The 71,815-nt window shown below is 41.2% G+C and overlaps 4 protein-coding genes across 4 annotated transcripts; all 4 read right to left on the bottom strand.

Moving 5' to 3' along the window:
• Positions 1–11,401: 11,401 nt before the first annotated feature.
• On the bottom strand, positions 11,402–14,174 carry LOC308410943 (uncharacterized protein). Its single transcript, XM_080904613.1, has 4 exons — positions 13,537–14,174; positions 13,139–13,294; positions 12,729–12,821; positions 11,402–12,296 (listed from the first exon to the last, which is right to left on the bottom strand). Exons 1-4 carry the CDS (start codon positions 14,074–14,076, stop codon positions 11,973–11,975), a joined length of 1,113 nt encoding a protein of 370 aa, XP_080760739.1. The 5' UTR covers positions 14,077–14,174; the 3' UTR covers positions 11,402–11,972.
• A 114-nt stretch (positions 14,175–14,288) lies between these two features.
• LOC308411829 (uncharacterized protein) lies at positions 14,289–19,609 on the bottom strand (the record flags this gene model as incomplete). The annotated part of the gene is made up of 4 exons (XM_080905867.1): positions 14,289–14,559; positions 15,083–15,553; positions 15,673–16,822; positions 19,601–19,609. 3 exons carry the CDS (start codon positions 19,607–19,609, stop codon positions 15,513–15,515), a joined length of 1,200 nt encoding a protein of 399 aa, XP_080761993.1. The 3' UTR covers positions 14,289–14,559; positions 15,083–15,512.
• A 14,219-nt stretch (positions 19,610–33,828) lies between these two features.
• On the bottom strand, positions 33,829–50,119 carry LOC308411828 (GTPase IMAP family member 8-like). Its single transcript, XM_080905866.1, has 5 exons — positions 50,072–50,119; positions 46,011–46,739; positions 44,327–45,045; positions 40,601–40,682; positions 33,829–34,748 (listed from the first exon to the last, which is right to left on the bottom strand). Exons 1-5 carry the CDS (start codon positions 50,079–50,081, stop codon positions 33,979–33,981), a joined length of 2,310 nt encoding a protein of 769 aa, XP_080761992.1. The 5' UTR covers positions 50,082–50,119; the 3' UTR covers positions 33,829–33,978.
• Positions 50,120–59,911: 9,792 nt separating this feature from the next.
• On the bottom strand, positions 59,912–61,153 carry LOC308410945 (GTPase IMAP family member 7-like). Its single transcript, XM_080904616.1, has one exon. The coding sequence runs from the start codon at positions 61,134–61,136 to the stop codon at positions 60,315–60,317; it is 822 nt and encodes a 273-aa protein (XP_080760742.1). The 5' UTR covers positions 61,137–61,153; the 3' UTR covers positions 59,912–60,314.
• Between the last annotated feature and the right edge of the window lie 10,662 nt (positions 61,154–71,815).

Raw genomic sequence — 71,815 nt, 5'->3', positions numbered from 1 at the left:
GCGCGCAGCTGCTTAAAGCTGTAGCGTCCAGATTACCTACGTAGTCAGCTACTTCCGTGCAACTGATATAAGATGCGGTAAGCTGAACAAAGCTTCAACCGTCTGTTTGTTGAAAAATAGTAATGGACCGCATTTTCTTGTTAGTAACTGTAACGGCGCAGTAACGATAGGATTGGTAATTACTTAGATTACTCGTTACTGAAAAAAGTAATGCCATTAGTAACGCCGTTACTTGTAACACCGTTATTCCCATCACTGGTAGTGACATATACTGAACACAATACATTATATAATGTAAACAACTACCTGAGAAACAACAGATACATTAAATACAGCTATTACTTTTGTATCATTTTTTGCATTTATGGAGGGAGTGATGTATGCTGGGTAATGGAATAGCTAGCGACTGGGCAACTTTATTCACCCGCTTCGGCTGTTATCAATCCATACAATGGGCGTTATTAGCAGAAATCAGTCCCATAGATATGGGCCATCTCCACCTGCTAGATTGTTCAGAAGGTTGTTATCATCCATCGAGATGGAGGATCACATATCACATACAACTCTCGCGGTACCGGGCCGCGAGAGTTGAGGCTCAGGTGTGAAATGTATGGTTTTCAGGGTTTTTATCGGTTTTCAGCGTTATTTTGTTATTGTTTTTATCGTTAACTCAGTTTTCCTGGGTCTTTTCACGTGTGTTATGAATAAATATTATCACGTGGGAAGACTCCAGAATCCACTCTGGCTGGAATCGGGTGAATACAGCAGTGTTTACAGGTAAGGCCATTTAAACGGACAGCATTTATAGAATGACTATTAAAAGTCAGCGAGTGTCAATAATGTTAATGTGGTTATGTTAGTAATACAACGGGTGCTACTATAACAGCTTTAAGATGCATTTGTAGATATTATTACGTGTTTTACCGTCTTTATAGTGCTAGCTTAAAGTTACGGTGTAAACGTTAGCTTATATTGTAGTAAAGCTGTTACTGTTTAAATGATGTTAGCACAGAAATATTAGCTTCTGTCATGACTGATGAAGTTACTAGTTAATAAAGTTTCCAGTAAAGTGATTAATCGCAGCCACAGGTTGACGGTAAATATCCCGTTTTTTTTAGTGCATCTGTAATAAATATGTGTAATAAGTTTCAGTGCTTCGTTTAAACTGTATGATACTTATACTGACCCAGGGTCAGTGTAAAATACAATCCTAGCTGTGTGAACAAAGTCTGGCTCCTTTAATCCTGCATGACAAACCTCAGGATGCAGGTTTATTGTGCCTCTTTCCTGCTGGCACACCTGTCACACCTGAGAGTCAGCTAGAAACTTACAGTACTGTGTACATCAACTGCCAGACTCTGTAATACTGTAAATGATCAATGACTCAGGTTGACATAAAACTTTAAACAGTAATAGTTTTACACCAGGACTGGGCTAGAAATCCAAAAATCCAAATTCTTCTTCCACAGAAGTTTCATTTGTCAGTGTGGGACTGCTAGTCACCTGAAGAACTCATTTCCCATATGGAAAAGAAACAGAAAAAAACTTATAAAAGACTTGCATCAGATGTGGCCTACTTCATATAGTGAATCATATAAGGCTTGCATGATTTACTCATGAAAGTGGCCGCTTGCATATATTGTTTTAGTAAGTATCCAAAACATACAAGTTTCATTTATATAATTTTTCAAGGGATCTTATATCTGTTTTCAATCTTGTATGCTTTTCATACAAGTTCCAAACAAGACAAATAGAAACTTTACAAGATTTATATATATCTTTTCCATATGAGTTCATTCATTCTCCAAACGATGTGCATTTACAGAAATGTTTCACAGGAACTGGTTTCTCCCACACGGTGAACTATTGTGTTTCCATAGATTACCTCTGTATGAATGTACTTTCTTAAATGAAGGCAACTGTTTGTCCTTTTTTGTTCCTCAGGTACTGTACGTGATATTAAGGGCAGGCGGTCAACACTGGGGGAAGACAAGAAGCAGACGTACTTCCAAGAGGGAGCTGCAGACACAGCCTGGTCACTGAGGTCAGAGCTCAGAATCTGAAACAGCTCAGGTTTATATTCTAGGGGTTATAAAAAAATCTAAATATATTCATAAAGAAACCTTTAAATAATATTTTTAAATAATAGTCATAATTGTTATTATTAATTAGAAATATCAGACATTTAAATGGATTTTCTGACACACGTATTGTGTTAGCCCTGCTGGAAGGTTTCCCTAATAGTTCCTGGTGAATCAAAGCAGAACCATAAAGGTTGCTGGACTGCATGATGGCCTTACCCCTGAGAAGTCATCCTGTGAAAGGAGGAACCAGTTAGAAGCTGTTTTCAAAGTACCTGAGCAGATTTCATCTCAAGTAAGCGATTACCTGTTTGTTCATTTGTTCTGCCACTTAAAAGACATTTAAGGATGTCTTTTGAGTGTCCAGTTGAATTTATTCTGGTGACTCTCATGGTCATTTGTAATGATGGACATATTTTTCATGTTCATCCAGCTATTTAGTAAATTCTATCTATTTAGTAATATCTGTCAGCTATTACATATAATATAAATATAAAAATGTCTAAATATCTCCTGCAGTTTATATTTTAATGATGTAAGACCAGACGTTTGTTATCGCATTCCTCACATATCAATAAGATGCTGTACAGTACAATCCTACTGACACAGCAGAGGGATAACAACGGCTATTCAACATCGTTGCACGACACATTTGAGCGGCATGATGCAAAGTGACTAAATCATCTTTTTTTTTGGTATATTCTCTTTAAACCAGCAGACAAAGGCGATGGCAGAAGATGTCGGAGAAGAACTTCAGGCCGTGTAGTGAAAAGGTATTTTTTGTTGTTATCAAAAGACATTTGAAGTGACGACTTCTACAACTCAGTTTGTGGTTGTGCTGAAGTAAAGCTTACAGTCTAAGAAGTCACAGTGTTGATATTCAACACAAAGAGAAAAGCTCACTTGTTTGAATTTATTTGCAATCATAGTTTTTATGAATTCTGACTGTGCTTTATGAAATTTATGTATCCCAGATAATTGTTATTCATCTAGTCATGGGAGACCGACCCCTTCCTCCCAAGTTAACTGCAGCCCAAAAGAACTAGTCGGGGTATCTACACACCCACAACCAGTGGGGTAAAAATAGCCACCAAAAACCTGTCCGCCTGTACAGCTACAAATGTGCTATAAGAGCTAGAAGCTCTGCTTATGGATAAACCCTTGGAGAAACTTTCTAAGTCTAACAGGGGACAGTTAAATGACTACAAACCTAAAGCGACTAGCTCCCACACTGGAGTTCCCTGAAACTGTGGGTAATTGTATTTAGCTTGTATCAACAGTTGTAACAGGCTAAGCTACCCGTGACACTGCATTGGATTATTGTTTCTATTTAATGATTTCAGCTGACTGGTTTCAGCTCAGATGTCTCAGGTCTCAGTGAACACTGTGCCGATCATGGTCACACAAGGCACGTGGTTTTAAAAGCAACATGTCTGTAAATGTGTAGATGTGTAATATTAGTGCATGCTACGATTTTTTCTTGAACATCAGTTCTGTTTTCTACTTTGACCACTTAGACCAAAAAAGTGTTGTTTTCAAATTCTTTCTTTATAAATATATAAAGTGCCTGCTCATTTTTTTAATTAAAATGTGATTTATGGTCTTTTAATGTTTACACTACACTGTGCACATCTACATTAGAGACATTTCTATTACCTATTTATGAGACTGGGCTGCTTCACTACGATTTGGAAGTGGATGCAAAATCACACGGAGCGTGCTATCATTTGTTGTTTAATATGATGGACTGAACACAGGAGGTATCTGACTAAGCAAAGATTAATCTGATCCCATTTCTACCTGTCTCTACTGTTTCAACTGTAATTGTCAGGATATATATTTATTCCAGCTCTCATAGTGCAAAGGAATGACTCAGACTTGTCAAATGTTATTTGATTAGATATATAATATGAAGTTCATAATTTTCTTACAAATAAAACTACAATGACAAACATGAAAAGCTGTGCTTGAATGTTTGTAAACAACTTAATTTTTTTAATGTGTTCATGTTTAGACAGTGTGCATTTGTATGCTGAAACTGTAATGGTAAACCTGAGGTGATGGTCAACAGAAAGTAAATAAATATAAATATAAACAATATTGAATTAATGTCTTTAGCCTGTGAAGCATGTGGACGCTGTGCAAGCAATCACCTTATCACTACATGCGCCACTAGCTCACATGACTGACTCTTTCTACATGGTTACATCATATATTATTAGCTATGTAAACAGCTTCCAAAGATAACACCATAGCTCTCTGCAGCTGTAACACTTTCACACTTTGAAAATCATGTCACGTTTTTGATAGTTATGAAGAAACAATATGTTTTTAAGGTCATGCCAGGTGGTTGCCATGGTGGTTGCTGTGGACTAGGGTGGACCGCGCATCCGATTCCTGTTATTAGCTGTCCACCGTAGGAAGGCTGCGTTCCATCTAGAACAGCAGTCCCCAACCCCCGGGCCTCGGACCGGTACCGGTCCATGAGTCATTTGGTACCGGGCCGCGAGAGTTGAGGCTCAGGTGTGAAATGTATGGTTTTCAGGGTTTTTATCGGTTTTCAGCGTTATTTTGTTATTGTTTTTATCGTTAACTCAGTTTTCCTGGGTCTTTTCACGTGTGTTATGAATAAATATTATTTTTTTCGGTACCGGTACTAGTTTTATTTTTTGTATTTATCCGCGACACCTTAAAGACCGTTCTGTGAAAATATTGTCGGGCATAAACTGGTATGTGGCGCAAAAAAGATTGGGGACCGCTGATCTAGAAGTAGCGCCAGTCTGCCGTAACTTGAACTCAAACCCTGCTTTGTTCTTTAATTAAAGGCCTTTTATAGCCGTTTATGACACACACGCACACACACACACACACACACACACACACACACACACACACACACACACACACACACACACACATAAAACACTTTGCCTCACCATGACAAGGCAACTTTACCAAAACCTTTAATCAGAATCAGAATCAGAAAGGGTTTTATTGCCAAATGTTGAGCAGGTTTACAACATTAGGAAATTGCTGAGGTACTTAGTGCAAACATACTGTCAGACAATGCTTAAATAAACATAAAAATAAGAATTAAAAGTGCTAAGTAGATAGATATATACATGAGTGCAGGTGGTGATCAGTGCCAACATGTAATGATGCAGTGAACACAGCGTAGGGTCATGTGTTAGTGGTGGGAACAGTCATATGGTTATTGTTCATGTGTCCAACAGCAGAGGGGAAGAAACTGTTCTTATGGCGAGAGGTTCTGGTGCGAATGGACCGGAGCCTCCTGCCTGAGGGGAGCAGGTCAAACAGACTGTGTCCAGGATGAGGAGGATCAGCTGTGATCCGAGCTGCACGCCCCGGTGTCCTGGAGGTGTACAGGTCCTGCAGAGATGGGAGTCTGCAGCCAATCACCTTCTCAGCAGAGCGCACAACACGCTGCAGTCTCTGTTTGTCCCTTATAGTGGCTCCAGCGTACCACACGGTGATGGAGGAGGTGAGGATGGACTCGATGACTGCAGTGTAGAACTGCATCATCGTCCGTGTTGGCAGGTAGAATTTCTTCAGCTTCCTCAGGAAGTACATCCTCTACTGGGCTCTCTTTATGACGGAGGTGATGGTGGGCTCCCACTTCAGGTCCTGGGTGATGGTGGTACCCAGGAAGCGGAATGAGTCCACAGAGGTGATGAGGGTGTCAGTCAGGATGATGGGGGGGGGGGGGGGGGGGGGGGCTGTGTGCTTCCTGAAGTCCACAACAATCTCCACTGTCTTCTGGGCATTCAGCACCAGGTTGTTGTGGCTGCACCAGGACACCAGACATTCAACCTCCCTCCTGTAGGCAGACTCATCCCCATCCGAGATGAGTCCAATAATGGTGGTGTCATCTGCAAACTTGATTAGCTTGACAGACTGGTGGGTGGAAGTGCAGCAGTTAATGTACAGGAAGAAGAGCAGAGGAGAAAGAACATAGCCCTGAGGGGAGCCGGTGCTGATGGTCCGGGAGTCCGAGACATTCTTTCCCAGCCTCACGTGCTGCTTCTTGTCTGTCAGGAAGTCAGTGATCCACCAGCAGATGGGATCAGGCACATTCATCTGGGAAAGCTTGCCTCGGAGATGGTCTGGAAGGATGGTGTTCAAGGCAGAGCTGAAGTCCACAAACAGGATCCTGGCGTAGGTTCCTGGGGAGTCCAGATGCTGCAGGATGAAGTGTAGAGTGTTGGGATATGTTGATGTTGATAGCATCGTCTACAGACCTGTTGGTTCTGTATGCAAACTGCAGGGGGTCCAGGAGGGGGGCCGTGAGGGTCTTGAGGTAGGAGAGAACCAGGCGCTCAAATGACTTCATGAGCACAGATGTCAGAGCCACAGGTCTGTAGTCATTTAGTCCAGTGATCCTTGGTTTCTTGGGGACAGGGATTATGGGGTACTTGAAGCAGGCAGGCACATGACATGCCTGCAGTGAGGAGTTGAAAATGCCAGAAAACACTGGAGCCAGCTCGTTTGCACAGAGTTTGAGGGTGGCAGGAGACCCAACGTCTGGGCCAGGAGCTTTTTGAGCATTCAGGGTCTTAAACTGCTTCCTCACATCTGCTTCATGAATATGAAGGGTTGTAGTGGGAGAAGGTGGTGTGAAATCCTCCTTGGTGTGGGGTGTGGAGGGGGGTGTTGTAGGTAAAGTGTTTGATGGTGGTGATGGCTCTATGGAGGGGGGAGAGGTGGGGGAATGAGTGTCCACAGTGTCTCTATTGTTGGGGCTGTTGGAGGTGTGAAGGCTGCTTGATGGCTTGTTAAAACGGCAGTAAAAGACGTTAAGAGTGTTGGCTAAGAGCAAGTCATCAGTGGGGGGTTTTAGGCTTGTAGTTGGTGATATTCCTAAAACGTTTCCACACAGAGGCCGAGTCATTCTCTGAGATCTGCTGCTGCATCTTCTCAGAGTGCTGATGTTTAACAATGTCCACTTCTTTAGTGAACCTGTACTTGGCCTCTCTGTAGCAGTCCCTGTCTCCGCTTCTGAACGCCTTTCTCTTTTCCAGCCACAGCTTTTTGAGTTTAGGAGTAAACCAGGGTTTGTCATTGTTATAACTCACCCTGGTGCGTGATGGCACAATGCTGTCCTCACAGAAGTGGATATAGGAGGTGACAGTGTCCGTAAACTCGTCCAAGCTGTTAGAAGCAGCCTTCATTGTGTCCCAGTCTGTAGACTCCAAACACGTGCGAAGCTCCTCCACAGCCTCGTTGCTCCACAGTTTTTTAGTCCTCAGGACAGGTTTGGAGAGTTTCAGCCTCTGTCTGTACGCAGGGATCAGGTGGATCGTGACGTGGTCAGAAAGTCCGAGTGAAGCACAATAGGCCCCGCTGATCATGCTGTAACAGTGGTCCAATGTCCTCTCCTCTTTGGTCGGGCATTTAATATACTGCTTGTATTTGGGAAGCCCTTGGCTCAGATTGGCTTTGTTAAAATCCCCAAGAGCAATAATGAGAGAGTCCGAGAATGTCCGCTCCATGTGCAGTATCTGCTCCGCGAGGGCGCACTGATCTGCCTGCACATCCGCATCTGGCAGGATGTAAACAGCGGCCAAGATGAATGAAGCAAACTCCCGCGGAGAATAAATCAAATCAAATTCAAATTCAAATTCAAATTTTATTTGTCACGTACACAGTCATACACAGTACGATATGTAGTGAAATGCTTGGACAACTGCTCGTGACCTAAAGAAAACAAAAAAGGAAAAGGCTATGAATAAGATAGGAAATAAATATGAAAAATTAAAAAGGGTAAATTTAACTAGGAAGGAATAAAATATAAATTAAGGTTAAAAATGAAATAACTGTACAACACAAATTAGAATGAAGGGTAAATTTAACTGGGAAAGAATAAGATAAAATATATAAATTAAAGTTGAAAATAAAATAACTGTACAACAAAATACACAATATAGAACTATATAAGAATGTATGAAGAAATATAAATAAATATATACACAATAACAGCAGCTGTACAAGTATTAACTGGAAATGAAGAATATAATGTCCAGTGTTGTGCAATCCACATTATGTCTTTTGCAGTGCAAATATGCTTAAAGTGATTTAAGTGATGAAGTGAAGACAATGTCCAGAATGTCCAGTGTGTGTAAGAACTATATGTGTGGGTCAGTACTGTGTGGTGGTGTGATTGTGATTGAGAGACCGTATCGCCTGCGGGAAGAAGCTCCTCCTCAGTCTCTCTGTGTTGGTCTTCAGGGAGCGGAATCGCTTTCCTGACCTCAACAGAGAGAACAGTCTGTTGTTGGGATGGCTGAGGTCCTTCACGATCTTCCTGGCCTTGGTCCAGCACCGCCTGCTGTAGATTGAGTGCAGGTCAGGGAGCTCGGAGCGGATGGTGCGCTCGGCTGACCGCACAACCCTCTGTAGAGCTCGTCTGTCCTGCATGGTCCTGTTCCCGAACCAGGTTAAGATGTTTCCCGTCAGGATGCTCTCTATGGTGCACGAGTAAAAGTTCCTGAGCACCTTGGAGGGCAGTTGGAAGTCTCTCAAGTGTCTGAGGTGGTAGAGACGCTGACGGGCCTTTTTCACCACGGTGTTGATGTGACAGGACCATGACAGGTCCTGCGTGATGTGAACTCCGAGGTATTTGAAGCTGTCCACTCTCTCCACTGGGCACTCGTTGATGACGGGGGTCTGGTAGTTCCTCTCCTGCTTAGTGCTGAAGGATTTATATGTGTACAAAGAGTACAGCAGGGGGCTCAGAACACACCCCTGGGGGGCTCCAGTGCTGAGAGTGGTGGAGGCTGAGACATGTCCGCCCATCCTTACTGCCTGTGGTCTGCCAGTTAGGAAGTTGGAGATCCACTGACACATAGATGAGCTGAGTCCCAGATGCTCCAGCTTGGTGGTGAGTGTGGAGGGAATTATGGTGTTAAATGCAGAGCTGTAGTCTATGAAGAGCATTTTAACATAATTCCCCCTTCTAGTGTCCAAGTGAGTGAGTGATGTGTGGAGGAGATGAGAGATGGCATCGTCTGTGGAACGATTTGGACGGTAAGCGAACTGTAGTGGGTCCAGTGTGTCTGGTAGTGAAGAAATGATGAAGTCTCTGACCAGGCGTTCAAAGCACTTCATCACTACTGAGGTGAGGGCTACAGGGCGATAGTCATTGAGAGAAGCAGGGTGGGGTTTCTTCGGGACAGGAACAATGATGGACTCTTTGAAGCATGTGGGGATCACCGACTGAGATAAAGAGATGTTGAATATCTCAGTGAACACAGGAGCTAGCTGGTATGCGCAGTCTCTGAGGATACGACCTGGGATGCCGTCTGGTCCTGCTGCTTTCCTGGTGTTCACTCTCTTGAAGGCTCTCCTTACTTCATGCTTGGAGATGACGAGCACGTTTCCGGTGCTGGCAGTATCTTCCTGTCTGCAGCCGTTAGCGCCGCTAGCAGCACTAGCATTGTTGGAGTCCTTAGCTGCAGCCTCGAAGCGAGCATAGAAAGTGTTCAGCTCGTCTGCCAGAGTCACGGCCGCGTTCGTCATACCGGTTGATGGTGCTTTATAGTCCGTTATTGTCCTTAGTCCCCGCCACAGGCTCCTAGAGTCACTCTGTTGGAGTTGTGACTCTAGTTTCCTCCCGTAGCGCTGCTTCGCCTCTTTCACCGCCCTCCGCACGTTATATGACGCGGCTTTGTACGGGTCCATGTCCCCCGTCGTGAGTCCCGTGTTGTAGGCAGCGGTGCGGGATCTCAGAGCGTCGCGGATGGTTTTATCCACCCACGGCTTCTGGTTGGGAAACGTTGTGATAGTCTTTGTCTCCACGGTATCATCCGCTAGTTTCCCGATGAATCCCACAACCGCTTCCGTAAACACGTTGACATCATCGTCGGAGCTGTTTCTGAACATGCCCCAGTCTGCGTCATCGAGTGCGTCCTGTAACGCGGCCACCGATTGATCCGTCCAGCGCGTGACCTTCCTCTGAACCGGAACTTCCTGTTTCAGCCTTTGTTTGTATTTTGGCATGAGGAAGATGGCGGCGTGATCAGATTTGCCAAACGGAGGGCGGGATTGTGCCTTGTAGCCGTCCTTGACCGTAGTGTAGCAGTGGTCCAGTGACCTTTCACCTCTGGTGGGGCAGGTGATGTGTTGATAAAAGTTCGGCGCTGCGCGTTTGAGGTTGGCGCTATTAAAGTCCCCCGTCACAATAAGCGCAGCGTCCCGGTGTTGTGTCTGGTGCTGTGTGAGTGCCTCATGCAGCTCGCATGAGGCGGTGACCGTGTCCGCTTGTGGTGGAATATAAACGGCACTTACAATGACCGATGTAAATTCCCGAGGTAGATAAAAAGGACGACACATGATGGACAGTAGTTCCAGATTTGGTGTGCAGGAGCGTGTGCGAGGAACAACGTTCGCACTGTTGCACCAGTTGTTGTTCACCATTAAACACACGCCGCCTCCCCTTGACTTCCCCGAGTCCCGTGTCCTGTCCATGCGGTGAACCGAGAAGAACTCGGCCGGCTGGATGGCGTGGTCCGGCACCGCTGGGTTCAGCCATGTCTCGGTGAAGCAGAGGAGATTGCAGTCCCGAATGTCTCTCTGGAACTTTACCCTGGCCCTGAGGTCGTCAAGCTTGTTCTCCAGTGACTGGACGTTGGCGAGCAGGATGCTAGGCAGAGGTGTGCGGTGTGCACGAGCTCTCAGCCTGTTCCTGACGCCGGCTCGCTTCCCTCTAGGCCGCCGCCGCTTCCCTTTGTTCTCCCTCAAGATCTCACTCGGCCGGAGTTAAAAACTTCGAATTGTGAGTACATTGTATACCAATAGAAACAAGAGTGTCACTGTCATACCTAATGTACCCAATGGTGATGATTTTGCCGATTTAGAAACGCTGAAAACTACACTGAAAAAAGAAAATAGTTGAACCAACTTAATTGAATTATTTCAATTGGTAACACCAAATTTAATTAAGTTCTTTGAAATTAAGTTAATACATTAAATTAACACAACTGATTTAAGTTACATGTACTTAATAAATTAATTGCTGTCAAATAAACATTTTGCATTAATCCAACTTAAAATTAAGACATTTCAACTTAAAGTTTTCAGTTTTTCCAACCCAATAATTTGCATAACCCAAAAGTAAAATATTGCTCTTTGCTAACCTAATAATGTGGTTTAGTGTAAATTACTTTTTGTAGTGACTCTAAAATGAAATTTTAGTTTGTATAATAAAGCTTAAATCAAAATTTTAAGTTGCCTGAAAATATTTTTCAAAAATTCAAAATCCAATGTTTTTTTTTTTTTAAATGCTTTATTGTATAAATGTAATAAAGTATTACCTTTATGGCAACCAACACAGCTTTTGGTCAAATACATTACACATTTGTCCTTTTTGAAACACATATGCACAAAATGCAAGTAATGCTTAGTAGGACCACAAAGTTGTCAACAAAGTGTAAAGTGCAACACAGTATTACACAAATATCAATCTTAACACATACAGTGTCAACTATGAAAAAGTGCCCCAAGAGTATACAGAAACTTCTCTTCAGCTATAGCCAATGAATAAATATCTGAACAGTGTAGCTGACCAATGGGGATGAAAAAATATAAACACTCCTCTAGAGTTTTAGAATGTCACAACAGTTTGTTGTATAACTGAGCACATCAAACCTGAAATGCAACCTTTCCCTTGAAACGAAGGCAAATATGTCTGAAAAAAAATTAAAAAATAAATAAAAATACCATAAAAGCACATTAAATTGGGGTTTGAGGTCTCTTGGAGCATAAAAAAGGCCCAACATCCAAAAGAGACTACATATTTTACATGCTATATGTCCAAACACAGTTGTTCCTTCGCATTATGGCACAGGGCCATTTGTTGGTCATTGTTCTGTGCCATTACTGGGAGCTTTGAAGTTTGATATACAGATTTTGGACTTTGGGGGACATCTTGTGCTGATCAAGCTGCATGAAGATTTTTTGGAGCACTTCAAAAGTGAAGCGAAAGGGTTTTGGATAAGCTAGGTTGAGTGCATAGATCAAACCTAGAAGCAGGGCACAAGCTGAGGCAACTGAAGTTAGTTCATGCAACACTTCCACACCCTCAATGACAATGCCAATGTCTTCAGGTGGCTCCTGCAGTCCCTCCCCCTCCTTCCGAATCACATACACTGCCATGGTGACCTCCTCCAGGTCCCTCTGAACATCATCTGCTCCACAGTCCTACAGAGGGGTACAAGACACAAACACAAATCATCATTAGCCTCACTTCTTACTGTGATTAAGTGTTTGGGTGATGTACCAATATGTGTTATGTGCTGGGCTATTTCTTGGCTGGGTGTCATCACACACCAGAAACAGCAGAGAGAGGTGTATCAATCTGACTCTAATCAAATTGTAAGCAAGAAAGATAAGATTTCCCAACATGTCAAACTATTCCTTTGAACTTAAATAATCAAGTAAGCCCGTCTTACTTAAAACAAAGTCAATCCGATATGTAATGTGTTGTTGCTGGGAATTACATAATGTCCAATATGGTCATGATAATAAATACATGTCAGCAATCCAACTAGGGTTCACGTGTTACGTTTGTTCTAACAGTTAACTTTTTTGTGTCCCTTTGACAAGATGTGCTGACAAACTGTTGAAACTTACAAGGTATTCCTTGATCAGGCCATCTGCATCTTCTCCCAGGAAGATGGTGAGGGCTTTCAGCACACATTCCCTCCGATGATTAATGTCCACAGTCTAGAACAACAAATGTTGAGTAATTTTAAACTCTAAATTTCATAAGACAGACATCCTTACTCTTATTGCTTAACTTACATGTACTTTATTTAAAAACAGTAATTCACAAGCCCAGAGATTCATTACAGAAAGAAAAGGGGATGAGTTCAGTGGAGTCGCTAAAAACATTCATGCATATGAAAGCCATGATTAGCATTGGCCTGCCCATATTGTCTTTATGAAAGATTCAGTTAAATATATATATATTTTTTTGGATTCAGATATATTTTGACAGCCCTCTTAGTTACGAAGCATCTTGTTTGATGGTACAGATTTACCTGGTCCAATGTGTCCAAGATGTTCGCAATCTTTTGGCGTGTTGCTCCTCCTTTGGCACGTATGACTTTGATCAGCTGACTTGAGTGCATGTCTAACTGGGCCATGAACTTCCACTCAAGAGGAACAGCCATGAGCCTCTGGAACTCTGTATTTATCTAAAAACAAAACACAAATGACAGTAGATATTGTATTATGGAACAAAATGCTGAAACTGATTGTATGCCAAAATGTCTATATCCCAAAAAGTATAACATATATGGGAATTCAAAATGTAAATTCTTTCATTAAGTTCAGTGTTATAAAATCTCAACCAAATCAAGTTATGACCGATTCATGAAAGTTAACTGCAATAAATCCCGAAGCATACAGACTTCGATCACTTCAGTTCCATTCTTACCTCTTTCTGTGTGAAGAGTGCAGGCCATCTGTCCTTCAGTTCCTGAATGCTTGGTTCTTGGTTTACCACCTCATGTCGTCTGTAGGCAAACGTGTTAGCCATTTTGTCTGCGATGACCCTTTCATTGTCCCTTATCCCGATCTCTGTCAGAAGTTCTAGTCTCACTTTTTCCATGCTGTCCAGAGTCTCACCAGTAGGAAAGGATGGATAAAAGTTAGCTTCAGAACGTTTTGGCTTCTTCACTTTTTTAGCAGGGAAAGCATCTGTAGTAGCTTTAGATTTCAGTGAGTTTACACACAGCTCTGGACACCCCTGTAATTTGAGCTGGGTCCTGTAGTTTGCCATTTTGTACTTCAGTCGTTGTTTCCAACCGTAGCAGCCATTGAATGATCCAGGTTCTTTCAAACATGGGTGCTTTTTGATAAGGGCCTCTGCAGCTGCGCAGAAATGTGCATCCTCTGGATAGGCCTTGTAACGGTAAATTTCTTCTGCAACTCTTTTCAGGATATCAGACAGCATTCGGGCGCTTAAAGTCAACATTTTTTGGCTCACACGGTACTCAGTATTCCCCCTCTCTAGCTGTAGCTCTGTGTCATATGAAAATTGGGGAATTGCAAAGTCTTCTGGCCACTGTTGTGTTCGAGATGACATAGATTCAGGGGATGAGAGGATAATTGTGTCATTTGATGCCACTGAAATACCGTCATCAGACTCAAATGAAAGAGACAGAGATGAAGTGGACTGATCGGCACTGATCAAAGGTGGATTTGTTTGCTGGTGGATCACTTTGATTGTCCCCAAATTCCGAAGTTCGGTGGTAGAATTCAGATTAAAGAAGTCGTTGCCAAAGTCTTGGTCCATGTATTGCAGTCTGAAGTTACCTTTTAACCCAAAGGTAGTCTTTATCGTGCTGAGAAGGTCTTCAAGTGACTCTGGGATGCCATTTGGAAGAGTCAGCTTTTCAATGTTGTTCTCTCCTAAAATCACCTTCAGTCTTGCAGGTGTTGAACCAGCCATGGTGGTCTGAGAACAAAGCACAAGCACAGTTAGTGAGGATCAACATGTAAACCACTGACATTTCCAATTAGGAGAATTTAATGTCAAACTAGAGGAAAAGAGAGAAGGCAAAGAGAGGAGGAAAGGGGAGGAGAAAATGAAGAGGAGAGGTGGAGATCAGCTGAGGCAGCGAGGAGAGAAGGCAAACCGAAGAGAAGGGAGGAGAAGAGAGATGGCGAGAATATGGGAGACATTGAAGAGAAGAGAGAAGGAGAGGAGGTGAGGAGAATATAGGAGACAATAAGGAGAGGAAAGAAGAAAAAGAGAAGAGAAGCAGAAGGGGGGAGAGCATAGGATTAGCATTCACTGACTGGAATCCAGCGACCTGCATTAAAAAAAATGACATAACTGATGAATTGCCAATGACATCATCACACCACTTTGGCTTGCAGTATAAAATAAATATGTTCTGAGAACACATTAGTATTGTATGGGTCTGGGTTTTGTTTTCCCACTTAAGAAAATACTTTATCATATTTTGAGGCCTCACCATTTAAACATGGACATATCTTTTCAAGGTGACAAGACGCATCCCTCTAATATTGTAGTCTGCCAGTGGGTAGGTATCATGCAGTTCTTGTGGCTCAACAAGTTCCACTTCTTTGCTTGGTGATGTTTTGAGATCATAAGCTCTGTAGTGTTCCATATACCATCCGCTAAGCTTTTTCAGAATGAAGATTAGTTTGTCCTGCAGTATCACCATTTGGATGATTTCACCAAACTCTGGCAGTCCTCCCAGTGAGCCGTGGATCAAGATCATCCCACACTTGTAGATTATTCCATTATATGCTACACTTTTAGCCAAGCACACATTGTCCATATCTGGAGACTTCTGTCTCAGTGCATTTGAGATGTCCTTGTTAAGAACATCAATGTGAACAGTGGAAACATCTGTTACTTCCAGTGGGGGTTTGGCAAAGCTAATTGCATGCAAATGATATGCAATCTGATACTGATGTCTCTGTGAAAGGGAAAGAAGTACATTTTTGAAGCATCTGATGTTCCTTGCAACTCTTTTAAAAAAACTATGCTTTGCTTCGAATCGCATAGTCCATAGTGCAACCAGTGGCCCAAACTTACGGATCAAGTATGGATAATGTTCCAAGTAGTGGTGCTTTGGTTTAAGATTAACATCTGGGAAAACCTCTTGAAACTTGATTCTGTGCTCGGAGATCTTAAAACCAAGATATGCAATGGAGTCCTCAGTATGAACAGGACTGACAACAAGATCAACAATGTCCTTCAAGTCTGTTAAGATGTGCCAAGCAGGCTCCTCACAGGGTACACTCTGCCCAACGAACAAAGGCAAAAATCTGATAAGACTCCAGTTCTCGTGTGCATTCCCTCCTACACTTTTTTTGGATGCAAAACTGAGAGCCACAGGATTAGGTCGATTTGTTTTGTCAGCCCACTTAAAGTTGAAAGATGATATTGCTTCATTCAATGTACATAATGTGAAATACTTTTTTTTGATTAACAAATTGAGGCAAAGCGCAAGTTCAAAAGGAACAATTCCCTCAAAAAGATCATGTACAACATCAGGTGGAAACCCAGTGGTAACATCAAAATGTGAGAGGTGCTTTGACAAAATACACTTTGATTTCACACCATAATAACTGGGCCATTTGTTTTCCTCGATAATTCGTAAATGATCTGCATGAATGTCTTTTGTTCTTAAAGTAAAGACTTCACTTCTGACTTCAATAGTCTGGAACTCTGATGTTTCTGCAGTGCAAAATCTACATACGTATGTCCCTGAGAAATTTTCAAAGAATCCAGCAATACTGTGTGCACCAAGGTTGTCGGCAACAACACACTGAACAGTGCCTTTTACTGTTCTGCCCAACTTTGACAGAAATATCCCACTCTGTTCCAAAATTACAAGATCATTAATTACAGGTTTTAACACTTTCTCATACCCATAGCACTTCAGATCATTACTTTTGATTAAAGCAGCCAAATAGATTGAGGTTAAAGCAGAATTACAGCCTGGTGGCAAATTACCCAAAACCCAGTACAATCCACAAATTTTATGCTTCCTCCGTGATGTACCAAGGGGATTACATATTTCGAATTCATCAATGTATAATATCAATGAAATGCTTTCCTGCTTGGACAACAGTCCATTTTCATGGAAGAAGTCACCATCGAAGATAGTTTTGTAGTGCACATAAGTTTTTTGAGGCTGATTATCTACAATATTCAAATTAACAGCCTGATCCAAGATTGTCTGGCAGTCAAGAATATGCTGCAAAGACTTTAAAATTGAAATATATTGGAATGACTTGTTATTTTTTCGGTCAAGTATATATTCCACTGGTTCCACTACTTTAAAGTGGCTCTTATAGTATGCTTTTCGTCTCCAAGGACTGGAAAGTGGACCTTTATCTCCAATTGCTTTTTTTACAGGGTTTGTCTCACAGAGTACACTGGCTAGCTTTTCAACAACTGACTGGTCAAATTGGCATCCGTTGTCTTGTAATACTTGGCTAATAGTCTTTTGGGTAATCGCCACAGAAACAGAACCAATCAAATAGTTTAACTCCTGCAAAAGCTCATCTACAGCTGCATTAGACACAAGAAAGATGTGTTCCAACTTAAGGAGCACTGAAGCAATTTTAAGCTCAATATCCTTCTCTAAGTTTTCAGAATACCCATTGTCAAAAGCAGAATTTAAATTTACATCACTCTCTATAATTTCCACATCTGAAATATCACTGGCAACACTGGCAAAAGATTCATCAACAGAACTTATTCCAGGCTTAAATGTGTTCACTGTACCAGAGTGTTTTCTGTATTTATGACTTTTGAAGTTCTCATAGACATTGGTTTTATATTCACAGTTTTGGAACACACATGTTACAGTCTCCTTATTTTTAAGATGCTGATAGATATGTTGAAAATATTCTCTTTCTGTGGAGAGTTGATTATGGCCACAAATATGGCAAGTGAATGTGGACGCAGCTTTGGAGACTGCTTGTTGGGCAGGGTGATTTCTTGATAGATGGCTCAGTAGGGCGTTCCAAGTCTTGAACCTACATGCACAATTTAAATAAGTGCATGGATATGAGTGGCCTCGTCCGTAATGCCTATGAATCAGTTTGTAGTGTTTGAGCAATTCAGATCTTTTTGTTAATGTTGTCCCACAGTCCTTGCATCTCCACATGAAGCATAGCACTGGAGGAACAAAGAGACACGCTTTACTGGGTGTATATAAATAATTTGAGAAAACACAGAGGGAGAGTTGGGCAATATTACAATATATCAATATGGTGATATGAGACTAGATCTCATCTCAGCTTTTTGCCACATTGCCCAACACAAAGCGAATCATTTAAACACAAAATGTATTCATCAAATGTAGCCAGCCCTCTCTAATTAGATTTTAAAGGGATAAGTTCAAAACAAAAGTTTAAAAACAAAACCCAAATGCCCATAGGTACATTTTTTTTTTTTGCAATTGTTTTATATATAAAGCCGATTCCTGTTCAGTGTAAAACTGAATTAAGTTTAAATGAGACATTACTATTTTGAACTTGCATACCTTTGTTGTTGATAAACTGAAAGTACGCAAGTTCACAGGTAAAACGAGCTGCCTGGCACGCCTCCACACAGGAATGCCCCTCTTGAAGTAGTCACAGAGCTGAGAAGAAGTTAGGTCAGAAGGTGGCGATGGGGCATCACATTGGACACCAAGCCAAAGGTTGTGGCACTGTCCAGGGTTCCAACCAGAGGTGATGTAATCTTTCTGCCATCAGCAGACACCCCTCTGGAGAGGTTGACAGGAAGGAAAGGAAGCGCTACCCAAAGTCCTAAAGATTAAAGATATGTTCGAGTTAGTCTGTCGATCTTTCATCATGTTTACAGTGTTCATCTGCATCTATGTACTTATATATGTATTCAGACACAGACCAGAAGTGTGCTAGGTCTACAAGAAATCTGATGGCTGTATTTTCTGTGTTCAATAGCGTAATACTTTCTTCTATGATTTCTAATTTTGATTTTCTGCCGCACACCATCTCCCTCTCACACGGCTGATCCGTGCGTGTACGAGCGCTGCACGCACCCTTTCTCCTCGCCTTCTTAACGTTATGTACATTGAAAGCAATGCAAGCGGCAGTAAATGCATGCTTCCTGGAGCCACCACAGCTAAACTTTACCTCCTACATCACCCGTGGCCGTGACCGCGTGAACTATTCGCGCCGACAGGCATACTGCGAACAACCACTCGTGTATAAATGCGCGCGCCCGAAGTAACGTATTCTGAAGAGAACCGCGGCCCAGCTTGCCGCTATAATGTGCTAATGCTAATGAATAACTAACAGTAAGCCAACACCGACACACTGCATGAATACACAACTTTAAGCTAGCGTTACGATATTAAAACAAGAGAGTACCGCCGGAAAACTACTAACTTAACCTACATGTCCAAGCACAAACTACCAACAGGTCTGACATTTCGCTAATGTTAGCAGGGCTGAATGATAGCGGTTTGGTCAGGTCAGTTTACTAAACACTTAACAAACTTAACAATACAGTTGGAATATTTTTATATCTAATATATTAAAATATGTGTTCTACATTTGACTTACCTTCAAGGACTATGGAAAAAGTAATATCTTCGTTACCTTATTGACCAAATTGTTCACGAGGTCCTGCCTGCAGCCAAGTGCCTCTCAAATTGTTGTTCTCAACCGCAAGTAGAAAATTCTGGAGAAGGCGGAGACGTCATGACATCAGATGCACTGCGTCAGGAGAAACCTAATTGATGCAGGTTGACTCTAATGAGAATAGCAGGTTACATGTGTACTGAGGGAACAACACGTAATAACAAGTTGATATACTCCACAAATTTAGACTGGCTCCACTAAAGCAGAAATCTTAATGAAACTGACTCTGAACTTTACATAACTTCAACTACTGCTGAAATACACTTTTTAGAGTGTAACTTAAAAAACAAAGACAAAGAAAAAGTGGTCGGAGCAGTCGTGACGGCAGCCGACCTCACCGGCGCCATCTGTATATCTGTATAAAAGGGTTTGCAGTGAATAAAAAGGTATTCCAGAGACGAAGAGCAGTGCTGAGCAATCACTGTTACATCTGTGCACCAGCCACTAATAATGTAGAAGCAGACACCTTCACCTGTGGTCTTACCAGAGAGAGAGGCCTGCCGGTCCGTGCACAGATGAAAACCCTCCAACTTGAGTGCGCAGTCCGGGATGTCCTCACAGAGCCACAACTCCGTAAAACATAAGACACAGGAGGAGGCAAAGTCTCTGTTCATGGTTCTCATCAGGGCCAGCTCGTCCATCTTTCTGGAGTGAGCGTACGTTGGAAAGGAAGATCCCAGGAAGAGCAGTTCGCAGTCCGCGTCTCCTCAGATGCACGAGTGCGCTGGCTCGCTTTCCTCTCCTTCGGCGTCTCACTTTCCTGATCAAATCTGCAGTAAATCTGCCGCAGATGCGACAAATATTGGAAGTAAATCCACAGGTGTTGTAGTCCTGTAGTTAAGAAGCTCTTCTCTGGTGTAAGAATATCCAGAGGAGTGCCCAGACACACAAGTTATGCACAAAAACAAAACAGAAGTAACGCACTGAAGTACCAGGGCATCCATATGTGGCGCCATCTTGGACTGTTTAAAGAATCTGATATAGGATAGAAAACTGAAGCAACCAGAGATTAAATGATGAAGACTCTGGGTTCTGTAGTTCACGTTTTACAGTCCTGAATGACTCTCTGCACATCCATATAATTTATTGAAGTGGAGTTTAGAATGCACTTTACATTTAGACTGTTGCTGTTTAATTTTTTACATCATGAATAAGGTTTACCTGCTAGGGGTTTGATGGATCAACTGGATAATATAGTCAAAGACAAACTTCATTCATCACATGCAAGAATCCTAGTTGGATTTTTGTTATCACTTGTAGTTTTTTAACCAAATATTGAAAACAACTCTGATAGACTGGATACCTGGCCGGGTGTACATTACCTTTCACTCAAGCATCTCAGGACAGAGCCCTGCTCCACCATGAGCCTGGGTGGATACGTGGTTATAATATAAAAGGACAGATACTGAATATGAATATTTCATGAAAATCGAATTATAATACAAATTCCTAGGTGTTTGTTATATCCAGCGAGAGTAATATTGATTACATATGTCTGAATTGCTAACCCTAACCCTAGCTCGACAGACCACAATGCCCTGGACTGTCAGTAGTTTTTTTTGTAAAAGAGAAGGAATATAAAAAAAAGATCAACATTGTGATATTATTTCTTCCAAACTGACCAGAAACATGCTTGTCATACTCTCACAGCAAAGGATCAGACTCACTGTGCATGACGGCTCGGGCCAGTAATGTTTTTTAGATGGTCAGTTGTTTAGTATGCTTGTGTACAGTCATGGTCACCATCTCTATTTCAGTATAATTAATATGCAGAAAACACAAAAAGTTGATTTTCTTCCAATATTCTAACATAATTAGAAAAATTTGACTTTGTAAGTACATATTGTTACAGTCCTAATGCCAATAAGATTCTTAATAACTCCTGCTTTGAAATACTGAACTTTAAAATTTACCTCATGGAAGATAATTTCCTTCTGAAATGTGCTGTGAATGAATGCTGATGCAACTCACTGTGGGAAAGCTGTTAATAAAATGAATCTGTGACACATGCAACACATTCACAGAGGAAGAGGACACAAAGGGAGGACACGCAGAGGCTGTGTTAAAGTCAGAAATCCAAATCTTTAGTCAAAAACAGGCGGCGGTTACAAACAGGAAGACAAGCAGTCCATCAAACAGTCTACAGGGTCAAACATACACCGAATTCAAACAGTAGTAAAAAATAACTGGACACTGAAAAACTTAAAGCAATTACAAAGAGAGAAAAACGACGATTTCTAAGGTTTATTTTCTTAAATGCAGTTAGATAAAGATGGAAACATACAGAATGTAAACTGTGTGAGTTTGGTGAACTTTGTTAGTAACATCCAACCATCCATTATCCGGGGCCGGGTTGTGGGGGCAGCAGCCTAAGCAGAGAAGCCCAGACCTCCCTCTCCCCAGCCATGTCCTCCAGCTTATCCGGGGGAACAACTAGGCATTCCCAGGGAAGCCGAGAGATATAATCTCTCCAGCGTGTCCTGGGTCTGCCCCGGGGCCTCCTCCCAGTGGGACATGCCCAGAACACCTCACCCAGGATGCGTCCAGGAGTAGGGATGGGTATCGTTTAGGTTGTATCCGATACCGGTGCCAAACCGGTACTTTTGAAACAGTGCCGGTGCTTAAACGGTGCTCGAACCGGTGCTTAAAGAATGGAGAACACAAACTTTGTCTAAAAACCTCTCATGTTAGGCTGTTTTTTTTGGGTAAAAAGATAACAATGTTAGCCTTTTCTGCAGCTATAGGGCATATATGGTATCACTCTTGGCTGGAAGCAGTGCTTAAACAATGGAAAAAACACAAACTTTGTCCAAAAACCTCTCATGTTTAGCTGTTTTCCACTTTTTCTTTGGTCATTTTAGCCTTTTTGGCCAGAGTGAAGGGAGTATCTGCCATCAAACAAGAAGACAGCCGCATGTAACTACGACAGTGTTTGCTAGTTCACCTTACATGCATTAATTAAATAACGTGGTTAGCCTTTGCTACTTCCCTTATTCTGGGAAGTAGCAAAGGATTCTGGGAAGTAGCTAGCCGGTCGTCACGGCAAAGCTACGAGAGCGTCTCTCAGCATGGGCCCGAAAAAAGTTCTGTCAGCCGAGGAAGGAGACGATATTAAGAAGTCGCTGGAGTTTATGACAGAGGAGATTTCTACTGTCAAACTGCAGCAGAAAGCCATCCTGGACCTGGTCGAGGAAGTTAAGGCTCTCCGCATCCAGAACGCCGAGAAGGATCGGCGGCTGGCGTACCTGGAGAACAGAGTGGCGGATTTGGAGCAGTACACCCGGATGAACGATGTTATCATCACGGGGCTTCGCATCAAACCCCGGTCATACGCCCGGGCGGTCGCCACTGACAATGTAGGAGGGCCAGGAGAGGAAGATGTCAACTCCACGGAGCATCAAGTGGTTACCTTTCTACGGTCCAAAGGTGTGGAAGTGGATTATAACAACATTGAGGCTTGCCACCCTCTACCCCGAAAAAATGACAGTAACAAACCAGCCATCATTGTGAGATTTGCAAACAGAAAACAGAAAACAGCACTGTTAAAACAAGGAAGGAAACTGAAAGGATCCGATGTCTTCATGAACGAACATCTGATAAAAAGAAATGCGGACATTGCCAGGAAAGCACGTTACTTGAAGAAACAGGGAAAAATTCAAAATACATGGACCACCAACTGCAAAGTATTCATTAAACTCAATGGAACACCGGAACAAGCCAAAGTGTTGGTCATCAGAAATATGGAAGAGGTGGACAAATACTGAGGTCAACTTACTCTGGAGGTATGAATACACATGTGACGTGACACACAACACAACACATGGCACAGTCCAAAAGAACTTCATCTGCATCCGGCAACAATATCAACATAACTCATTGGAATTCTCTTTATGATAATCTGGAACTGAGAACATTTCGATACACAGACCATAATGTTCTAGACTTAGAAAAGGATATAGACCCGGAAAATAATTTCTTCTACAACATCAGCTGTAACTGCTGCTACTTCACTGATGAACAGTTTAAGCACACCATCAACACGGAAAATAAATTATCAATAATCCATTTTAATAGCAGAAGTCTGTATGCCAACTTCAACAATATAAAGGAATATCTAAATGAGTTGACAAATCAACAACAATAAAATACAACAGAAAGCACAAATATTCAGATAGACCATGGCTCACTAAGGGTTTACAAAATGCATGTAAAAAGAAAAATACACTCTATAGGGAATACCTAAAACAAAGAACAAAAGAAGCTGAAAATAAATATAAAAAATACAAAAATAAGTTGACCAATATTATACGTGTATGTAGAAAGGAGTATTATAGTAAAATATTGAACAACAATAAACATAATATGAAAGGAATATGGGATGTTTTAAACGGTATCATTAAAAATAATTCTGGACAACAAAGTTATCCACAATACTTTATCGATAATGGCAATATTATGGAAAACACTGCTGATAAGGTCAACAGCTTTAATCATTATTTTGTAAATATTGGACCAAAACTGGCAGAACAAATTCCTGAGTCACTGCCATCAGTAGAATGTAGTGAAAACCTGATTGATAGGAACCCTAACTCAATGTTCCTCACATCAGTGGAGGAAAAAGAAATAATTGACATTGTACACATGTGTAAATATAAAACATCCACTGATTGTAATGATATTGACATGAAAATCGTCAAGAAGGTGATTGAAGGAATTGTAGGACCTCTAACATATATTTGCAACTTATCATTTCAGACGGGAAAAGTGCCAAACAAAATGAAAATAGCTAAAGTTGTGCCGCTGTATAAAACCGGGGATAGACGCCACTTCACAAATTACAGGCCTGTTTCTTTACTACCACAATTCTCCAAAATCCTAGAAAACCTGTTTAATAAACGATTAGACAAATTCTTAGATAAATATAAATTACTCTCTGACAGTCAATATGGATTCAGATCAAAAAGATCAACATCTCTGGCATTAATCGAATCAATTGAGGAGATTACGAATGCTATAGATCAGAAACAGTATGCAGCTGGAGTATTTCTGGATCTCAAGAAAGCATTCGACACAATCAATCATGACATATTAATTAATAAACTGGAACGGTATGGGATTAGGGGGGTTGTACTGCAATGGGTGAAAAATTATTTAAGTGACCGGAAACAATTTGTGAAGCTGGGTGTCCATTCCTCATCATGCTTGGACATTGCTTGTGGTGTTCCACAAGGCTCTGTACTGGGTCCAAAATTATTTATTATTTATATAAATGATATTTGTAAGGCATCTGATATATTAAAATTAGTATTATTTGCAGATGACACAAATATTTTTTGTTCTGGGGGGAATCTAAAGGAGCTGCTGGATACAATTACTTCAGAAATGTGCAAAATTAAAAAATGGTTTAACAGGAACAAACTATCGCTAAATCTAAGTAAAACTAAAATTATCTTATTTGGGAATTCCCTTAGAAATGCACAAGTGCAGATTCATGTAGATGGTGTGGAAATTGAAAGAGTACTTGAACATAAGTTTCTTGGTGTGATTATAGATGATAAATTAAACTGGAAGTCTCATATAAATCATATACATAACAAAATTTCAAGAAGTGTCTCAATCTTGAGTAAAGTAAAACACATTCTGGACCACAAATCACTCCACATTCTCTATTGTTCCCTGATTGCACCGTATTTGAATTACTGTGCAGAGGTTTGGGGCAATACTTACAAATGTTCGCTATCATCAATCTTTATATTACAAAAAAGGGCCATAAGGATAATCCATAAAACTGGTTACAGAGATCATACAAATCCACTATTCTTAAAATCAAAAATTCTAAAATTCACAGATCTGGTTCATTTTCTCACAGCACAAATTATATATAAAGCAATAAATAACCTGCTTCCTGACAATATTCTAAAAATGTTTTCTAAAAGGGAACGGGGATACAATTTGAGGGGGGAATTAAATTTAAAACATCCTCGTATCCGTACAACATTAAAAAGTTTTTGCATCTCTGTGTGTGGAGTGAAGCTGTGGAACAGACTAAGTAAAGATATGAAGCAATGTCCAAGCATGGCGCAGTTTAAAAAGCGGTTTAAGGATATGGTTTTTACAGGGTACAGGGAAAAGGTAGAGATTTGATAGGGTGTTCTTGTCTAATATTTTCATGTGTGTGAGCATGCACGGGTTTGTTGGTATGGGTATATATGTATGTGTATATGTATGTATATATATATATATATGTATATGTATATGTATATATATGTGTGTGTATGTATATATATATATATATATATATATATATATATATATATATATATATATTAAATATATATAAAATTGTAGGTTGTGTATCCTTCAGGTGTTAATGGGGTTATTGAAAATGTGTATATGTGTGTATATACGTAGGTATGGATAGATAGAAACATATATGTGTATATATTTAAAAAAAAAAAAAAATTACACATAACATATAATGTAATTACAAGGAGGTATTTCTGTAGTCTATTGATACTAGATAGTGGAAAAGGGGTGGGATTAAATAAGCTTATGCTTCTTCCTGCTCCTTTTTGAACATGGACGTTATTTGGAGTTGTGGTTGCTCGTTTTCCTTTTGTTTGCTTTGTTCATTTGTCTCTTTTAATTCTATTTTTTTTTTATACTTTTTCAACATGTTCAAAATAAAGATTCAATCAATCAATCAAACATAAATAACACACGAAAAACATTAAGCTACTCAGAATCAGAATCAGAATACTTTATTAATCCCGAAGGAAATTAGGGTTACAGCAGGCAGCACGCTAATGGCGCATGCACACTTACAAAGGAACCTTCTGACCAAACTTACACAAACAACATATTGGGGAGACATGTCAGAGAGGTAGGCTGATAGGAAAAAAACAACGAAAATACATAACATGAGGTGAGAGGAGGAGAAAAAAAAACTCCACTCAGACTGAGCTCCTACTGGGAAAACAGTTTGATAACAGAAAAAAACACCTCAGCACAAAAAGCACATGACTATCAACACACCATAGAAACACAAGACAAGCAACAGGGGCAGGTAAAGGGTAAGAGAGAGCCGGTGTAGACAGCGCATCCAGTCCTGCAGCATGTCTGCGCTGGTCCAGTCGACTGCCATCTTCCCCGGGAGGGGACAAGCATCGAAGGCGTTTGGAAAGGGAGGGCGGATCAGTGTGTGCATATCAGTGTATGTGTGTGTGTGTGTCCAGAGTTCAGCTGAGACACTGTCCTTCGCCCTGCTAGGCTAAGTAAACAGTCAACCCAGGTTGCCTTGCATAGAATGGGAAGAACAGTCTAAACACAGTCCATTATCAGGGTGTTGTTGTTCAGCTCCAGCCTTGAGCTGGCACCGAGAGGGTCTCCGCATGAAGTGATGGTGGTTTTTACTTTAGTGCGAACAACATGAATTTCAACATGAATTTCAAAGCTGTTCTAACAGACACTGGTCTCTCGATCTCCCGTTGGAGAGCCGTGAGCTTCTCCATGATGTTATCAAACTTACGCTCCGTGATGTTGTCATTCTTGTGCTCAAAGAGCCGATTCTGAGAACTCACGACCACAGTGAGCTTCTCCAAGATGTGATCCAATTCACGCTCAGAGGTGTTATTCCGAGTGAGCCCCTCCAGATGTAATCCAGTTTGCACTCAGAGGTCTTATTCGGAGTATTCACGGCTGCCGTAAGCTTCTCCAAGATATTATCCATGCTGCACTCAATGAGCCCATTTTGGGAAACTCACGCCTCGTCCCATCGTTTCAATCCCAGCGGGCAGCCTTGTGGGGGTTTGAACAGCCAGTTCCGCTTTCTTAATTCTTCGATAAGTCAGGGCCAAGCCAGCTCCGATCAGCAAGAACCCTGTTATCATGGTTCCGAATAGGTAGATATCTTCAGCACTCAGGCTCACCCAAGCCCAGACTTCTCGTTGAGAAAGGGGTGTCAATTGCATTTAGGGACCAGTTGATCAAATCCATAATTCTCTTTTAGGTTTTAGAGAACAGACTGTGAGAGAGTGTTCCACGGAAAAGTAATACAAAAAACATGAGACTAGACAAGGACAAAAGAGGCTAAGCAGGGAAGCTAAGGGAGGGGAGGAGAGGAGAAAAGTGTGACCGCCTTCGTCAAGAGCAAGAGCAAAGAGAACCACGTAGAGAAGAACGGCTGCTGCTGCCATCATCATCCGTCATCATTTCTGCTACACTGGCGGGGCTAGGGGCCAGGACTCTACTCTTCGGGTTCTTGGGTGATGCTGTCCGATAACAGGCACCACACCTGCAGTAGATGTGCCCGGTGTGAGGTCTCGCAGCAAGCTATCAAATACGGTGCTTTTCTCGGCTTTAAAAAAAACTGCTATGCATCGCCAGGTGTTTCATCGGATTCGAGGTATTACCTCATTTGCACAGTATCACAGTATCACCTTAAACCACTTGCAACGGTTGTATAGGGATCGAAGGGCCCGTAGCAATGGGCCAGACACCCCATACTCCTGCAGCACTTCCCACAGGACACTTCCAGGGACACGGTTGAATGCCTTCTCCAAGTCCAGAAAACACATGTAGACTGGTTGGGCAAACTCCCATGTGCCCTCTAGTATCCTTGAGAGGAAAAAGAGCTGCTCCAGTGTTCCGCAACCAGGACGAAAACCGCATTGTTCCTCCTGTATCCGAAGTTCGACTAGCGGACAAACTGTCCTCTCCAGCACCCTGGTATAGACTTTCTCAGGGAGGCTGAGGAGAGTGATCCCCCTGTAGTTGGAACACACCCTCCGGTCCCCCTTTTTAAAGATGGGGACCACCACCCCGGTCTTTGTTAGTAACAAATGAGGTAAAAATAAAAAAATAAAAAAACAGACAAAACACAGAAAGAAGCTCTCAGTATTCATTAATAACTAGAAAGCATCTAAACATTCTTGTCGTGGATTTTTACAGTCTTAGTTCAGCTCGCTGTCATCATTATAATCATCATGATCAATGGCAAGGTCCTGAGGTGGGCGGGGCTGTCTCTGGTGATGTCACCATGAAGGAACAGCATCTGGCACGTGTTGGTGAAACCTCCCAGTACACTGGTGTAGTTTCCTCTCCAGCTGTTTGACATTTGACACTTCAACGTTAAGGGGAAGAAGAAGAAACAGTGTTAGGTCAGGTGATCACATGGTTTCTAAAATTACTGACAGGCCATTATAAACGGATGACATGTGTTTATAGTTACTCTAGTTAGGTAAATCTACTTACCAAAAGCAGCAGCACACAGATGAACAAGGATTAGATGCTGAATGTTGCAGAAACATGGTCATGCAATGCTGCTGTGGTAGGTTAGACAGTCCAATAGTGATATCCTGCTCATATGAGAGTTTGAAAACACACATGCAAATATTTAATTGTATTACAGTCAAAGTGGGATGTTCATTTTTGTCCTTTAAAATGTTTGTGTATTTGAAAGCACTGTCACTTAAGGATGAGTTGGATCGTCTCTCTCTAAGAGTATCTCCTTTGAAAGCAGAGACAAGTTTACCCACTGATCCACGTCACGCCACCTGGATGTTGACTTCTCTCTCCCTCACTCAGAAACACTCCTAAAATAACCAAGCAAATAAATAATATTGAAGATTTACTTACACCATTACAAAATCAGCAAAAACATCTCCCTTTGATTCCATTTCTCCATTCCTGCAGAACATCAGGCAACAAATATCCCAGAAAATCAAAGTAAAATGTAAAGCACATAGTTGTGCCTGTACAACTATTTCTATTTTAGCTGTGTATGGTTTATCTGCACCCTCTGAAGAAAGATCAGAATTGTAATTTTCTCTGCTTTGTCTAACCTCTGCAGAGCCTCTGTCAAGAAAAACATATCTGTAAGCTGTGAGATTATTATATTGTCTTATGGCACGTTATACTCCTAATTAAAGATTGTGAAACTATTATGTAGTTTTAGTTTGCATTATTCTCCTGAAGAGGCGATAACTATTAGATTCATTAAACTGATTTGTATTACATTAGACTGCTGATTTATTGTGAATGAATTATATTGTTTTATGACGCATTATACTGCTGAGTTATAAGAAATACTGTTTTCAGACAGTCATGGCCTTATTTGTCTGATTAGAAGAGAACAGAGTTCTCTTCTAGAAACTATCTACACCCTCACTTATCTTAACTGCACTACTGTATAGCTCTGTGTAAATAATCATTCTGTACATTCGATAATCTTTAATCCTACAACTGTTTACAACTTGCATAGTTCCCATTTCTGTATAGCTGTATATCACAGATTTCTGTAAAGTTATTTATTTCATATTCTGTATAGTTTTTCATATTTATATCCTGTTCATAGCCTGTACGTAGCTTGTACTCACTACAGCCTGTACATACTTATAGTTATAGAATATTCACAACATACTTCATACCGTGTACATTATAACATACCATAATAGACCCATTTCTGTAATATAATCACATATCTATATTATTGCTAATATATATTGTAATATATCTATATCACTAAAGCACTTCTGGATGGATGCAAACTGCATTTCGTTGCCCTGTACCTGTGCATGTGCAATGACAATAAAGTTGAATTCTATTCTATTCTATTCTATTCTATTCTATTCTATTCTAACAGAGCATACCGGAGAGGTTTTCTGCCCCACCTCATCAGGAGGAGATAAAAAAGGGAGCCAAGGCCGTCACTTAGGTGCCGTAAGAGAGAAAGAATGTGAATGCTTAGGTTTTTACGACTAGGTGGGGTTCACTAGAGGCTATAAGAGTTTGAGTAACGCTCCACCATTTTGAGATTTCCTGTGACCCTCTTCATGCATGTCTCCCCATCCGGATGGTTTATGCTCATAAAGTGTTGAATTGTATGGACTAAAAGAATTGTTGATTGAGCATTTATACACCGAGTTTTGTCCTTCCTTCAGCCCAAAGATTAAAAGAATTTGGAGAATTTAACAAAGCATAGAAAATGTAAAATATACATTTCATAACACACACTGGACAAACCTCGGTCAGTTGATTTCCTCTGTGCAGTGCAGAGGAGCATCAGTCAGCAAGTCAAGGGGGTGAGACAGACTCGTGCCCTTTGTGACTCTGCTGGTTCTTCTGAGGATACATCACCATCTCTCCACACCGTCACCATCTGTGAGCACAAACCGCCGCTCTGCCAGCATGTAGGAAATCACATACAATGGCTTGCAAAAGTATTTGGCTCTGAAAAGTGGGGTGTGTGTAATTATTCAGCCCCCTGAGTCAATACTTTGTAGAACCACCTTTTGCTGCAATTACAGCTGCCAATCTTTTAGGGTCTGTCTAAAAGACAGACCCTAAAAGACCCTACCAGCTTTGCACATCTAGAGACTGAAATTCTTGCCCATTCCTCCCTGGAAAAATCTTCACTCAAAGACAAGTATCTTTGACAGTGTATATACAGATGTATTATATATGAGACAAATATTGTTCCTTCAGTATGTTGGCATTATTACATTTGGCTCAATGCTTACATACATGTGTAAAAAGAAAATGTCCGAGCTGTGAAAACTGTTTCTGATAGAATGAAGAGTAGACTGATATATAAAATATTCCTTTATTGGGTGAGAAAATCAGACCATGTCATAACTGCTTTAAGTCATACAGAATAGATATCAGAGCCTTAAACAGGCTGACTTCTGCTAAATGGGTCAAACTGGGCAGAAAGTAAACAAACACATAACATCCTTATAGAATATGATGTAACACTATAGATCAACTTAGCTCAGAATATATAAAGCATATAAACAATCACAGCAATATGATGCAACAAACACAGCAGTGCTACTGATCCAAAATACTCAAAGCTTCATAGAACTGAAACAAACATTTATTTTTAGCTCCATTCTGCTGCTGATACAGACTTTAGGTTTCTGAACATTACACTTGTTGCTGCCTTTCATAGTGTGTAACTTGAAGGCCCTGAGTACTTTCTCCCACACTGAAAACACTGGGATGATCACATTATTTGAACATTACCTAATAAGACTGATTCAGGACAGACAGTTATGTTAAACTTTCCTAGCAGTCCTTCACAAACAGGGAACAGTCTGTCTATTCTCTCCATCTGTCAGCTGCTGCTGGCTCTTCCTCCTCCTCTTCCTCACACACTGCTGAGTTTGTCCTGGTGGATCATCAGGGGTGCAAAGCCTCACAGATGATGTGCAGCAGTGGGTCCCTCAATCTGTCCTCACTCTGGACACTTGCAGTTGTCACACATGGAAATCAAATGTGTGATAAGCTGCAGGATTCAAACACAAGTGTAACTTATAAACACATGTTCATACTTTTATTCCACAATCAGAGAGAAAGAAACAGAGAGAGAGTGCAGGAAAGACAGACAGGTGACAGTCTCAGGTGTACACACTGCTACACAACAGCACCAGAGAAGCAGGATTTAGTGTTTGTGTTATTACGAGTGTAAACAAGAAGAGTTCCAGATGGTACAGTGGACACATGTGTGACTCCTGTGATTAAAGCATCTTTCTTTCAGCTTAACGAGTGAACCGTCAGCTCGTTCAAACACACGTATGAATTGTGGGATATATGAGACCACGAGTACGCTTCGAATTGGGACAGCAGTCGTCACGTGACAGTGACTTAATCGCACTCAAAATGCGTACTTCAAGCGTGCAGTCTCTTAATTGGGACACAGCCATAGTATGTCAGTAGGGTAGTGTAGGCCAACTGGATAGAGTATTCCGATTGGCCCTTTAAGGTCAACCTTGTTGTTCATTGGTGGACTTCTCTTCTGCATGCAGTTGGTTTAGATCTGGGCATTTTGAGTCAGTTGATGACTTTTAGAATTATCTTTTCTGATTAGATGATTAAAACTTACATCATTTAGCTGTCTTTAGTGTATTCTCACAAATTTCAGTGATTCATTGTATAAAAGAATATGAACTTTTAATATGCATTCAGGTGTTATCTGACTCTAAAATTTCTTTTGCCATTACTCAGCTTTTTCTAATTTTAATTGTGTTCAGCTACTTTTCAACTTCTTCTGTGTGAACATCAGCTTTCAACAGTTCTGCACTTTTTTTCAGGTGAACAATTCTGTATTTTTCATATCATTCAACATTTTTAACTTGACATTCAGCAATTATTTCATTTCAGCTCAAAATATTCAGCTATCAGCATTCCCGAATACAGTTTCTTCAGAAAATGCATTTTCTAAGTAAATAATTGTTAGAGTAAATAGTTAAACATTTGTCATTTTTATATTTACCATTTGTCCATTGTTTTTAACTCTGTGAAAGGAATTCTTTCTTTCCTCCCATCCCCAGATTCTCGAGGTTCTGGGTGCGAGGTTGAAGTGTTTTATTACAGGAACGTCCTTTTGAAGGTCTGTTTGATGTTTGGTAGAACTTCCTACCCTTTGTATGGTTTCACTGTGTTATCTATGGTAAACCATACATTGGGTGTGGGGGAGACTACCACTACCCTCTTGATGACCAAGGATGTTGTTCCTGCTTTTAGGTTTTATGACCCTTTGATCAGCAGGAACAAACACACACACACACACACACACACACACACACACACACACACACACACGCACGCACACACGCGCACACACACACACACACACACACACACACACACACACACATTTACATACAGTCCTTGTCTATGTAACCAAAGGGGGTTGCAAGGGGAGGTGTTTTGTAAACTATTGTTTGAAGTTTGTCAATAAAAGGCAGCGAGAGGAGGCCACCATCGTGGTCATTTCGACGTGCTGGTCACAGATGAAAAGGCCTCCCTTGCGCAAGAAATCGATCGAACACTGTTGCCTTGTTTTTCTTTCATGGGAATAAGTCCTGGATACAGCGGGGTCTGAGTTTAGACCCAACAATAATAGATTATTGAAAAACCAAATTGTGCCTTGTTCTCAGATTCACAGCAAGTGGAGAGATGCAGTGATACTACTGTTACCCATGTTAACATGTTACCTTCAACAGGTGGTCAGGCTGTCCACACATTTTATTTTATTGGACATTTCATTATTGAAGCGCCAAAGTCTTTATTTTGATCCTTGTGACTCTTTTGGTATTTTATAGGAGGAAACTGCATTCAGATGCAGGTGAATCCAGAATAAACTGCTGATTTTCTGATTCATGAGGTTCCTGCATGTGGAGTAAGTTTAACAGACACACAGATTTGTCTTTAATAATTTTGTCTTTACTTGATAAAAATCATCACTTTATTTCTTTATAATCATTCCTTGGTGCAGTCTCTTTTGACATCACAGAGTTCATAGCTTTAAATGTGATCTCTAACATCATTACAGTATGTTGTGTCAGCCCATTCATTTTCTATTATATTTCTAAACTGTTATCAGTGTCAGTGAATATTTTTCTGCACTAACTGGCTGGTTACAAGAAAACATGCTTCAGATTGCATCAGACCGATTCATGATACATTGTTCAGTAAGTAGACAACTCTGAGCTTCAAATCACCATAACTTTATTGGTTTACAGCAAATAGTTCATGAATACACTGAGAGTTATATAGTCAGTAATCAATAATCATCAATGAATAGGCCCCTCTTTCTGTAAAATATGAGTAACATTTAGGTAATTGTGAAATATTAAGTAAGTATTCAATAACTTCACACTGTTACTTCTATTTACATTCATTAATTTCTAATGAGCTGTAGAAATACCTAATATTACAGTATAACACAGACACTCTTTTCCACCACATGTGTCACTTTTTGGACAATGATTGTAGGTGGGTGAAAGTATGGGTTTCTAAGAGCCTGTCGTTTTGCTTCTTTATATGTCAGACTTGGATTTCCTCTTTGAAGATGTTGTGTCTCTTCGCTGATGGCCTTCTCAGCCTCTTGTAACATTTCACTGGTGTAGTAGCTTCCTCCATTTCTCTGAACCATTTCATTGATCTTCTTCAGCAGCTCTCTAACTTGACAGCGATCCTGGCTTCTGTTGTTCAAAACATGATATCCTCCACCACACTCACCAATGAAGCGGCAAAGAGCTGGACTATCACAGATAAATTTTTCTACAGTGACTCCATCTGCCTCCAGGTCATCTCCACGGGTGAACAAGGCCATGGTGTAACCTGCTGCTTTTTCTCCAAAAATCTTCTGAATCATTTTCACTGTTTCTTGTTCTTCACTTGTAAACCTGCCGGCCTGGATCACAACTAGGAACACATGAGGACCAGGAGCAGTATACATGATGCACTTAATGAGCTCTCCCACAACCTTCTCTTCATCTTTAGTGTCAAACAGACCTGGAGTATCAACTAAAGACAGTGTTTGACCATCAAAGTCTTCTGAGACATTCTCACACTCTGATGTCACTGAGCCAGAAGATGATGTAGATGTAAAAGCCTTTCTTCCTAAGATGGTGTTTCCTGTTGCACTCTTTCCCACTCCAGTCTTCCCAACAAGCACCATCTCCAGTCGTTCCCCTTGATCTGTTTAACAATTACACATGGTAATTGTACATCTCATTCACATTGATTATTATTTCTACAAAGAGCACATTTGAAATATTTCTGATGTAGATATATTCATTATTTCATAATAAAACAAAGACAAACCAGCCTGATAGTTATCTGGATATTTGCATCAACATCACAATTTGGGACAAAGTTGATTTATGCCTACCACATGTGATAAACTTGCATTAAAGGTTGTTCCACATAGGAACATTATGCATGGATGCAGGGCTGGACTGGGACAAAAAATCGGCCCAGGCATTTTGAGTAGAGACCGGCCCACCAGGTATTACAGGAAAAGCCATAAAGCCTTTGAATGAAAACAAACGCTGTGGTGACAGTGATGTACACTGTCTTGTTGGTATATATATGATTTCTATACATTTTACATCAGATGAAAACATTGGGTGTAAGATTCAGATAATTATTCAATAACAGCCAGACATTTTAAATGAGAATAAGAAAGTATTTCTTTGTGCTCCCTTTCCCTGTTAATGCCCTACCTGCCCCCCTGGCAAAACTTTTCTAGACCCGCCCCTGCACAGTTACCAGCTGTCAGCTACACAGAAAAGGATCCTGGTGTTATATGTCTCTCAGAAACAGTTCATAACTTCAACTCATTCATGTCACCTAAAAGGTAAACCTGTTTCTCCATCACCTGTTCAGCTCTGATGATTCAGTAAGGACATCTCCTGGTTTCATCTTCATGTTTCCATTGTCATGCATGCATGTGGAAGCTCCGCCATAGCCACCACAATACAACTGAGTTATTTTTACACACTGGTCAGCATCCAGCTGGCCAATCCACCACCTTTCATTGTTTATACCGTTACCAAAAAAACAAAAAAAATCCATCCATCCATCTTCATCCGCTTTATCCGGGGCCGGGTCGCGGGGGCAGCAGCCTAAGCAAAGAGGCCCAGACCTCCCTCTCCCCAGCCACCTCCTCCAGCTTATCCGGGGGAACACCAAGGCGTTCCCAGGCCAGCCGAGAGATATAATCTCTCCAGCGTGTCCTGGGTCTGCCCCGGGGCCTCCTCCCAGTGGGACATGCCTGGAACACCTCACCCAGGAGGCGCCCAGGGGGCATCCTTGTCAGATGCCCGAACCACCTCAGCTGGCTCCTTTCGATGTGGAGCAGCAGCTGCTCTACTCTGAGCCCCTCCCGGATGGCCGAACTTCTCACCCTATCTCTAAGGGAGAGGCCAGCCACCCTTCGGAGGAAGCTCATTTCTGCCGCTTGTATCCGCGATCTCGTTCTTTCGGTCACTACCCACAGCTCGTGGCCATAGGTGAGGGTAGGGACGTAGATCGACCGGTAAATTGAGAGCTTCGCTTTTACACTCAGCTCCCTCTTCACCACGACGGACCGGTGCAGCGTCCGCATTACTGCAGCCGCAGCCCCAATCCGTCTGTCGATCTCTGGCTCCCTTCTCCCATCACTCGCGAACAAGACCCCGAGATACTTGAACTCCTCCACTTGGGGCAGGAACTCATCCCCGACCCGGAGTGGGCACTCCACCCTTTTCCGGCTGAGAACCATGGCCTCAGATTTGGAGGTGCTGATCCTCATTCCCGCTGCTTCACACTCGGCTGCGAACCGTTCCAGTGCGAGCTGGAGGCCCTCACCCGATGGAGCCAACAGAACCACATCATCTGCAAAAATCAGAGATGAGATTCTGAGGCCACCAAAGCGAAAGCCCTCCGCCACTTGGCTGCGCCTAGAAATCCTGTCCATAAAAATTATGAACAGAACCGGAGACAAAGGGCAGCCCTGGCGGAGCCCATCACCCACCGGGAACGAGTCCGACTTATTGCCGGCAATGCGAACCAAGCTCTTGCAACGGTTGTATAGGGATCGAATGGCCCGTAGCAATGGGCCAGACACCCCATACTCCCACAACACCTCCCACAGGACACCCCGAGGGACACGGTCGAATGCCTTCTCCAAGTCCACAAAACACATGTAGACTGGTTGGGCAAACTCCCATGCACCCTCAAGTATCCTGGAGAGGATAAAGAGCTGGTCCAGTGTTCCGCGACCAGAACGAAAACCGCATTGTTCCTCCTGTATCCGAGGTTCGACTAGCGGACGAACTCTCCTTTCCAGCACCCTGGCATAGACTTTCCCAGGGAGGCTGAGGAGTGTGATCCCCCTGTAGTTGGAACACACCCTCCGGTCCCCCTTCTTAAAGATGGGGACCATGTTCAGCGTCTCCATTGCCGAAGCTGCTGCATTGAGCTGCGGCCGCAAGGTGGTTGGTGCCTGCCGCGGTGGTAATCCCCGAACCAAATGGTGGACACCAGAGGTGAAGGGAGCCACCAGGCTGAAGAAGGAGTCCTATCGGGCTTGGTTAGCCTGTGGGACTCCGGAGGCAGCCGACAGGTATCGACAGGCCAAGCGGAATGCGGCTCGGGCAGTGGCTGAAGCAAAAACTCGGGTGTGGGAGGAGTTCGGAGAGGCCATGGAAAAGACAAAAAAAATTATCGTCCCATAAAAACGAAAAATTACCATTGGCCCACCGGGCAAATGCCCGGTATGCCTGATGGCCAGTCCAGTTGTGCATGGATGAGACATTTAAATAAATAAATTTTAGGTTTTAGGTCAGTGCCTGTCCTGGTGGTAACCCCCTAACAAAGTGGTCGACACCAGAGGTGAAGAGAGCTGCCAGGCTGAAAAAGGTTGGTTAGCCTCTGTGAACGCGTCTTGTACAATGGCAGAAGCAAAAACTCGGGTGTGGGAGCTTAGAGAGCAGATATGAAAACATTATTATAAATGAAATATACATGGTATAAAGACCTGCAAAGAGACAGTACGATGTACAATTTATTATAAAAGTAAGTAATTTTCCATATTAGAAATTGAATTTAACCAACTTCCTTTAAAAAAAACTGAATTAAAAAAAATCAATTTTTCATTTTTTTATATTTTTGTTATGCATTTTACAGTGTAATATTTATTTAAAAATGTTAATATTACAAAAGCTTCTGTCCTCATCAGTATACCTACATGTGATAAAAGCTGTGGGGAATTAAAATTAATATTTAATTAATAAGCCACACACGTGAGATTAAAAAAAAACTCTTTTTCAAGACTTTAATGGGCAAAGAAAGGCGGCATTAACTTAACATAAGAAAATCTATGTGAACACAGAGAACATACAGACTCCACACAGGAGACTGTGCCTGAGTCCAAAATCAGGACCTGACTGAAACTTGCACATTTTGGGATTTTATTTTCACTGTTCTTTACATGAGGAGATGTGTTCTTTAATAAAACTTGGTACAGTAAGACATCTCTTTCTAAAACTTCTACATCCATCCATTCGCTTCCGCTTATCCTTTTCAGGGTCGCGGGGGGCGCTGGAGCCTATCCCAGCTGTCATAGGGCGAGAGGCGGGGTACACCCCGGACAGGTCGCCAGTCTGTCGCAGGGCTAACACACAGGGACAGACAACCATTCGCACTCACATTCACACCTAGTGACAATTTGGATTATCCAATTAACCTATCCCCACAAGCTGCATGTCTTTGGACGGTGGGAGGAAGCCGGAGTACCCAGAGGGAACCCACGCAAACACGGAGAGAACATGCAAACTCCACACAGAAAGACCCCGGCCTGATGTTGGAATTGAACTCAGGAACTTCTTGCTGTGCGGCAACTGTGCTAACCACCGTGCCGCCTCTTCTACTTCTCCATGTCAGTTATTTTAATGTGTAGAGTGCTACACATTGTCAAACTGACCCACAGCTGCTCCTGTTTTTTTGGGTTTTTTTTAAATAAAGATAATCTTTTGTCTTTATTAGATAGTGGTGCAATGAAGATAGACAGGAAATTGTGGAGAGTAGTGATGGAATTTCCGGCTTGGCTCAATAAAAAGAGCCGGTTCTTTCGGCTCCCAACTGGCTCATCAGGTTGGTTTTGCTTTAATTAATTTATTACTAACAACAATATAAAATTATGCACAAAAAGAAATTAGTAATGTAAAAAAAAAAACTGTGGTTTTATTTATATATGTTTATATATAAATATATAAGGTCGTCCCTAGAGAGACAAAGGACGTACAAATCCCAAAACACATTTCTAGTGTTAACTGAACTTCCAAACCAGAGCTACCTCGGTCACTTAGATTGAAAGCACATGTGTATTGTTTGTGTATTTATACACAAGCAATTATATATATTCAAATAATTTAAAAAAATGTTCACTTACCTGTTACTACCACACACCAAATCCGGTCATTGGTACCTCCTGGCTTGTGTAGCCACTAGGTTTACATGTTTTGGAGTTTGTACGTCCTATGGAATTTTTATGTGTTTTGGAGTTTGTACGTGCTTCAGGGTTCGTACATATTTTGGAGTTTGTACGTGCGTCTCTGGGGGCCACTGTAAATATACTTTTATTTATTCACTCCATATAAAATTTAATAAATAAATTATATAATACAAAAAACAACTATTTACATTTCAACCTTTAACTATTTCTATTTTTAGCTTTTTCATTTTAAACAAATTTAAAGTGAAACAACACAAAACACTGCCAACCACAACACAATTAAATATAAATTAAAATATGAAAACTAAGAGAAGATGCATATTCTCTGTCATATGGGCCTGCATGAATAAACTTTCTGAATACTTTAGTAGTGGATGATGACTATACCATTCTCATGTGACGTTGTTGTCCCTGGCTCTCTTTCTCTCTCTTTCTCTCTGTCTCTGTTCCTGTGCTACTGCGAGTGTAACTACCGCCCCTCCCCCCTCTTCCCAGCGCAAAGCACAAGGCTCGCGTGCAGAGTGTACCGGGAAAAAAAGTGCGAGAGAGAGGGTGAGAGGAAGAAAAAAAACAAAATCCCTTAGTCAGGACATGCTATATTGTATTTAGATGGAAGCTAGCGAGCTAATTTCCTGCTAACTTCTAACTCCGTTAAATGTCATAAATTCCATTTTCACAGATGCCTGGATGTTAAACTCAATTGTTACACCTAGTAGAGCAGAACGCTGATCATTTTATTACAGATGAAAGACTTTCGACAACTCTCAGTGATGCCACACAGTGATCGTTTGACTTAGGGACCTGCAGCGGAGTTTGAGCCCAGACACGGCTAGTGACGTCAGACTTAAAGACCAGATAAGGAGCCGGCTTAGGTCGTTCACTTCAAAGAGTCGGTTCTAAGAGCCGTTTCGTTCGTGACCGACACATCACTAGTGGAGAGAGAGGATTCGAAGACACACAGCAAAGAGCTATTGGTCAGATTCAAACATGGGCTTCTCTTCTGCAGACATGTGGTTGTCTGCTCACTGACTGAGCTAAACTGGTGCCCTGGCTGCTGCAAGTTAGGATGAGCTGTGAGGAGTTAGAGGTTCTAGAAGGATTTGAAATGTGCATCATCTGACCTTCATTTCATGATGAATATGAACAGCTGGGTTTTTGGTTAAAGTTATCAAAAAGATCAGATCTCTGGACGTGTCCAAACTTAAGCATGGCACTCTTTTCCCTTTAATCACTCCAAGATCGTGCAAAACAAAGATAACACAGTGGTCTGCTGTGTATATAAAAATAATATTTTTTTTAACTTGCTGCCTCTGGAGATCAGTTTATCATCTCCTGACAGAACAACTCAGTAGAAAATAATTTCAGACAGTCATTTACCATTTTAACAAAATACTTAGACAATACGTTAAATATAGATCCAAAAATAAAAATCACTGAAACAGGGAGTTTTTGAACTTTTTTTACCATTCATCCAAATTCATATAAAAATGTATATGTTATAGAGAAGTGTATACAAACACTGAGTGAGTATATATGTTATACGTGCACTTACTTCTGGCCATCTTTGTGTCTTTCAGGCAGTTGTTCTGTGCAGTGTTTCTGTCAATGTTCTGCTGCTGAATGCGTACTTTCTCCTTCAGTTCAGTATTTTATTGAGTTTCAAGCTCCTCCCTCTAAACACATCATGTCACATCACATCTTATAGTGCCAAGCCCTGTAACTAAAAGAGGCCAAGAAGAAACAAACCACAGTCAGGTTTGCAACAGTCAGGCTGTTTTTTGGATGCATTGCAGAGAAGGAAATAAGCTCTAATCTGTAAATCTGAAGCCTAAACTTTAACAAGTTACACCAGCTGAAGAGTTTTAGTCCAGTCAAGAGCAGCCTCATATTTTGACCAAAGTTTAGGATACACACTGAAAGTGTATGTGTGCACAAAAGCTGACATTGCAGTCTGATGCTATCATTGTTAAATTATTTTTAAAAAATTATTTTTCACATTAATCTTAAACACTTAGCCTTAAATTGAAAACAGAATTTTAGTATTTATTTGTAATTTAATTTAAAAGAAAAAATTTAAAACCATAATACTGTCTCCACACAGGAGCTCTCTTTGTCACCTCTACCACTACAGCACGTTCTCACTCCCAAAGCATATTATGCTATGTGACAAATCATCGGTATGTTATGCTTTCGGCCACCCAACACGTCTCTATGTTACGCAATCGGAAACGGGAGCAAATTGGAGGAAACATGAGAACCGCTTTGACTGAATAGGCACATGTACGTTTATTTTACTTTAATCGCTAAGACCATTAAGGTTGTGGTTAAGGTTAGGGATAGGGTTATGGTTAGGATTAAGGCTAGGGTTAGGCCTGGAATACACGGCTGGAACGTGTGTTACCGTTCTATTGGAACGTCATTCTATTGGATTTCATCCACAATCTGGCACGTATCATAGGAACGCAGACGGTTACCCTTCGCATTGCCATGTGATGCCAAGGGACGTGACAAATCGTGTGTATGTTACGCGTCCAGAAAGAGAACGGGCTCACCACTAAAGCCATTCTCTCTCACATGCTCACATTCTCAGGTTAACCTGGTTACAAGCTCTTAGAAGAGCACTGCTTGTGACAAATCTTTTCCATCTGTGCTCTTGGAAACTTTCAGAAGTTTTTCTCATTTTACTTCTTGTCTTATTATTGCTCTGATATGCATTGTCAGCTGTATGGCCTTGTACAGACGTGTGTGTCTTTGTTTATCATGTCAGTACAGCAGAATTACCACAGTTGAACTGTAATCAAGAGAACATCTCAATGTTTCTGATGTCATTGATCATGAGAAATGTGAACCCTAACCCTAACCCTAATTACTTACTTACTTACTACTTACTAACTAAATTTCAACAGTTTTTTTGCAAAATTTCTGAAAACTTACGTAAATGTGATATTTGAGTGTGTGTTTTTTTTACTTTAAATAATTTGACAGAGAAATCAAAAATTATATTTTTGATTTGTCTTTATGGTGTACTGAGTGTATATTATTGAGGGGAAAAATAATTTAAATGAAGGAGAATTAAAATAAAACAACTGAAAAAAGTGAAGTAAGTCTGCATGCTTTCTGAATCCACAGTATGTAGATAAGATTTGTCCTGATTCGAGATATTGAGAACCAAAACAAAATACCAGAGGCCCAGAAGGATGCAATCTAACAGATGAGTTTATTGAACACACACGCGGGAAGATGTACACTGCAACACATCAGATGTAGATCTCCGCCCAAAAATACACAGACAATGGCTTTTATAATGTCAGGGTTAACACCAATTCTCGCATTTACAAGAACATAATTTGTATTTTAAGAACATTATTTGCATCTTTTACAGACAATGATCATTTTTAAAGCTAAATGCAAACACAGAAGTTCCCCTCTCTAACATCTTCTTCCAAATATGGTGATGATCTCAGGCCTTTGAGGTCCCCATGGACTCGACATCCTCTTTAGCACATTTTCTGTCACCTGTTACTAAGCAAACTCAAACGCAACAAGTTGCAACAAGAAACTGAATACATTCAGGCCTTTGCTGATGGCCTGTTTCTAGATTATATGCACTATATGTGTTTTGTAAGCATGTATGCAGTTTTAACCTTCTATAGCTCCAAGTCACTTACACAATAGATTGTCCGGACATCGCGCTGAACGAGGCTTATGACCTTTCCTTATTTGACTGAGCTTTAACTCTTTAATAAGCACAAAATGCAATGTGTGTATACAATGATTATGGCTGCACCTGTAATAAAAGGTTAATATGGTGCCAGTATGTTTAAACATCTTAATGCAGTATCAGTGCTGTAGATTATATTATTGATGCAATGTTAATGCTGCAGGATATATTGTAGCAGTAAAATAATTTCTTTAATTCGACAGATTTAAAGAACTCTGCACAGGAATGCACTGTGAGATTAACACTTAATCCAGACTAAAGTACACTAAGGGCGACCTCGAGAAAGATACTGTAGACTAAAGCATCCTTTGGTCAGCTCTTTGTTCACAGAGACGTTGCTCATGGTTGGAGGAAGAAAGCAGAGACCATGTCCCCACAGTTAAGCACGGTGGGATAAGTATTATGCTGTGAGGACACTTCCGTGTGTCTCTATCTGGGACTCTCATCAAGCTGGAAGAAATCATGGAGAAAATATTTGTGAAGATTTTGAAAGAAAACTGTAGTCACTAGCAAAACGGGACAACCACCAAAAACATCAAGGTCCATGCCAGGAGACCATCAAATCTCGGGGAGCTTGAGAGATTCTCCAAAGAAGAATGGGCCTGGATTTCTCAGGAGACAAGTGTGAGACTTGTTTGAAAAAACAACAACAACAACAACAAGCAACTGCAGGCTGTTATCGAGCAAAAATAACACATATCTGGCTCTTTGCTTCAGGGGGAAAATAACTTTGACCCTAATATTTAAAAAAAAAATCTTTCCTTTTTCAAAGTAAAATAATGACAGCATCCAAAATAAAACTAGGATGAAAAAAATTGTGTTAAAAACCTCCTTGCTCTGCTTAACAGCACTTGGGAAATATTTAAAGGAAACATATTTTTCTTGGGCGTGTGAAAATTCTGTCCTCATCAGTATATGTAGACATGATAAAAGCTGTGAGGGATTAAAATTTATAAAGCATATGAATTTAAGTCACATGAAAACATGCATGTGCATGTGGAGTAAATTTAACAGACACACAGATTTGTGTTTGTCTTTATTTGATAAGAAAATCATCACTTTATTTCTTTATAATCATTCATTGGTGCATTCTCGTTTGACATCACAGAGTTTATAGCTTTAAATCTGACCTCTAACAGCATTACAGTATGTTGTGTCAGCCCGTTGGGTTTCCTCTATTGTATTTATGAACTGTTATCAGTGTCAGTGAATATTTGTCTGCACTAACTTGCTAGTTACAAGAAAACATGCTTCATCAAAACTTCATCAGATTGCTTCACGATGCATCGTTCAGTAAGCTGACAACTCTTAGCTTCAAATTACATTTTGCAAAATCTGACATAAAGTTACTGGTTTACAGCAAAGAGTTCATGAATACACCGACAGTTAGATAGTTATTAATCATTCATCATAAGCCTCATTTTCTGTAAAATCCCGAGAGAAATATTTAAGTAAACATGATACATTCAGCAAAATAGTTTCACACTCTCATTGTCTCATATTTAATGAGATTTTTATAATCTGCAGCTCAGAGATCAAAAACATTGAGTATTAGATTATGCTGCAGGGTTGATTGAACTGATTTCTAGGAGCCTGATGTCTGAGCTCTTGATACATCAAAGATTGATTTTTTCTATGAAGTCTCATCTCTTCTCTCATGGCTCTCTCAGCCTTTTTGAACATTTCGGTGGTGTAGTATTTCCCTAGATTTCTGTCAACTATTTCTTTGATCTTGTTCAGCAGCTCTTTGACCTGAGAGGGATCCTTATCTCTGTTTTCAAGAAGATAATATTCTTGATGACAGAGACTGATGAAGCTGCACAGAGCTTTATCTTTACTTATTATATCTTCTATGGTGTCTCCATCTGCTTTCACATCACCTCCACAGGTAAACAACACCATAGTGAAACGTGCTGCTTCTTCTCCAAGCATCTTCTGAATGTTTCTAACAATTTCTTGGTCTTCTTCTGTGAATCTGCCCCCCTGGAGTACAACCAGGATCACATGAGGACCAGGATCAGCCAATGAGATGCATCTACTGATTTCTGTCATCACCTGCTCTTCACTCAGCCTAGTGTTTAACAGACCTGGAGTATCAACTACAGCCAGGGTCTGCCCTTCAAACTGTCCTGTTTCCTTCTGACTTTCTGTGGTTGCAGACAAGTTGGACTGAAAAGCTTTTCTACTTAAGATTGTGTTTCCTGAAGCTGTCTTCCCAACTCCAGTTTTCCCAACAAGAACAATCCGGAGATCTTCTTCCCTTGCTTTTCCTCCACCTGTTGGATAGTAATACACAAAGATGACTGATGGTGTAATCCATCCATCCATCCATTCACTTCCGCTTATCCTTTTCAGGGTCGCGGGGGGCACTGGAGCCTATCCCAGCTGTCATAGGGCGAGAGGCGAGGTACACCCTGGACAGTTCGCCAGTCTGTCGCAGGGCTAACATACAAGGACAGACAACCATTCACACTCACATTCATTCACACATTCACACCTAGTGGCAATTTCGATTATCCAATTAACCTATCCCCACAAGCTGCATGTCTTTGGACGGTGGGAGGAAGCCGGAGTACCCGGAGAGAACCCACGCAAACACGGGGAGAACATGCAAACTCCACACAGAAAGACCCCGGCCTGATGGTGGAATTGAACTCGGGACCTTCTTGCTGTGCGGCAACAGTGCTAACCACCGTGCCACCGTGCTGATGGTGTAAATAACTCTAAATTCATTTTCAGTCACTGGCACTTTAGAAACAGTTTACACATGTGAGCTTTTTTAAATTGTGATGTGCCATGCTTTTATATTTTGTGGAGTTATGGGTGCTTTTGTCAGTGGATTTAACATCCTTATTTCTTTATTTATCATTACCCTCTATCTCCTGTGTTTCCCTGTCTTCATTTTCCCCTTTTTGCGCTCTCCTAGTGTGTCAGTTTGTCTAGCTTTCTCTCTACATCGGCAAAAGATGAAAACCATGCAGCTAGCTAACAAGAGAGCTCAACTGGTGATGGTGGGGTTTGGGGATTAACTGGGAAATTGTTTCTGGAAATAGATTGGTTTTTTTTGTAGGTATTTTTGTTATTTAATTAATACTGATTAGTAAGTAATTAAAAATTACGTCTGTCGTGTTTTGAGCAACACATGTAATTTTCTTCTCCTCTGACAAAAAACAAGAAAAACACTACATGTCAGAGAAAAAGAAGGAAAGGAAAATATAAATACAAGGTCAACTGTACCTACCTTGAGTACTGCAAAAAACAGCAGCTCCATCAGAATCCTGATTAATCTGATTAAATGAATTATCTCCCTGAGCCCATCTTTTTCCATCATCAAGCACCATCCCTGGAGTTTCCCTCTGAGATCTTTTCATATCCTCTCTTCTGTCTTTCTCTCTGACCATTTCATCAGTGTAGTTTGTGCTTTCTTTATTCTTAACCATTATGTTGATCTTCTCCAGCAGCTCTCTGACCTGAGAGGGATCCTTGTTTCTGTTGTTAAAAACATGATATCTTCCACCACATTGATAGATGAACTCACTGAGAGCATCATTATCCCTGATGATTTTATTAATATTGGTTCCATCTGCCTCTACATCGTCTCCACGGGTGAACAACACCATCGTGTAATTTGCTGCTTCTTCTCCAAACATCTGCTGAATGATTTTCACAGCATTATGTTCTTCTTTGGTGAATCTGCCAGCATGGATCACGATCAGGAACACATGCGGACCAGGAGCAGCAGAGGAGATGTATCTACTTCTGAGCTCTTTCTTCACCTGCTCTTCAGATAGCCTGTTGTTTAACAGACCTGGAGTATCAACTACAGTCAGGGTCTGACCTTCAAACACTGCTCTTTCTTCCTGACAACATTTGGTGGGAGACACAAGAAAAGCATTTTTTCTTAAGATGGCATTTCCTGCTGAACTCTTTCCAGCTCCAGTTTTTCCAAGAAGAACAATCCTGACGTATGCTGTCGGGGAAGATAACAAAGACATTAATGATGACGTGATGAACTCCAGCTGTTGTCTAAAAGACAATAGTTCTGCACCTGAACCACCCCCCCCCCCCCCCCCCCCCAAAAAAAAAAAAAAAATTACAGTTTAAAGATGAATGATCAATTTTCAGACAGAAAAACAACAAAAAAGAAAGAGCAGGTAGAAAATTTTGGATTCTACTCAATTCTACTTCACTTCAGAAGGTCCTGGTTCGATTTGATTTATATTGGGGAAATTTTGCCACAGTCAGAAATATTATAATTCTGATCATTTAACAGTACTGACACTGTGAGACTTCATCAGCATCACAGCAGATGCCTTTGTGTCAAAGTTACTCAGGATAAAGCTGAAAAACAGGAAGCAGGCCTGGCCTGGCTTTTTATAGCAGATAACCTTAAAAATATTCTGCAGTAGGTCAAAAACTGAAGAAAACCATGAATCAGCATATGAAAATTACCTGATGCTGCTGAAGTGAAGCAGAGCAAAGTCACAGATTTTTGATTAGAGATACAGCTAATTATTTTTGCAATTTGGCATAATTTTAAAAAGTTTGCATTTCTTTGGTATTGAACAGCAGAAATTAGGCTTTCTTGTCGGAGGTCATTTTTGAAAAAATAAAATAAAATGGTGTCTGACAGCGCTGTACTGTCTGGTGGGCGGGTGACCTGGTGTTGGCCAGAATGGCCGATGGTGCAATATGGCAGCCTCGCTTCTGTCAGTCTGCCCCAGGGCAACTGCTACAACTGTAGCTTGCCTCCACCAGTGTGTGAATGTGAGAGTGAATGAACAGTGGAATTGTAAAGCACTTTGAGGATCTCGAAAAGCGCTATATAAATCAAATCCATTATTATTATTAATAACACAATGCGGAAAACAAAATAATACCATAAAAAAAACAGAAAATAACTTTCTCATAAAAATACGGTTATTTTCAGTAATGACAATACACTTTGTTGCCCTAATTTTACATGGGATTTTGTCTTTTTCAAGTGACTTTAAAAGCATTAAATCAGGATCATTTTAATGTGATTAAACAATCAAATTACCTATAAACAAGGTCAATGAATGCGGCAATATGAATAATAATACTTAAATGTACAGAAACATACAGTTAACAGTATTTAAATAATAATGGATTGCATTTATACAGCGCTTTTCGAGATCCTCAAAGTGCTTTACAATTCCACTATTCATTCACTCTCACATTCACACACTGGTGGAGGCAAGCTACAGTTGTAGCCACAGCTGCCCTGGGGCAGACTGACAGAAGCGAGGCTGCCATATCGCGCCATCGGCCCCTCTGGCCATCACCAGTAGGCGGTAGGTGAAGTGTCTTGCCCAAAGACACAACGACTGAGACTGTCCGAGCCGGGGCTCGAACCTGCAACCTTCTGATTACAAGACGAACTGCCAACTCTTGAGCCGTGATCGCCCTAAATAACATTATTTGATGTAAAAAAAAGTTTATAAGAATCATTTTATATATTTTTATATATTTTTCCATAGTATTACATTTGAATTTAACAGTTCAATCTTTCAAATAACGGACAAATATTTGTGAAATTATGATACATTTGTGAATGTATTTTAACAATCTAAATATGCATATGTACAGACAAATATATTTAACAAACAAGAAAATGATGTTTTATTACATTTACAGTGATTTTATGTTATTTTACATTTGAAATGTAAAATTACAGTCTATATATGTAAATTAAATGATATTCTAGAAAAACAGTACAAAACTGTAAAATACACAGTAAAATACTTTTATATTATATTTCTTTTTTACAGTGTAGTTTTCATCCTCTTTTGCTGCGCGTTCAGTTAATTTTGGTTGGAGAGGGGCAAAACCTGCAGCTTTAGAATCTGTGATATGTTGGCCTTCAGCCCCGATGGCGTGTCTGTGTACATAGGGTAAGATTCCGACATCTCACAGATTCTGATGCGTCAGGTCAGCGCTTTGTGTTTATGTCTTTGTGTGGAATCCGTTTATCTGCTTTCATTTACTGTTTTAGGTTGTTGAAATGAAAGCTTTAACCTGACATTCTGCCAAAATACATTTATATTTAAAAATTGATTCAGGATTTAATGAATCAATATTGCGTTATACAAGCTAAAATCTATTTGAATTGGAAAATAGACAATTGAAACCCACTCCTAGTTTTCATGCAGGAACATGAACAGTAAGTCTGAACAGAAAACTAATGATTATTATAGACTGTCTTGATGCATGCTCAATCATCCATGTAAGGAAATTCCAAAAAAAATTGATTCTATTCATCTGGTTGTTTTTTGTGAGAGAAATGTTTTATCACTCATTCAAGCGACTCCTTCAGTCTCAGCTGACTCCAGGTTCCCCCAAACTTATAAACAGTACATTTGCATAGAGACTGAAGAAACAACTTGGATGACTGAAAAAACATTTCTCCTACTGATATTGCTACGTCCAGATAAACAGAATCAACTCTTTTGAGATTGTTATAGATTGTTTTGTAAGCTGAAAGTCTCAGAGGCTTTAACAACAGTGAGAAGCAGTAGATTACTTTTCATGGCAGTAATCTTCTACACTAACCAACACTATCAGAGATACAAAGCTCCACAAACAAATGGAGAAGTATTATTTGCTAGCCAGAAGTTCAAGGATTAGATACAGAGTGATCGAAACAGTATAACTAATTGTAATTATAGTTACTTCCTTTACGCAGTATCATTACAAGGCACGAGTTTTAGGAAAGACACATAAAAAATATGTTCCAAAGTTCATTATTCTGTTAGAAACATAAAGGTTAAAAAGAAAATAAATAATGTACATAAAACAAAACTGTAAAGGTAAATGAGTGTGTGTACATGTGAAAAATTCAGAAACAAAATGCACAAAGATGTAATATGTTCGTAATGTTTGTAAAATGAGACGTTTTGTTTAAAGGCTTGGGTAAATTATTATGTGTTGCTAGCTATTAATTCTGTACAAATATAACCTATTAAAAGCATTATGCAGTGCTTTTAACTCTAAACGTCACACACAGGTAAAACTAAAATCAGTATATTAATCAACATCAAACATAATACATCAATCAGATTCACTAACAGTGCTGCTGACTGAACTTGACTGCTGCAAGAACAAGTAAAGAATCCCAAACCAACGACACTCAAATACATTGAGACATGAGATCAGTAAGAGCTGGTTTCTGTCTACAGCTGCTTTAAACAATATATCTGCACATCCTCTGCACCTGCACATCCAATAAATTTCACAAAAGATGTTTGAAAACCATAGTATAAAACATGTAAATCTACTCACTGCTGTCCATGTTTGTCTGTTTCAGTGTCTCTGCTGTTGGACGCTTTCTTTCTCTTTCAGCTCTCACTTATAACCTGCTCCAGGGTCCTCCCTCTAAACACTTCACTGCCTCTCACAGAACAAACGTCGAACACTTTAGATCAGGGTGAAACTGAACTCTGAGCACTGAGTGGGAAAACTGCTCCACCTACTGTTATCAGTGTGTACCTGCAATCCAACAGGAAAAACTTTATATACACTGCAGTTTCACAGATTCTTGATTCAGTGACCATCCATTTGTGTGCTTTATTACAAAGTCTGTGACTCTCCTCAGGGGTCTTTATGATTTCGTGGGTTGGCCAGCGTAGAGCTGTAAGGGTTCCTGGGTCGTTTACCAAGTGTTTTCAGTTTAGTCATGTTCTCTCTTTACTTTCCATATGTTCACATATCCTGTTCTATTATGTCAGCCCTTTGTCACTCTCAGTGCATTACGTTCTAGGTCCTCTTCCATGTGTCATTAGTCAGATTAAGTTCAGCTGTTCACTCACCAGTCTCTAATCAATAATCATTCAGCCTGTGTATTTAAGTCCCTCAGTTTCATCAGTTCAATGTCTTGTCATCGATGTTGTCACTGCAGTCGTTCCTGTGTGTGTTTTCTGTTTAGCCAGCCATTCAGTAATCCAGAGAGCCAGCGTTCATTCCTGTTCTGTTCATCCACTCACTATAACAATCTCCTTTAATACGCACCATGGGTCCTGCGTTTGGGACATCTCTTGACCCAAATTTGACATTTGTATGTTGTTTTTTATTATTCCATCTATATGTTCTCCAAATGCCATTGCACTAATTATCTGTAATCGGCAAACTTTGTTAAACCTCTGACCATCCCACCGTTTTGAGCCAGATCCGCGTTGGAATATCGGAGATGCCACCTCACTGCGAATGGATTTTTCCACCTGCACATATTGCCTGCCTTTTTCTTCTCCATATAGTAAAACAACAGAGGACATGAGGAAAACTGAGCGGTATTTGAGTCCGCCATCTTAAAGTGCAGGATGCAGTTAACCCTTACTCCATTATGGATGTTCTGTGATCTCCCTCTATTTCCCGTGACCAGCTCACCTTCAGATTGATTAATCATCGATGGTTTCTTCTCACGTTAAAGGTCATACTCTTGACTTGGTCTTTTCATATGGCCTGGACATTACTTTTAGGAACATCAGCAATGCTGATATTTGATGCTGATCTAAGCAACGCAGGACTGAAATTTGAGGGCCCTCGGCGCCTTGTGTGCATTATCGTCTCTGGTACTGCGGCTAATTTTTCTGAGGCTTTTATAAATTCTGGCCTCTTTTGATGCCGATTGCAATACATTTTATTCGGTTGATGAATTTGCTAATACCATGTGTCATGTATTGATATCTGGCTATGTCTTAACCCTCCTGCCTTCTTGGGACCTTTTTGTGCCACTGCTATGTGTTAAATGGCTGCCATTTCCACTGTGTTCAGTGGAATATAACCAAACTTGCCACAGGATAGTTTTTACCTGTCAATGTTAATATTCCAGTGTGAATTCCTTAAATCAGCCTAAAATGGCTGAGCAGCAGAAATCCCCACACCCATCACCCTGGGGACCATTTTCTGCCCATTGACTTCCATTATAAACGCTATTTTTCAACCCCAAATTATCATCATATGATTTTATTTTTTCTTCTTTTCTTGGATGTCAATGAAGACTCAGGGCCTTGAAGTTTTAATTTTTATATTGCAAAAAAAATGCAAAAAAAATAATGGCAGGTCAAAATGTATGTTGGTGCCAATCTTTGGTCCATCTAAAGGCCTACTTATAATGACAATCACATATTACTTCAACTGGTTTTTTGTGGAAATATTTAGTTTCGTTTTTTGGTTTTTGGGGCTTATAACACAGGGCGCTCATGTAATAACACTGGGATTTGAAGGGTTAAAACAACGAAAATATAATTAAAACTTTACATGAATATTTCAGGGAGAAGTAGTTTTACAAGGTTGGCTAATTTAAAGTGGAATAAAATATGGATATATGGTCTTTTTATGGCGTGGCTGAGAATGGTCCCTAGGGTGATGGGTGTGAGTTTTTTAAAGGATGGCAGGAGGGTTAATGTGATGACTTTTGAACCGGATGTTGTTGTCCAAAGGAGGCCCCGTTAAGTGGCTAGTTGTCAGGTCGACAGTATTCAGTAAAGCAAGAGAAAGACCGCGCTTTCTGTCCTGATTTAATTCAGAGTGCTCTGCCTAATTCAGTAAAAAGGTGGGCACACAACAATGGCGACGAGGATGACACGAACCTGGATTTGTTTTTGTGAGAAGTAGACCCAGCCTTCTTAGAGTCCCTGGGGGGGGGGGGGGGGGGGGTGCTGTTGTCCTGCTGGGAGACTTCAATGCTCATGTGGGTAATGACAGCAAGACCTGGAGGGGCGTGATTGGGAGGAACAGCCTGCCTGATCTGAAACCGAGCGGTGTTTTGTTATTGGACTTCTGTGCAAATATCAGTTTGGCCATAACGAACACCTTGTTCGAACATAAGAGTGTCCAAAAGTGCACGTGGCACCAGGACGCTCTAGGCCGCAGGTCAATGATCGATTTTGTAATCGTATCACCAGACCTGCGGCCATATGTTCTGGACACTCGGGTAAAGAGAGGGGCTGATTGGTGCCTGCCGTGGTGGTAATCCCTGAACCAAATGGTGGACACCAGAGGTGAAGGGGGCCACCAGGCTGAAGGAGACCTATCGGGCTTGGTTAGCCTGTGGGACTCCGGAGGCAGCCGACAGGTATCGACAGGCCAAGCGGTATGCGACTTGGGCAGTGAAACGGTTCGCAGCCGAGTGTGAAGCAGCGGGAATGAGGATCAGCACCTCCAAATCTGAGGCCATGGTTCTCAGCCCGGATAGGGTGGAGTGCCCACTCCAGGTCGGGGATGAGTTCCTGCCCCAAGTGGAGGAGTTCAAGTATCTCGAGGTCTTGTTCGCGAGTGATGGGAGAAGGGAGCCGGAGATCGACAGACGGATTGGGGCTGCAGTGATGCGGATGCCGTCGTGGTGAAGAGGGAGCTGAGTGTAAAAGCGAAGCTCTCAATTTACTGGTCGATCTACGTCCCTACCCTCATCTATGGCCACGAGCTATGGGTAGTGACCGAAAGAACGTGATCGCAGATACAAGCGGCAGAAATGAGCTTCCTCCGAAGGGTGGCTGGCCTCTCCCTTAGAGATATGGTGAGAAGTTCGGCCATCTGGGAGGGGGAAAAGTCGGGCATTCAACCGTTCGCCTGCTACACTGATCCAGCTACGCTCGGACCGAGATGGACGCGGTGGTTAACATCCTTTGAGTTGTTTGCTGATGGGAAAGGTCTTATTTTGACGGATAATGCTACAGACGCGATCAGACAGCAGAGACGCGATCTTCTACTGCACTTGGACGGACAGGACGTGCAGAACGTTTTCTCCACTCTGCCACAGATGGGAGAGGCGAAGGATTACACCGCGGCGGTGACTGCGCTCAACACTTATTTTGTTGCTCAAGTGAATGCAGCATACGCACGCCAAACTTTCCACAAATTGTCCCAAACACCAGGTGAGACTGTGCATTCAGATGTGAAATCAAGATTGGTGACAGGACTGAAGAGGCCGAATTTATTTTGATTAGAGGTAATGGTGAACCACTCCAGGGAAAAAAGACTGCTATAAAGTTAGGAGTGTTGAAAATAGGTGAAAATGTGGCAGCTGTCACAGATTTAAAGCACACTCTTAAAGAAAAGTATCCAAAAGTGTTCAAAGGAGTAGGAAAGCTAAACACCAAACAGATCAGCCTGTACGTTGATCCAAATGTGAAACCAGTAGCACAGCTACTGAGGGGCATACATTATCATTTGAGGGATGCAGTGGAGAAAAAGATCAATGAACTAATCGACATGGACATTATACAGGGTGGGCCATTTATATGGATACACCGTAATAACATGGAAATGGTTGGTGATATAAAAGTCCTGTTTGTGGCACATCAGTATATGTGAGGGGGCAAACTCTTCAAGATGGGTGGTGACCATGGTGGCCATTTAGAAGTCGGCCATCTTGGATACAACTTTTGTTTTTTCAATAGGAAGAGGGTCATGTGACACATCAAACTTATTGGTAATGTCACAAGAAAAACAATGGTGTGCTTGGTTTCAACGTAACTTTATTCTTTCATGAGTTATTTACAAGTTTCTCTTTGTTCACAGCCATTGACATGTCAAAGAGGTTAACACGTGAGGAGCGGATAGAAATTGTGTTGATATCTGGTGAACTCAGTAACAGGGTCATTGCAGCAGATTTCAATGCAAGACACCCTACGAGACCACCCATCTCCCATGCTACAGTTAGCAAACTGCTTGCTAAGTTTCGTGAAACTGGTTCAGTGTTGGATTTGACAAAATGTGGACGCAAGAAAACTGTCACTAATGAAGAAACATCAGTGGCTGTCCTAGCTTAATTCAGCAAGAGTCCACAGTGTAGCACTCGCCGCATGTCACTGGAGAGTGGCATTATTCGAACATCCCTTCGGCGGATATTAGCTACTCACAAATGGCACCCTTACAAACTCCAGCTACTGCAGCATCTCAACGAGGATGACCCAGATCGGCCCACAGAATTTGCAGAATGGGCAAAACAAAAATTGGAACAGGACCCTCAGTTCATGCAGAAGATTTTTGTTGGGTCTGTGTTTCCACAAGCCCCGCTAATTCTGGAGACTTATCCATCATGAAGAAAACAAGACAGTCGATCGATCGATTATTTGTGCAAGGGAGGCCTCGTCTGTGTCCACCACGAAAATCTTACCTATAAACAAGGTCAATGAATGTGGCAATATGAATAATAATGCTTAAATGTACAGAAATATACAGTTAACAGTTGGTTTAACCCTTTAAAGCCGGTCGGCGCGAGCACGCTCTGTTTTGCGTAACTATTTTTAAATCCCAGTAGCTCTGCAACCACATAAGCTAGCGCAATAATTTTTTTTGCATATGAAACCAGAGGAGTTGTACTTACATCTTATGCCATCAGCTTGTCCTAGGTCACCGTCTCCTTCCACATATAGCTTTGCAAAAACTGCATAAAAAGCACTTGCAGCAACAAAAACATAATATTCCAGAAACACGCTTTGCCGATCCGATCAGCTGATCATAACACTTCCTACATTGGAATAGACGTCAGCGCGAACTTTTGCATGTCCGCCATGACCTGCCCGAAACCGGAAGTGACGTCATTTTCGCGGAAATGTAGGGTTTTTTTTTACCATCAGGGCCTCATGAGCCAATACTGGTGTTTTTAAAAGTTATGTTTGACTTTATGACTTTCTGTGTCGTTTCTGGGATGCTTAGGACTCATATTGCACTGCTGGAAATAGTTTATTTTGATGCATATGCTGTTTTTTTGCAAATTTGCAGTATAATATTTATTTTTCCAGCAGTATATAAAAATTGGTGTATTTCAAAAATAAAACTATGAAGACACTCAAAATAAATTTCCTGTTGTTGGAAACTATTTTGTGCAACTTTTTTGTATTTACAGTTTTGAGGGATAAGCCTCTTACATTTCTCTAACTAGAAATATATGTTAAAAAAGCAAAAACGATTTTCAATGTTTTTGTAGTTTATTGCACTTTTTTGCAATTTATGTAGTTACTATGCACTTAATGCATACATATTATTAAAATCTGGGCTATAATGGTTGTATTGATGTATAGCAACTTGAAATGCTCCCAAAAATGGCACTACAGCATGTAAAAATATACTATAAGCTCTGGCGGACTTGGTTCTATGGTAGGTCTTAAAGGGTTAAATAATAATGGATTGCATGCCCTGGGACAGACTGACAGAGGCAAGGCTGCCATATCGCACAATTGGCCCCTCTGGCTATCACCAGTAGGTGGTAGGTGAAGTGTCTTGCCCAAGGACACAACGACCGAGAGTGTCCGAGCCGGGGCTCGAACCGGCAACCGGCGAACTGACAACTCTTGAGCCACGATCGCCCTAAATAGCAATAATAATAATAATTATTTGATGTAAAAAAAGTTTATAAGAATCATTTTATATATTTTTCCATAGCATTACATTTCAATTTAACAGTTCAATCTTTCAAATAACGGACAAATATTTGTGAAATCATGATACATTTGTGAATGTATTTTAACAATCTAAATATGCATATGTACAGACAAATACATTTAAAAAACAAGAAAATTATGTTTTATTACATTACAGTGATTTTACGTTAATTTAAATTTGAAATGTGAAAGTACAGTCTATTTATGTAAATTTAATGATATTCTAGAAGAACAGAACAAAACTGTAAAATACTTTTTTTTTACAGTGCAGAAAAAACAAAATGGAGGGCATAATACTGAGTGAAGAATTTGTGGTTCGAAGTCGTTTTACACTCTGCAACACGTCCCCAACCACAGCCTGAATCAGGAAATTGCTTTCTATGCAACAATGAACAAAGTTTTGCATGGTCCTCTGTGCAAAAAGTTTACAGAGCACAGAGTCAGATTACCTTCTTCTAACTATTTCAGTGTTCCAGTGTTTGTGATTTTGTCTCTGTTAAAGAGATGCATAATTTACTGTTTTTATGTTTTGTGGTTTTAGGGTCAGCTCATGCAGCAGCAAAGTATCCGTGAGAGATGCCCACTTTGTGCTAATATTACCACCACCACTATGACACCCATAACAACAACAACATGGTGCACATGCATGTTTACTGACAGCCCAAAAATGGTTGTACTGTGTGAAAACTGTGGAGGTTAAATATGTGGGAGGAGTGTAATACAGCAGGGTGCAAACAGGTTGCTGCAAAGTTGGACGTTTTAACATGAGAACTGATTCATTCTGTATCTTCAGGTGACATTAGCAGAGCTGCAGTTTTTGGTATTCAAGTAAAATGGTAGATTGTTTCTTTTTTTTTTTTTTTTTAGAAATGTGAGGAAACTGAATGTACACTGCACCCACGGCTTTTTCCATACTGCACAAAGGGCACTATTTAACATTTACAAGAGGGCAATGAACCACTGCCAGAGAAGAAAAGGGCTTCATACCCTAGCAACAATAAGTGCTTAGAAAACTGTAATCTTAAACTCTGTGGGATTCATTAACAGAGTTTGTTTGATGGCAGCTGAGTAACCTGATAAGACTGTTTAAATTTCAAATGTGGAGGCAAAACTGTGGGTCAAAATCAGCCACATGTAAATATTTCTGTTTATTTTATTGGCTCACAGTCTTCCTAAATGTGAACCACAAAGCAGGTGGAATGTGAGGGGGGAAGTTTTCATGATTTTCTCTGATAATAATAAACATGGCCCACATTTAGTCTGTACTGACAGCCTTAATTCTGTGTCTGGTAGGTTTAAATTAGCTACTGCTCCACTTTATTATATTAGCCATTTCTGAGGTTTTTTGTGAAATGTGAGAAACACTGAATCCAAACAACACTTGATTTAAACTATGTTAGACCCATCTTGTGGATTTTGTTCCACACAACATTTGCAGACCCATAATTTAGCCATAAGTACCAAAAGTGACATAGATGTTTCTGCTGTCTGGGATTGTTCTGTAAGAGAATCACAAAGACTGAATTCTCTGTGACTCAGCGGGACGAAACTTTGCGGGAATTTCTCTTTTGTAAATATGCAGATAGAAATGAATCATAAACAACTGAGCTCAGGCATGTAGCCTGTAATTTGTTGACTCATTGAACAGACAGTTAGATATTCATGAAAAGTGGGTGAAAACCTTTTTTAACAATGTGCCTAAAAATGTAAAAAAAATTGCATTGTTTGGCTCCAAATGGCCACTGAACGGTTCTCCCTCTCAGACAGCTGAGCAAACAAAATGGAGGCTTTTATTCAAAGTAAAGTGCTTGCGGTGTTAAGCTGTCTTTCTTTGCAGTGTTCCCCACACCACATCCTGAATCAGGACGCTGCTTTCTGTACAGAACACAGAGACTCTTTATTAACAACAGAAAGTCCAATGTAGACTATTTTCTGACTGTTGTTTTCACAGCTCTGAGAGCTTAATTAACATTTTCAGAATACGTAAACATTTATTTTTTCTGGTCAAGTCTCAGCCCATACATGTCAAACTGTCTGCAATGACAACATGTGTAATGGGCAACCGTTACACTTAATGTGCATATGCTCAAAATACTTCCTGCCCCTTTACATCCGCCTCTGTCTCTCAGTGTCCAAACAGACCATACTTGGCAATAACTAAAGAACTATAGGATGTGGGTGGAGTCTAAATACTTCTCTGGGGAGTACAAGCTGATTTTTACTAAAGTTCAAGGCTCCTTTTTAAAATCTGTTATAACCTCTTTTAATCTTATGTCAAATACAATGAAGTTAGTGTGATACAGATGTATCACACAGACATTAACTCTTGCTTCTGTCTCTAACCGACTCACATTGAAAGTCCCCTGTGTTACTTTTTCTTCTCGTGAGTCAAATCTCCCTGTGAGTTGCAGTTCTGAGAATAACATGTGACTGTGATGATAAGCTAAGGAGGGACGCTATTTTTATTACCTTGAAATAAACACAAGATCAACATTATGTCTATGAACATGAGAAACATTTATCAACATGGCTTCCTGCTGGGTTTTATCTCAGTTCATGTAAAGGAGGCTTGATGTACAGCTGTTTATCTGCATCATCTATGTTCATTTTCATTACATGTGTTTACATGTGTTGGCCCCGTTTTTTCTTTTCGTTGTTGCTTCAGGATGCTGACTGTGTGCCAACACACAGTGAGACCAAATAAACTGAAACTGGATTTTACTGGTTAGTGTTATGAATAAGTAATAATACTTTTTAAAAAAGTCCAACTTCAGGGGGAACCCCGACAGTTTCATTTTGCATAAAACGTCAGTCAGTGAGAGACAGAAAGACAGCACCTACTGAGCCCGACTCACATATTCTCTGTGATTTAACTCATTTTAAAATGTTTAATAATATATAAATCACTGTGTGAGCCTCGGTTGGATTAATTTAAACTCTGATGCAAAAGAATTGAATCCATTCCAACAAAGGAGCTACCACCCCTATACACCAGGTAATGAGGAAATGACATGTTGGGGTGGATGCAGGTGAAACTAATGGGCATAACGAGACACAGACCTTCAAAATAAAACAGGAAATTCAGAGACTGTTTTACCAAAAAACTCAGAGACACAAAGAGAACACCGGGAGAGGACACAAGTAAGGATAACAGAACACTAAAGACAAGAACCAAAACCCGAGGAACTAAGAAAACAAGAATTAACCCAAAACATAACACAATACTAATACAAAACACTGGGTCCAACAATGACCCAGGAGCATGACAGTTACCTTTTTAATGCATGCTGGTCCACAGTTTGTTCAGCAGGTAAGGCTGATGCATGAAACATTTTAACAGATTGATGATGATTTTGATGAAGATGATGATGGAGAACTGGCTTTCTTTTATTTAACAGTGTAGTTATTACCACATTTATGAAGTTTAACCTTTTTAAATAATTTCCAACTAATCTTCAAATTAAAGTGTAACTTTTATAAATGCTGATTTTGGTATTTTGCTATATCATCAAATGTGTTAAATTAAATAATCTGCAGTGAATTTCTGCAATTAAATGTGCTGCTTTTATAATGAAACAGATTCAGTTAAATTCTCTTATTGCATCAAACCTGCTGTAGCAGAACCATAATGTGCTTCCACAATAAATGTTTGAAAAACTTCATGCACCCTGTGATCAAAGAGACATCAGTTTCACTATAAAAGTCAGACACAGTAACTGAAACATCAAATAACACTCTTTCTTCACATTTATTATCATGTTATAAAGCCCCGAGGAAACATGATGCAGATGTCTTTGGTGTCCTTTAATGTTACAGTTTGATCAGTACAAACATCTCAGTGAGTATACTTCTCTACAAACTGGTTGATTTCAACTTCCTTTGTTACAAATCCTTGTGGCATAGGAACAGCATAGGAAAACAAGAAATTTAGTAACAGCTATCTGACAGATTGTTTTAGACTAAAATGTCACAATCAGCACATGATCAATATTCAATAAAGACTAGAAAAGTGAAAATGAACCTAATTAGACAGATTAATTACAGAGATTTCTAATGCTGGAATTGAATGAAAATAATACTTAATGAAAGTGATACTGTTCATGTGGCCCTGTGAGCAGCTGCTGCATGAGAGAAACTACATATTACTGTATACTGCATTCATTTTTAATTGCAGTTACAAGACCAATTGCAAAACCAAGTCCAGCTCCCACTGCAGCTCCCATTGGCCCTGCCATGCTACCAATTGAGGCTCCAGAAGCAGAAGCTCCAGCAATTGTCTGAATAAACTCATTGTTCTTCTCAGCATCTGCTCTTGCTTTTGTTGCTGTGATATTTGGATTTTGTCTCCGAAGTTTTTCTTCTTCTTCTCTTATGGCTCTCTCAGCTTCTTGTAGCATTTCATTGGTGTAGTATCTTCCTCCATTTCTCTTAACCATTGCATTGATCTTCTTCAGCAGCTCTCTGACCTGGGAGGGATCCTTGTTTCTGTTGTTAAAAACATGATATCCTCCTTTACACTGACTGATGAAGTCAGGGAGAGCTGGATTTTTATGAATAAAGTCTTCTATTTGGACTCCATCTTCCTCCAGGTCATCTCCACGGGTAAATAAGGCCATCGTGTAACATCCTGCTTTTTCTCCAAAAATCTTCTGAATGAGTTTCACTGTTTTTTGTTCTTCTTCTGTGAATCTTCCAGCCTGGACGACAACCAGGAACACATGAGGACCAGGAGCAGCAAAAGAGATGCACTTAGCAATCTCTCTCTTTACTTTCTCTTGATCTTTAGTATCAAACAAGCCTGGAGTGTCAACCACAAAAAGTGTTTGACCTTCAAACTGAGCTGAGACTTTTTCACACTGTGATGTTACGGAGGCAGAAGATGATGTAGAGTCAAAAGCCTTTCTTCTTATGATAGTGTTTCCTGCTGCACTTTTCCCAACTCCAGTTTTCCCAACAAGCACCATCCTCACAAGTTCCTGTGCATCTGTTGGACATTAACATTTCATTTATATTGATAATGATGATGTTATGAGATAAACAGCACATTTAAAACATTTAAACTGTTTTTTTCCCAATAGATCAAACAAAGCAGCCCAATCATATTTGGATATTTGCATTCTGAACTGGACATTATATTATTGAAAAGAAACAGAATAGCAGACAAAAGTGAAACAAAAACAAAAAGAAAAACAACAAAACAATATTTTCCTACCAATGCGAAAAATTTTCTAGCTTATACCATTAGAGAACGATCTAAAAAAAGATTCTTCAAACTGACAGCTGTGCTATCATGAAACCACATATATGTACAAATTAATCACATCATTTTCATGATTTGCCACAATTTAACATGGTGTGTATTAAAATATTCATTATAACAGCTTACTGGGTTGGATGAAAAATAAGCCATTTTTAAAACTAGGGGGATTATCATTGACAAAAACAAAAATATAAAACATGTATATTCATAATAGACAACTTAAGATTTAGATTTAAATTAGATGCAATACTAAAAAAATCAGAAGATGTTGTGGTGTGTAAACTCAGCAGCTTGGTGCTCTCAGGTTTTTGTTTGCTGTGATTGTTTTGTGTGTTAGTTCAGTTACGTGAGGCTCAAAATTAAATACAGAAGGACCGAATACTTAGATTTTAGGAGAGAATACAATATATATATATATATATACGGCAGCAAAACTGGACTGTATTCCTGCAGTAATACAGCAGACCACGTACGTCACCATTCCACCTTTGCAGCAAAGACAAAAGCAGGGGAAGAAAAAAATCATAATCTCTTTTTTTTGCCTTTTTTTTTGTTCAGGTACAGGAATCGGCAGCCAAATGTGTTTTTCTTCCTGTGCTCTGTCTCCTTTTTATATTTCTCCTATTTTGTCCCTCTATCTTCTCCTTTTTTCCTGCTTGTTGACTCTGTCATTTTTATTTCACATGCAATTTTAATGACGATAGAAATAAGAAGAAAAGGAAGAAGAAGAAATTAATAAATAGATATAAATGTTATTTTAAAAAACAAGAGGAGCCTAAAGAGTTTATCGAGCTCTTCTATACCAAATACATTTGCACAACACTACTTTCAAATCAAAATTCTGATTTAAAAAGCTGCCAGTAAAGAAAAAAAATGTAAACAAACAAACAAACAAAGAAAAACCCTCATCTTTTCTTAGACTCTTGGGCAAACTCCTGGGCCATTTCTCAATATGTACTTCTGTTCTTGGTAATCAACTGTTCTGATTCAAAATACACATTAGTTTAAATCCTCTCTGCCATCTTTTTATACATGGTTCAGTTTTAAAGTATTTACATTTATACATGTTAACCAATGAAAGTCAGACATTGCTTTTCAACCATGCGTCAACGGAATTATTTTAAAAATAAATGCATGAAACAGGCCTTAAAAGGATGGCCCTTTACTTGTTTTTTAAAAAAAAAAAAAAGTTTTTATCAAAAGTTAATAGAAAGGGGCTACACGAATAGAATGAGGGACCTATGGATTCTTCGATACCCAACATCCACAATGACGGCGAAACAACTAGTAGCTCAGTGTTCCAACATTCGAAAGAAGGGACTGCTATCACAGCTAGAGATTGACGAGGTACAAGGTAAATGCTACGGCAAGGAGGAGTCAGGACGCCAGGTCAGGGGGGAGATATCATCACCCCCACCCGAGATTGGGTACATAGCCCCAAGTGCGATAGGAGAAGGATCGTTGAGTGCGAGAGGAACTGACCTGAAAAATAGGATCATGGCCAAGCTTGAAACCTGGATCCCCCGTAGCCGGTTACCAAGATTACGTGAAGTACCTTCAGAAGGTCTGCTAGATGATGTTAATGCAGCACTACGGACAATACCTACAACCACGATTACCGACACTAACAAGCTGATCTACAATACGGCAGCAGTGATCAGTGAGATGCTTGGCTACAAGTTGAACAGCCACAAGGGGCAGTACCCTCCATGGAGAAGGAGGCTAGAGGGCAAGATCAAAGTAGCACGGAGGGAGGTTAGCCAACTAACGGAGTTGCAGAAAGGTGTGACAAAGAAGGTGCATAAGAAATACAGCAAGCTGTCCATACCTGAGGCCTTGGAAACTGCCAAGCAAAGACTCACAGCCTTGGCCAGCCGCTTGAGGAGGTACACCAGAGAGATAGAAGGCAGGAGAATAAACCAGCTGTTCTCCACAGAACCAGCAAAGGTGTACTCTCAGTGGCAAGGGAACAATAAGAGAACAGCACCACCAAGGCTGGAGATGGAGCAATACTGGAAGAGCACATGGGAGAAGGACGCAACCCATAACGGCAATGCTCAGTGGCTAGTGGATCTGAGGGCAGACCATAGCGACCTCCCTGAACAGGGTCCAGTAACCATCACAGTGGCAGATATCCAAGAAAGGGTCTCCAGTATGAAGAGTTGGACAGCACCAGGGCCCGACATGGTTCACGCCTACTGGCTGAAGAAGCTGACTGCACTCCACGAGCGTCTGGCAGCACAAATGAACCAGCTGCTAGTTAACGAGAGACACCCGGAATGGCTAACCGAAGGTCGAATGGTCCTGATCCCCAAGGACCCCAAGAAGGGAGCGGTCCCATCCAACTACCGACCAATAACCTGCCTCAGTACTACATGGAAGCTCCTGTCAGGCATCATATCGGCTAAGATGAACAGGCACATGGGTCAATACATGAGTGGGGCACAGAAAGGGATTGGCAAGAATACCAGAGGCGCAAAACACCAGCTACTGGTAGACAGAACAGTCAGCCGAGACTGCAAGACCAGACTGACCAACCTGTGCACTGCCTGGATTGATTACAAGAAGGCCTATGACTCAATGCCCCACAGCTGGATACTGGAATGCCTAGAATTGTACAAGATCAATGGGACCCTAAGAGCCTTCATCAGGAACTCAATGGGGATGTGGCGTACAACACTAGAGGCCAACTCCAAGCCCATAGCACAAGTCACCATCAAGTGCGGGATCTACCAAGGAGATGCTCTGTCCCCACTGCTGTTCTGCATAGGCCTGAACCCCCTCAGTGAGATCATTAACAAGACTGGCTACGGATACAGACTACGGAACGGAGCAGTTGGCAGCCACCTCCTGTACATGGATGACATCAAGCTGTATGCCAAGAGTGAACGAGACATCGATTCACTGATCCACACTACCAGGCTATACAGCAATGACCTTGGAATGTCGTTCGGACTGGAGAAGTGTAGTCGAATGGTAACAAAGAGAGGGAAGGTAGTCAGAACTGAGGGGATTGAACTACCAGAAGGCAACATTGCAGACATAGAGGACAGTTACAAGTACCTGGGGATCCCGCAGGCAAATGGGAACCACGAAGAGGCCGCTAGAAAGGCTGCAACCACCAAGTACCTGCAGAGGGTCAGGCAAGTCCTGAGGAGTCAGCTAAATGGTAAGAACAAGATCCGGGCCATCAACACGTACGCCCTGCCCGTGATCAGGTACCCTGCTGGGGTAATAGGCTGGCCAAAGGAGGAGATAGAAGCCACTGACATAAAGACAAGAAAGCTCCTTACCATGCATGGAGGGTTTCACCCCAAGTCCAGCACCCTGAGGCTGTACGCTAAGCGGAAGGAAGGGGGCCGGGGACTGGTGAGTGTCAGCACCACAGTCCAGGATGAGACAACGAACATCCAAGAATACATTGGGAAGATAGCCCCAACTGACCGAGTGCTCAGTGAATACCTCAGGCAGCAGAAACCCAAGAAAGAGGAGGGAGACGAGGAACCATCATGGAAGGACAGGCCCCTGCACGGTATGTACCACCCGCAGATAGAGGAGGTGGCTGATATCCAGAAATCCTACCAGTGGCTGGACAAAGCTGGACTGAAAGACAGCACAGAGGCACTAATCATGGCAGCACAAGAACAAGCTCTGAGTACAAGATCCATAGAGGCTGGGGTCTATCACACCAGGCAAGACCCCAGGTGCAGGCTGTGTAAAGATGTCCCAGAGACAATCCAGCACATAACAGCAGGGTGCAAGATGCTAGCAGGCAAGGCATACATGGAACGCCATAACCAAGTGGCCGGCATAGTGTACAGGAACATCTGTGCCGAGTATAACCTGGAAGTCCCGAGGTCAAAATGGGAGATGCCCCCAAGGGTGGTGGAGAATGACCGAGCTAAGATCCTGTGGGACTTCCAGATACAGACGGACAAAATGGTGGTGGCTAACCAACCGGACATAGTGGTGGTAGACAAACAGAAGAAGACGGCCGTAGTGATCGATGTAGCGGTTCCAAATGACAGCAATATCAGGAAGAAGGAACACGAGAAGCTGGAGAAATACCAAGGGCTCAGAGAAGAGCTGGAGAAAATGTGGAGGGTGAAGGTGACGGTGGTCCCCGTGGTAATCGGAGCACTAGGTGCGGTGACTCCCAAGCTAGGCGAGTGGCTCCAGCAGATCCCGGGAATAACATCGGAGATCTCTGTCCAGAAGAGCGCAGTCCTGGGAACAGCTAAGATACTGCACAGGACCCTCAAGCTCCCAGGCCTCTGGTAGAGGACCCGAGCTTGAAGGATAAACCGCCCACAGGGGCGTGCTGGGTGTGTATATACAGTGGGGCAAAAAAGTATTTAGTCATCCACCGATTGTGCAAGTTCCCCCACTTAAAATGATGACAGAGGTCAGTAATTTGCACCAGAGGTACACTCCAACTGTGAGAGACAGAATGTGAAAAAAAAATCCATGAATTCACATGGTAGGATTTGTAAAGAATTCATTCGGAAATTAGGGTGGAAAACAAGGATTTGGTCACCTCAAACAAGGAAAATCTCTGGCTCTCACAGACCTGTAACGTCTTCTGTAAGAAGCTTTTCTGTCCCCCACTCGTTACCTGTATGAATGGCACCTGTTTGAACTCATCATCTGTATAAAAGACACCTGTCCACAGCCTCAAACAGTCAAACTCCAAACTCCGTCATGGCCAAGACCAAAGAGCTTTCGAAGGACACCAGGAAAAGTATTGTAGACCTGCACCAGACTGGGAAGAGTGAATCTACAATAGGCAAGCAGCTTGGTGTGAAAAAATCAACTGTGGGAGCAATCATCAGAAAATGGAAGGCATACAAGACCACTGATAATCTCCCTCGATCTGGGGCTCCACGCAAGATCTCATCCCGTGGGGTCAAAATGATCATGAGAACGGTGAGCAAAGATCCCAGAACCACACGGGGGGACCTGGTGAATGACCTGCAGAGAGCTGGGACCAAAGTAACAAAGGTCACCATCAGTAACACACTACAACGGCAGGGAATCAAATCCTGCAGTGCCAGACCTGTTCCGCTGCTGAAGCCAGTGCATGTCCAGGCCCGTCTGAAGTTTGCCAGAGAGCACATGGATGATACAGCAGAGGATTGGGAGAATGTCATGTGGTCAGATGAAACCAAAGTAGAACTTTTTGGTATAAACTCAACTCGTCGTGTCTGGAGGAAGAAGAATACTGAGTTGCATCCCAAGAACACCATACCTACTGTGAAGCATGGGGGTGGAAACATCATGCTATGGGGCTGTTTTTCTGCCAAGGGGACAGGACGACTGATCCGTGTTAAGGACAGAATGAATGGGGCCATGTATCGTGAGATTTTGAGCCAAAACCTCCTTCCATCAGTGAGAACTTTGAAGATGAAACGAGGCTGGGTCTTTCAACATGACAATGATCCAAAACACACCGCCGGGGCAACAAAGGAGTGGCTCTGTAAGAAGCATTTGAAAGACCTGGAGTGGCCTAGCCAGTCTCCAGACCTCAATCCCATAGAAAATCTGTGGCGGGAGTTGAAAGTCCGTGTTGCTCGGCGACAGCCCCAAAACATCACTGCTCTCGAGAAGATCTGCATGGAGGAATGGGCCAAAATACCAGCTACTGTGTGTGCAAACCTGGTAAAGACCTATAGTAAACGTTTGCCTCTGTTATTGCCAACAAAGGTTATGTTACAAAGTATTGAGTTGTATGTTTGTTATTGACCAAATACTTATTTTCCACGCTGATTTACGAATAAATTCTTTACAAATCCTACCATGTGGATTCATGGATTTTTTTTTCACATTCTGTCTCTCACAGTTGAAGTGTACCTCTGGTGTAAATTACTGACCTCTGTCATCATTTTAGGTGGGGGAACTTGCACAATCGGTGGCTGACTAAATACTTTTTTGCCCCACTGTATATGGAATGGAGAATGTAAAACAAATTAACCCGCTGTATAAAACTGGGTCGTTGTATGACCACATGTTACTACTTAACCCGTATGCAGATTCCAGGTTTCTTAAATATATCGCTATATTATGTGATGCACAATGTTTCCTTGTTAATCTAAAAACAAATAAATTAAACTGTGTTTATATTGATATTTGGCTTCAATTTAAAAAAAACAGTGAGTTCAACCCTTTGTGCTCTGTGCAACTGAAAGATACGTGAATACTAATTTACTTTTTCAAAGGTGGGCGTTGTATATACTGTGATATTTCTATTAATAACATGTTAGAGAATCTCATTAATGTTGCTGGCATAGAGAGAGGAAAAGAACAAATGCTAAATATTGATGGCTGCCTCTAAAATAATAACAGACAATTATCAAAACACATGTGAAATGTACATACATTTTTTTAGTGAGGTACCTCATGTGGTGTGGCAGCAGGTATACCTTGTACTTCTGTATAGTAATAAATATCTCTGTTATTACAGATTGATGCCACAGTGATTGATTTCATGGATGACAAGACCCTGTCTGGTTACATCCCAACATATGGTGACCGGATAGCTGCCAGACGGTTCTGCTTGGAAAACAGTGGTGCAAGTACTAAGGAATCAAGAAAAAACTCATTGCTCGAAAAATTGAAGGAAAAGATGGGAATCAATGAAAATGAGAAGAAACCTGATCATGAGGAGGCATTTGTTTCTAAGAGAAAAAGAACATATGCAAAAAACAACAAATGGGCTGAGAAAAAGACTCGAAAAATTGAGTTAGGGTGGATCCATGAAGGTAAGCAAGTGAGAATCAGAATCAGAATCATCAGAATCAGAATACTTTATTCATCCCGAGGGAAATTAGGGGTTACAGCAGGCAGCACGCTAATGGCGCATGCGCACTCACAAAGGAACCTTCTGACCAACTTTACACAAACATCACATTGGGCAGACATGTCAGAAGGTAGGCTGATAGGAAAAAACAACGAAAATACACTACATGAGGTAAGAGGAGGAGAAAAAAAAAACTCCACTCAGACTGAGCTCCTAGTGGGAGAACAGTTTGATAACAGAAAAAACACCTCAGCACAAAAGCACATGACTATCAATACACCATAGAAACACGAGACAAGCAACAGGGGCGGGTAAAGGGTAAGAGAGAGCCGGTGTAGACAGCGCATCCGGTCCTGCAGCATCTGTGCTGGTCCAGTTGACTGCTATCTTCCCCGGTAGGGCACAAGCATCGAAGGCGTTGGAAAGGGAGGGGGATGAGTGAGTACTTATCAGTGTAAGTGTGTGTGTGTGTGCGTGTCCATAGTTTAGCTGAGACAGTGTCCTTCGGCCTATCAGGCTAAGTAAACAGTCCTCCAGCCAATCCAGGTGTCCTTGCATGGGATGGGAAGAATAGCCGTAACACAGTCGTTATCAGGGAGTGATTGTTCGGCTCCAGCCTTGGGCCTGCAGCTGGCGCCGTTATGGGGGTCCGCAATCTCAATGTTGATTTTGTAAATTTCCGTGCGAGCAGCCCAGGAGAATTTTTGGCTGCCCTAACACTCCGACACTGGCCTCTCGATCTCCCGTTGGAGAGCCACGATCCTCCCCATGATGTTATCAAGCTTCTGTTCCATGGTGTTGCCATTCTTTTGATTCTGAGACCTCACAGCTGCAGTGATCCGTTCCGTGATGTCGTCCAACTGTCGCTCAAGGGTCTCATTTTGAGCAGGCCTCTCTCTGATGTATCCCCCCATACGCTCAATGTTGTTGCTTTGAGCCTTCACAGCAGCTGTAAGCATCTCCAAGGTGTTGACCATATTACGTTCGTTGTGAGAGGTCGCGCCTCGTCTCATCTCTTCAATTCCAGCGGGCAGCCTTGGGGGGGTTTGAACAGCCGGTTCCGCTCTCTTATTTCTCCGATAAACCAGGGCCAAGCCAACTCCGATCAGCACGAACCCTGTTATCATGGTTCCGAATAGGTAGATATCTTCAGCGTCCTCGATCAACAGTCCCGCCAGACACATGACCCTCCAGTTCTGCCACCTGTCCATCGTGTATCCGGCAGGGGAAGTCCCTCCAGGGCACTCAGGCTCTCCCGAGCCCAGACTTCTCGTTGAGAAAAGGGTGTCAATAGCATTCAGAGACCAGTTGATCAAATCCATAATTCTCTTTTAGGTTTTAGAGAACGACCGTGTGAGTCTATTCCAGGGAAAGTAATGCACACGAGACAAGACAAGGACATAGAGGCAAAGCAGGGAAGATAAGGGTGAGGAGGAGAGGAGAAAAGTGCGACCGCCTTCGCTGAGAGCCAAAGAGAGAGCAGAGGAGGAGGAACAAGGACCTTTGATGTGCCCAAAGACTCCAAAAAAGTTGACATATTACAGTATGCTAAAGATCTTTTCTTTCCAAGTGGAAAAAGCAAATTTGGAAGATGGGAGGTGTTCAGTCATGACATATTAGACTATCAGGAAGAGGCCGTATTTGATGAAGATGTCACAGTTGGAGAACTCTATTCAGCACTTAAAATGGGAATGTTGAGATTTTACTTGTGCACAAGAAGATTTTCCAATGATGAAGATGATGAAGAAGTTTATGATAGAGGGAAAACACATGTAAACAATGTTACACAACTGACTGACTCACATCAAGGAGATGAAGAAGCTTCTCACACTGTTGTGATCTCATCATCAGAATCTAGGAATGCTGATGAAGATGTATTATTAGACACATCTGAGGTAATGATTGGACCCTACCTTGGAGAGCCTCTGCCTTGTCAACTTGATGACACTGTAATAGATGAACCATTCCTGCAGTTTGAGGAAGATGATCTGGTCATCACATCCATTACACTTCCTCCAACAAACACAGCAGTCAGTAGTCCAGATACATCTATAAGCAATGAAGCAATAAGCTCTGCAGGATCATATGATGTTGTCTGTGTTACCATCAAACTTCACAGGGTTACTATTCTGGAGGAGATGATCCGCCAGTTCAAAGATCCAGCACTCCTCATACACCCTCTAAAATACACCTACATTGATGAAAAAGGAGCTGATGCAGATGGCGTATCAAGAGATGTGTATGCTGCATTTTGGTCAGAGTTTGTGGACAACACAGCTGAAGGAGAGGAGTTCAGAGTGCCATCACTGTCTCCTAAATGGCAGGAAGAAGAGTGGAAATCCATGGGTAGAATTTTACTGAAGGGATTTCAAGACCATGGATATTTCCCTTGTCGCCTTGCTCCTGTTTTCACAGTGGCACTCATCTTCGGTGAGAATCAAGTATCAGATGATCTGCTGTTTGAAAGTCTTCTCTTTTACCTAAGTCAATCAGATAGGGATCTGATAACAAGGGCACTAAAAGAAGATCTTTCAGATGAAGACAGGGATGAAGTGCTGGATCTCATGGATCGCCTGGATGTATCAGTGCTTCCAACCAAAGAGAACTTAAAAGGCCTTCTTCTGAAAGTCGCACACAAACATCCATCCATCCATCCATCTTCATCCGCTTTATCCGCACACAAACAATTAATCCAAAAACCAGCATATGCCGCAGAGAAAATGTCCTTAGTTGCAAGCTACTTCCTAAAAGAAACTTTTCAAAGCCCACAAGATGTCCTACAAATGTATGAGGATAAAAAGCCAACAACGAGAAAGCTTTTGAAGTTGATTACTGCCTCTCCCACCACTCAAGCAGAGAAGCAGAGCTTCAGATTTCTGCACCAGTACATCAGATGACTTGACGATACAGGGCTCAGAAGGATGTTCAGGTTTCTTACTGGGTCAGATGTCATCTGTGTTGACAAGGTTGAGGTACTGTTCACGCCTGTGGATGGACTGGCACGACGACCTGTGGCACACACATGCGGCCCTCTTCTGGAACTACCATGGACATACACGTCCTACCCAGAACTACGAAATGAACTGGACAATGTTTTGGCTGCTAAAAGCTCTTATGAGTTCAGCATAGCTTGATTAAAGTCCATCATGTTTAAACCAAAGAATGAAAGGTTTGCACTAACAATGACTGGCTATGAAGCTCTAAAGTTTGTTAAACCCACAAACAGGGAACACATCATTGTATAAAAAAAAGAAAGAGCTTAAATTTCAGGGAAGCGTTTTATTTCATATTTGAATTTATTTTCAAAAATTGTGGATAACATCAATTTGTTTCCACCATGAAAAATGTAAATTTCAGTTTAAATTTTCATACTTAAAAGTTTTACTAGTTTAAATGTTAACTAATTATGTTTAATAAGTTCATATGGTTAGCAGCAAGAGGTGAACTATGCTTATTATTAGTTCTTATCATGTGTCAAGGTCCTTTTCCACAGGTCTGTGGTGCAGTTTTGTAGGATACAAGATGTCTGCTAGAGGGGATATTTTGTTTAGTAATAATTCAAAAGACTTAATATTAATTATTTTCAA

This window comes from Rhamphochromis sp. 'chilingali' (genome assembly GCF_963969265.1).
Source record: "Rhamphochromis sp. 'chilingali' genome assembly, chromosome: 15".
Classification (NCBI taxonomy): domain Eukaryota; kingdom Metazoa; phylum Chordata; class Actinopteri; order Cichliformes; family Cichlidae; genus Rhamphochromis; species Rhamphochromis sp. 'chilingali'.
The sequence above is the reverse complement of the archived record's forward strand: the minus strand, read 5'-3'. Positions and strand labels throughout refer to the sequence as shown.

What these genes read in the sequence shown, in the direction of transcription:
- LOC308411828 (XM_080905866.1), bottom strand. An exon ending in TGTTTTTTGCAGTACTCAAG is followed by an intron (nt 45,046 to 46,010) that starts GTAGGTACAGTT and finishes ACTATCCAACAG; the next exon opens with GTGGAGGAAAAGCAAGGGAA. An exon ending in TCAATCAACCCTGCAGCATA is followed by an intron (nt 40,683 to 44,326) that starts ATCTAATACTCA and finishes ACTGAACTGAAG; the next exon opens with GAGAAAGTACGCATTCAGCA.
- LOC308410943 (XM_080904613.1), bottom strand. Translation starts at nt 14,076, where the DNA reads ATGTTGACTTTAAGCGCCCGAATGCTGTCTGATATCCTGAAAAGAGTT. An exon ending in CACTCTTCACACAGAAAGAG is followed by an intron (nt 13,295 to 13,536) that starts GTAAGAATGGAA and finishes TTTTGTTTTTAG; the next exon opens with ATAAATACAGAGTTCCAGAG. An exon ending in GCCTGATCAAGGAATACCTT is followed by an intron (nt 12,297 to 12,728) that starts GTAAGTTTCAAC and finishes ACCCCTCTGTAG; the next exon opens with GACTGTGGAGCAGATGATGT.
- LOC308410945 (XM_080904616.1), bottom strand. Translation starts at nt 61,136, where the DNA reads ATGGTGCTTGTTGGGAAAACTGGAGTTGGGAAAAGTGCAGCAGGAAAC.